The sequence below is a fragment of the Chenopodium album genome, chromosome 25, assembly GCF_948465745.1.
Source record: "Chenopodium album chromosome 25, dcCheAlbu1.1, whole genome shotgun sequence".
Taxonomy (NCBI): domain Eukaryota; kingdom Viridiplantae; phylum Streptophyta; class Magnoliopsida; order Caryophyllales; family Amaranthaceae; genus Chenopodium; species Chenopodium album.
Window position 1 is genome coordinate 2,199,140 of NC_137858.1, and position 65,170 is coordinate 2,264,309.

The window sequence follows — 65,170 nt, forward strand, 5'->3', positions numbered from 1 at the left end:
AGCTAGTTTTCATTACAATTTATAAGGAGAAAGAAGGCTGTGCCTACAAGCAGGGACCTACCATTATTAGCGGCACCAACATTTAGGGCACTAACCACCAAATATATTCTAATTAACAATAGTATTATTACATTACTATATAACTATATAACTACTTGTATATATCACTGTGCCCCCCACTCCACCTCCCTTTTTTCACTTTCTAGCTTAGTTGTTACAATATTGATTTATCTAAATTAAGGATTAATTGTAGCCCAATCTCATATTTTAATTTTAGAAATATCCTTTCATTTAATAGATGCATTGTACTTCATATACTTGCAATTGTACTTGGAGGGTTCTAGCTTTGTTTGACAATTGTGGCCATATCATAAATAATTGTGGACCTTATGGTAGTCTAGCTAGTACATATAGAGTATATATCTTGATATTGGTTACGGCGATATTCTTAATAAATTATTTTCTTTCTTTTTAAAATCGAACAATCTTCTAACCCCCATTTAGGGCATGATCACATGTAATGAAATGAGCTGAACTGAACTAAACTGAACTGATTGGAGCTGAACTGAACTGATTGGAGCTAAACTGAACTGAAATTAAGTAAATGTGAACAGACCCTTAGACTTTGTTTGGGAAAATTATACAGTAGTATTTTTATTCGAAACTAATCTATATATAAAGATTCAAATTATTAATGAACGAAATGTTACTCATGTCTTAATTCAAACAATATTGTTTAAATGCGACAAACACCATAGAGTTTATAGAGATTTTGGTGTAATACTTGTCTTACATTCAATTGATTGATTTTACATTAGAGGCTATGAAAATGTCAAAAACAAGAATCATAAAAGTACAAATTGGAACATTATGATTGAAAATTATAAAGTGAGGCTGTTTTCTAAGGTTACCAAGTTGACTAAATCACCAATTTACTGTATAAATAAGAATGATCATCCCAACCCGATAACCCACTAACCCAATTCCTCCTCTCTTTTTTTAATGGGAGTGTAAAAAAACATCTCATAAATCATGATGATAAAAATACTTGCAATAAATAAAGAAAGTACAAGCTCAAAGAATCTGCCCTTTATTTTATCCTTCCGGTTTCTTTTTGTTGCATTTGTTGGGAGTTTTTGAACCACAATCTTTAATATGCAATATGCCAATATGCTCACTATTGCTATCATAGTCTTTTAAAGGGGTAGAATTGATCAATTGAAACAACGTGTTCGGGAGTTTTATTCCATGTAAACGCTCATTTTAGTCACGTAACTCTTAACGTTCTTATGTATTTTGGGAAAACTAAAACGCTCATGAGATTATTGAATCTTTTGTGCCCATCTCTAAGATGAGTTTATCAATCATCCTATGTCCACTACTTTAGAATGAACTAGAGACAAATTTTGAAAATTCCTCTGTTTTTCTTCTTATTAGTAAATTTCCTGATTTACTTACGTTGTTTCTGTCATGATCAGTTGATCTGAATAATCACTTTCCTTAATGTATGGGATGATATCTGTGCATGACCGATATCTTGCGAAAGCACATGACCAGATCACAAGAAGATGCTGATATGTTGTAGAAAGAGGACATGTCGGCCTGCCGCAATTTAACACGTGGCAACGGAAGCTCGACACTTGGCACAAAAGGTTGTGCATGGGTGAAAGCCACCTGTCAAGGTAGATTACTATAAATAAGTAGGTAAGACCTCATTAATGAGGGGATGAATAACACTCTCTCTCTTCTCTCTTTCTACTTTCTCTCTCTTGCTTATCTTCTTTTCTCAAACACTTTCTGACTTTATCATCGGAGTGGTTATCCTCGGACCACCCCGGGGTTAGCTAACTTCTTCTCATTGTGTAGGTTCTCAGCTTGCCGATAGGAGTATCAGAATCTCAAGTCCGAGTTCTTGGAGGGGTTGGGATCAGACAGAAACAATTTGGCGCTAGAAGGAGGGGCAGTTGATTACTTCTATCGCCTAAGAACCTCACACAAAACACATATATAGCAATAATAGTTATGGCCGGAAACAATGGAATACCAGTAGGACAACCCCAGGTGGAGATAGTAGATGAAACCCATACCCTAGGGGACAATCAGTTCCATATACCGATAACCCCCCCTGCAGGAGGAGGGGAGGCAGAGGATCCTATGGCGGCATTCACTCCAGATGAGCTGGAAACGGCCGCCAGGGTGATGAGTGCAATGAATAAGAAGAGGAAGGAGGCTGAGACAGCACGGGCTGAAAGGGAAGCAGCTCAGGCAGATAGGGGAGCATCGCACCGAAACCATGAAGAACAGTATAATCAGTCGGAGAACCCGTCGAGGAGACCCCGACATGAGTCGCCAGTGAGGACGCATACAACATCACGACAGGATGAGCAATCCTCGAGTCGTGTTGTGAGTACCAGAACTCAGCAGCAAAGAAGCTCACAGGTAGAGGGTCAAGTAGTGCGCACGGTGGTGCAGTTAAGGGCATCCCCATTTGCCCAACACATCTTAGATCAACCAATGGAGAAGGTGAAAATGCCGACTTGTAGATATGATGGAAGAAGGGATCCGGCAAGATTCATAACGTCTTATGAGGGACACATGATGCTGTACACAAACTCAGATGCAGTTTGGTGTAAGGTCTTTCCGACAACTTTGATTGGGGCTGCAGCCGATTGGTTTAACAACCTTGAAGTTGGATCAGTAGATAGCTTCGAAAGACTTACTGAGATTTTGTAGGGCAATATGTCAGTAACAGCGTGAGGCAGAGAACTTCTGGAGAATTAATGGCTGTGGAGCAGAAACTAGATGAATCTTTGAGGGATTACATCAGGAGATTTAACAATGAAGCAAACACTATTCCGAAGTTACAACAGGAGATAGCCGTGATGGCTTTGATGAATGGGTTAGTTGATTCGGATTTCAAAAGGTATCTTACAAGGAAGAGTCTGCCGACATTGGCGGCGGCGTTCAGCAAAGCTCACGATTACATAAAGAGCGAGGAGCTGATGAAGACGAGTAGCAGGCATGTGGTAGCTGGAAAGGGGCAAAGTCAAAATGAGGGGACCTCGTCTGGAGGGAGCAGGCCGAGAACTCCTGCCCCAGGAAGGGGAAGAGGAAGTCGGCAAGATACCAGACCGACAAGGCTGCCAATGAGATACAGCACCTACACCCCCCTGAATACGCCAAGGGCCGCAATCTACTCAGTGAATCAGAATAGAGAAGATTGGTCAAGGCCGATTCCCATGAAAGCAAGGTCGAGGGATGTAAAGAAATATTGTATGTTTCACAGGGATGTGGGGCATTATACGGAGGAGTGTACGCAGTTGAAGGAAAACATAGAAGAGTTGATCAGGAAAGGGCACCTAACACAATACCGGATGAATACCGGCAGAAATCAACAACCGACACAAGCTGTTGAGAGGCAGCAGATAGAAGCAAGGCCTGAAAGAACTCAAGGAAGGATAGTCCGACAAGGGGACGCAGGAATACTACCGTTATCTACAGGAAGGGTAGATGTGATAACAGGGGGACCGATTCATGGAGGAACGATTAGCGGGGCAAAAAAGCATTTAGCGGAGCACCGACATCTGGTTTGTGCTTTAGATGTGGATAACCGTCCTCGGCCGGCATCAATACCACAAGTAGTATTTACAGAAGAAGATGCGCGAGGTGTAGTGTTCCCACATGATGACCCGTTAGTCCTGATAACCAAGATCAATGGGGCTGACATCAAAAGAGTGCTGGTGGATGGAGGCAGTTCGGCGAATGTGTTGTTTATGCAGGCTTTTACTGAAATGAATATAGGAAGGCAATACCTGAAGCCGGTGTCATACCCTATGATCGGGTTTAATGGGTCAACAGTGAGGCCAGAAGGGAGTATTGTGTTGCCGTTAAGAATGGGTGATGGGCCGCAGGCTAGAGATGTGATGGCGGAGTTTTTGGTGGTAGATGTTAAGTCGGCATATAACGTAATTATCGGCAGACCGATAATTCATGACATGCAGGCTGTTGTGTCAACTTACCACTTGGCAATAGCCTATATGTCGAACCTGGGTGCTGTGGAGAAGGTGTATGGGGGGCAAGTTATGTCAAAAGCTTGTTATGTGACAGCTCTGAAAAATCCAGTTGGAAATGCCACGGTGCCGTGCAACTCAAAAAGAGAAAGTGAACCGACTGCTCAGGATTTGACTATGAAAAACTTTGATGTAAGACCTGAGGAAACACCAAGGCCGTTACCAGGAGGAGAAACCGTCCAAGTTGAATTGCAACCAGGCAACCCCAGTAGAACAGTGAGGGTTGGGGCTGATATGGATATGGAAACTAGGTGTAACCTGATAAGTTTGTTACGAGAGAACGCCGACGTCTTTGCGTTTTCGGCTAGTGAGATGCCAGGTATACATCCTAAGGTGATGGAGCATAAATTAAATGTTGATAGAAAGTTCAGGCCGATAAGACAGAAGAAGCGCAATTTTTCAACTGAGAAGATAGAAGCAATCCAGGCTGAGGTTAACAAGCTCTTAGCGGCAGGGTTCATTGAGCCTTGCACATACCCAGAGTGGTTAGCAAATGTGGTAATGGTGAGAAAGCCGACAGGGAAGTGGCGAATGTGTGTAGACTTTACAGATCTCAATAAGGCTTGCCCCAAGGATTGCTACCCACTACCCCGAATAGACAGGCTAGTAGACTCAACCTCTGGTCATGCTATGCTCAGTTTTTTGGATGCGTTTTCGGGATACCATCAAGTCAGCATGCATAAGGCTGATAGGAATAAAACGGCTTTTATAACAGATGTGGGTGTATACTGTTATAAGGCAATGCCGTTTGGACTGAAAAATGCAGGGGCAACCTACCAGAAGTTGGTGGATAAAATTTTTGAGAAACAGAAAGGGCGGAATGTTGAGGTGTATGTGGATGACACAATAGTAAAGAGTAAGAACAAAGAAGACCATATAGCCGATCTGAAGGAAACATTTGAGACCTTGAGAAAATACCAAATGAAGCTGAATCCGGAAAAATGTGTTTTTGGGGTGAGATCAGGGAAGTTTTTAGGCTTTATGGTCAGTGAACGGGGGATAGATGCGAATCCAGATAAGGTGAATGCGGTGCTTCAAATGAAACAGCCAAAAACCATTCGTGATATACAGAGGTTAACGGGGAGGATGGCAGGGTTAACCAGATTTATCAGCAAATCAGCTGATAAGGCTCTTCCGTTTTTTATGGTGCTAAGAAAGAACAAGACATTTGAGTGGGGAAAAGATCAAAGTGATGCCCTAGAAGTAGTAAGGAATCATCTCAGATCTCTGCCCACAATTGCCAGGCCTGAGAAAGGAGAAGTGTTGCAGTTGTACATCTCGGCATCACCAAAAACAGTAGCGGCCGTTTTGTTGGTGGAAAAGAAGAGACAACAACAACCGATTTACTTTGTCAGCCATGTCTTGAATGCGGCAGAACGCAGATATCCAGTTATAGAGAAAATGGCGTTAGCTGTAATAGTGGCAGCCAGGAAGTTGAGGCCTTACTTTGATGCACATCCGATAGAGGTACTCACCAATCATCCCTTGGAGAAGTCACTGCGAAAAATGGACACATCTGGTAGACTACTGACATGGGCAGTAGAGTTATCGGAGTACGAAATAAGTTACAAGCCCCGAACATCAATCAAGGCTCAAGCACTGTCAGACTTTATTGTTGAGACCACATATACAGATGAAGAAGAGGAGTTGGGAACGTGGCAGGTATCAGTTGATGGATCAGCCACAGCAACGGGGGCAGGGGCTGGAATTGTGATAACGGCTCCAGATGGAAAAATGTTTGAATACGCCATGAAATTTAAGTTCAAGGCAACAAATAATGAGGCCGAGTATGAAGCTGCAGTAGCTGGAATGCAGTTGTCAATAGCGGCAGAGGCAAAACGGCTAGTTTTGACAACTGATTCTCAGCTGGTATCAAGCCAGTTTAGTGGGGAGTACGAAACTCGAGAGCCAGCAATGGTGAAGTATTTGGAGAAGATGAAGCAGTTAGCAGCTCAGTTGCAATACTTTGAGATCAAATTGGTTCCGAGATTGAAAAATGCTCAAGCAGATGCACTGGCAAGATTGGCAAGTTCAAGCTTCAATGACTTGGAAAGAACAGTTATGGTTGAAATTTTAAAGCAGAGAAGCATAGATGAGGTGTCGGTGGATGTCTGTTGTGTTGAAGTGGGGACCAATGGTATGACAAAATACTGGCATACATCGTTCATGGTGTAGGGCCAACAGATAAAGGGGAGCTGAAAAGGTTACGGAAGGATAGTGTGTGGTTCGTTATGTACCAGGGCCAGTTGTACAAAAGGGGGTTTTCACTGCCGTTGCAAAGGTGCATAACAGATTTTGAATCGGCAAGATTAATAGAAGAATTGCACGAGGGAAGCTGTGGTAACCACCTCGGAGCAAGAGCCTTGTCCAGAGAGGCAATGAGAAGGGGATACTACTGGCCGACAATGAATGCAGATGCATTGGCTTATGCTAAAAAATGTGAAAAGTGCCAAAAGTTTGCCCCAGTTATCAATTTGCCCCCAAATGATCTAACTCCGATATTGAATCCAGTCCCTTTTGCCCAATGGGGGATGGATATTGTAGGCCCGTTTCCATCAGCCACAGGTGGAAGAAAATATCTAATAGTGGGAATTGATTACTTCACCAGTAACGAAGATAACGGCATCGGAGGTGAAAAAGTTTATATGGAAAAACATCTTCACGAGGTTCGGGTTGCCGATGGCAATGGTTTTTGATCATGGAACTCAATTTGACTGTAAGCCAGTCAAAGATCTCTTAATGATGTACAAGGTAAAATTTGCTTATGCAGCAGTATGCCACCCACAGTCTAACGGCCAGGCAGAAGCAGCAAATAAGCAAATAATAACGGCAATTAAGAAAAAGATCGAAGGCGCAAAAGGTTTATGGGCAGATTTGATACCAGAAATATTATGGGCCAACAGGACAACGGTGAGAGAAGCCACAGGTGAATCCCCTTATACTCTTGTTTTTGGAACGGAGGCAGTCATACCAGCAGAAGTCGGGTTGCCGACATTCCGGATTCAGCATTACTGTGCAGATCAAAATGATTTACTCCTACGGCAACAATTAGATTTCTTGCCAGAGCTAAGAGAAAAAGCAGCAGTTAAGTCAGCTGTCTTTAAAGAAAGAATGTCACGGGCCTACAACAGAAGAGTATCACATAGGCCGTTAAGTAAAGGAGATCTAGTATTACGAAGAACCGCAGCAACCGGTAAGGGAAATGAAGACGGGAAGCTGACTGCAAACTGGGAAGGGCCTTATCGGGTAAGAGATGTCGTCAGCCAAGGGTCATTTTACCTGGAAACTATGGATGGCACACCTCTAAAAAATGTATGGAATTCAGCTGTACTAAAGAAATATTATGTGTAACAAACATTTTTAATGTGAAGCTGATATTAAGAAAGATGTCAGTGATGAATGAAGAAGTATTCAGACAATGCGCAATGAAATAGGCATCCTCCATTTAACAGAACATCGTTAAATGGGACGGACAGCTCAAAACCGCTTCCATGAAGATAACAGTTATACAACCTGATCAGCTGTATACGTTAACTCATGAGGTTGCTGGTTCAAAATATAAATACCGGCCAAATCAATTCAAGTATACGCCGACGTGAGGCGTAGCTCAGAAAATGATCGCCGAGAGGGTACCTAACTGGCTAAAACAACACGGCAGTAGGTGACCAATGTTATAATCTGAACCAGCAACAACCATTCGCGGCTCAGTGTGCATAGCTCTAACACGAACTATGTACACTGGGGGGAGCAAGGAATGATATGATGTTCATAATATATTACTGATTTGTGGTACCCATAGTATGCTGGTAATTTTTATATGTAATCTCTCAAGCCAGGCTTTTAGATCTGATATCCTCAAAAGATGGTGTCTTTAAAAAGATTTCCAACTGGAAGTTTTCAGATTTCAGACAAAGTCTCAGGTAAGCATTTATTTTTTGCAATTTTTTATATGCTGAAAATTAGCAAGGCAATATAACTATCATAACGTTGTTTTAAAAAAAAAACAGGCAAACTAAAAATAGATAAGCAAACAGTTATGATAAAAGTGTAAAAATTTGTAAGATAGTTGACAGACGACGAAAACAAAAATAAGTTTAACACAACGGATGAAATTGACAATCGACAGGCATCACCACAAAAAAGGGGTATATGCCGATAGGACAGCATTGTCAAAATAAATGTTCATACATACAAAAGACAATAACAAGTTATGGCTGGTAAGGCCCAATGATACAAGACCCACAAGAGGATGTCGGTGATGACTGCTCGCCCCTTTAAGATTGTGCATTCTCAGACACTGGGGAGTCTAAAATGCCGGGATTTTTAAGGCCGTCATCAGCAGCTGGCGCCAAGTTATACAAGTCCTCTTCAGAGAATTGCTGCGCCTCGAAGCCGGAAGGGATCTTGTAGGCTTCTTCACCGAAAGCCTTTTCAACCTTGGCCCAATCGTCCTTCTTCCAACCGGCAGCATGGGCAATACATCTCTGAGCTGCTGTCCAACCTCCATCAAAACGGTCTTGAAGCTTGGAGCAGAATTCATCGGAGGCAATATAACGGCCAACTGCTCTCTGACGAATACCAGGTTTGTCAGCTTCCATTTTTTGAACCTTTTCTTCAAGGCTCTTAATTTTAACCTTGGCATCGTCGAGATCTTTCTCTACGGAGGGAAGGCGCTCAATGGCTTTATCCTTTTCGGCAATCTGAGTTTTCAGAGACTGCAATTCCAATTCCAAGCCAACAACCTTCTCAGCCTTAACCTTCAGCTCTGACATCTCCCTGTCATCTTTTTCTTTTATTTTCCTCAGATCATCGAGGGCCTTTTCAGCATTTTTGATAACCTCCTGCATGGCACTTTCGCTGGCGGAGGCTTGATGATGTTTCTCCTGGTAGTAACGATACATCTCAACCAGCTCTGTGCCAGACATGACGGCCTATAAAAAATATATATTTGAGTAAAAATAGGGAAACCGAGAACGCTACATAAAAATATATATATATAAAGAAATAAAATAATAATATATATACGTACCTTCATCATGTTGTGCATGTGGGTAGCAGCAAGGGGGCCGATTGGACCAGCAGGTCTGTCCATCGGCAGCGTCAAATTGCTCAGAAGCCGATAACCGAGATTCTCACCTTGCATTGGATCATCGGTTATCATAGATTCATTCCGGCCGACATCCAAAGCAGGTTGCCAACGATCACCGGAGTGGCCAGGAGGGACGGCAAACCCCTTCAGAACTTCATCTGGAAACCTTCCAGAAACGCGCTCAATCCATTGATTGGACCGATAAGTCAAGGCTGGGATGCTGGAATCCGACCCAACCGTTGTAGGAGCAATCATGGTGGTTGCCTGAGGTTGACGAGGAGATTCAGCAGAAGTGAGATCTTCGATCTCAATACCCTGAATAATCTTCTTCACAACGGCCTCAGGGCTTTTAGCTTTATTGGCAGTCGGGGTCTTCTCAGACACCGACTGATCTTTCTTCTTCTCGGGCACTGGTTGATCCTTCTTCTTCTCGGCCCGCCCTTCAGGTTGCCTAGGGCTGGAGATCACAATTCCACCTCGCCGATTGGCAAGAGGTGTTAGCTTTCTTTTCTTGGCATTTTCATCGGCCATGATCTCAGCTCTTCTCTTGGCACTGATAGCTGGAGCACGCCCGCAAACAGAAGCAAGAGTATCGTAGGGGTCAGAGGCTTTGGGGCAGCGTCTAATAACCCTTGTCCCGTCAGAAGATAGGCCGAGTTGTCTGTTATCCAACTTATCAATACCTGGTAAGAGGGAATATAAATTCAATCAGTTAAATGCGGATACAAAAAAAAAAAAAAAAAAAAAAAAAAAGAGAAAACAACAATAAAAGGGTAAGGAAGGTAACGATAAACAACAAGTAAACTATGCCGCTTTCATTATGAAAATAAGAAAATGAACAATAAGTGAATAAGAATAATAAAACTAAGAAGGATAAGTTATACCGTGCTGGTCAGTCCAACAAAGACCGACACGAGATAGCGGCGTGTTGCCTAGAATGTAACTCACATTCGGCACCCACACCGCAGGAATTAGACGGACCTTGCCGTCGCCTTCATCAAATTCAGAGATGTCAAAGTGATTGACAGCCCTCTCTTCATGCTTCCCGAGATCTCTCTCAGGGATTGAATCAAAATGGGGGTGAGGCTTGAAAAAAGTTCTCATCAAAGGAAAATCCTCTGGAACTGACATAAAGAAAAACTTATCCTTCCAACCTTTGCAGCTGGATAATTTAGGGTGAACGGTATATTTGTGAGGTTGGGTATATAAAGACCACCACCCATCTGATTGACCATCCCTCTTTAGGGTAATGAGCCGCCTGAATACATTAAGGGTTAGAGGAAAATTCCGATATAGCATGACCCAAACTGTAGCAATAACGGCACGAATGGTTTGGGGGGTTAACTGAACTAGGCAAACATTCCAAGCCTTCAAAATTTTAGCAACAAAGGGATGTAGAGGAAAACGGAGGCCAAAATCCAAGTGTTTCATGTACACGGCCACGGAGCCAACTGGACAATCCAACACTGAAGCTCCAGATGGAGGAAGAGACAACTCGTACCCATCAGGTAAGTTAAAGAACCTTTTTGCACGACGACAATAGTCCTTTGCAATCGTCGTTTTCCTAAAAGCTTCACTTATCTTCGCCTTTGCAACTTTTCCCTCGTTGGCAAGAACCATAGGTTGTCGGAACTCAGCCCTATCGGTCTCAGAATTATACCCCTCATCCAGGTTCTCTTCCTGGATAACCTCAGCCGTTAAATCAACAATGTTATCCCTACTCTTGTTATTTACGCTATCTTCCTGAGTCTCGTCATCTCTTAAAACTGAGTTGACGGCAGAATCATGAACGGGAGATGACGGACCTTCTTGAGGGGTTGAAAGGATGTCGTCCTCAGGTTCTTCTTCAGAAGAACTTACAACCTGACCTTGTCCAGGTCTTTTGCTAGATTCCGCTGCCTTAGCGGCCTCAGCTGCTTTAGCTGCTTTGGCGGCCTCAGCGGCTTCACGGGCAGCGGCTCGAGGCTGGTAACTGGTACTCTTTACCCTTGGCATAGTGTTTATACCTATTGCCAACTTTAGTGCCGTATTGATTAAAATATCGTCTCCCAGTAAAGCTGCGTAAGTGATAACGGACACTAACAGGCTCAACGTCAAGAATTTCACTATCGGCAGGGATATCAGGGTTAGTAGGGTGAAGGGCACTTTCGCGGTGAGCAATGGTCCTATGTATCATAAAAGCGCGTTTTTCTTCTTCAGAAGTTAACGTCTCAAAAGGGTAATCAATATTATCAGAAAGGGAAGACGAATTACCCTGATTACTACCAGTTTCTTTGCCTAAAGATTGTCTAATCAAACGACGCCTAGCAGTACTAAGGTTAGGAAAATTCTCTTCGACACTATCTTCAGACATTTAATTGAATATAAAAAAATATATATAAAATAGCATGAAAATCAGGGGTTAGGGTGCGACAGTACCTTCGATGTAAATCGCTGATTTAGTGCCTCTAACTGATAAGAAACGATGAAGAAGGAGAAAGTACGCTCGAGGACACGGAATGCACAAACTAAGCGCGAGGAAGATAAGAAAGGAAAGAACTTCGGTCGGCAACTTAAGCTTTTTTGAGAGGAAACTGGGAAGGAATGCGAAGTAATAAGAAAATGGCGAAATTTTGATCTAAAAAGGGGAAACTGAATGGCTTCAGAGATCCGACGGCTGTTAATTGACAAACTTTTTCAAAAAGCAGCGGCAGGATTTGTGACACGTGTAAACATTTTTCCCGCCCAAACAAAAAAAAAAAAAGAGAAGAAGAAAAACGGTTAAACTACCATAACGTACACTTTGAAATGAATTGACCTTGTAAGATATCGGTTTAAAAGGTCACTTGGGGAGGAAAACGGAGTTTTTTCGCTCCCAGGTTTTTCATAATGAATTGAGCTTGTAAGCTATCGGCATACAAGGTCAATTGGGGAGGAAAACGGAGTTTTTTCGCTCCCAGGTTTTTTATAATGAATTGACCTTGTAAGCTATCGGCATACAAGGTCACTTGGGGAGGAAAACGGAGTTTTTTCGCTCCCAGGTTTTTAATAATGAATTGACCTTGTAAGCTATCGGCATACAAGGTCACTTGGGGAGGAAAACGGAGTTTTTTCGCTCCCAGGTTTTTTATAATGAATTGACCTTGTAAGCTATCGGCATACAAGGCCAATTGGGGAGGAAAACGGAGTTTTTTCGCTCCCAGGTTTTTTTATAATGAATTGACCTTGTAAGCTATCGGCATACAAGGTCAATTGGAGAGGAAAACGGAGTTTTTTCGCTCCCAGGTTTTTCATAATGAATTGACCTTGTAAGCTATCGGCATACAAGGTCACTTGGGGAGGAAAACGGAGTTTTTTATAATGAATTGACCTTGTAAGCTATTGGCATACAAGGTCACTTGGGGAGGAAAACGGAGTTTTTTCGCTCCCAGGTTTTTCATAATGAATTGACCTTGTAAGCTATCGGCATACAAGGTCAATTGGGGAGGAAAACGGAGTTTTTTCGCTCCCAGGTTTTTTATAATGAATTGACCTTGTAAGCTATCGGCATACAAGGTCACTTGGGGAGGAAAATGGAGTTTTTTCGCTCCCAGGTTTTTTATAATGAATTGACCTTAGTTTTTTCGCTCCCAGGTTTTTTTATAATGAATTGACCTTGTAAGATATCGGTTTAAAAGGTCACTTGGGGAGGAAAACGGAGTTTTTTCGCTCCCAGGTTTTTTATAATGAATTGACCTTGTAAGCTATCGGCATACAAGGTCAATTGGGGAGGAAAACGGAGTTTTTTCGCTCCCAGGTTTTTTATAATGAATTGACCTTGTAAGCTATCGGCATACAAGGTCACTTGGGGAGGAAAATGGAGTTTTTTCGCTCCCAGGTTTTTTATAATGAATTGACCTTGTAAGCTATCGGCATACAAGGTCACTTGGGGAGGAAAACGGAGTTTTTTCGCTCCCAGGTTTTTCATAATGAATTGACCTTGTAAGCTATCGGCATACAAGGTCAATTGGGGAGGAAAACGGAGTTTTTTCGCTCCCAGGTTTTTTATAATGAATTGACCTTGTAAGCTATCGGCATACAAGGTCACTTGGGGAGGAAAATGGAGTTTTTTCGCTCCCAGGTTTTTTATAATGAATTGACCTTAGTTTTTTCGCTCCCAGGTTTTTCATAATGAATTGACCTTGTAAGCTATTGGAATAAAACTGACGAGTTACTGAAACTGATGAATTAATGAAACTGATGGAGAACACGGCGTTACGGCACAAAAATTATCCTCTTACATAAATAGTAATAATAAAAAGTACTAAAAGTAGCAAATTAAAATGACACTTCTCAGCAAAAGAACATAGAGCTTAAAAATATATGAATATGTAGAAGCTAATTTGCCTGGATACAGGCCAAGCGATTAAAATGAATTACGACAACGGCAAGATTAGTAATGAAACTTTGTTAGTAGGCAGTACTTGACAGAGTACAAGAAACGTTGTTACAATAAAATTTCCAATTTAAGGAAGAGTCTGAAGAATGAGATGTGGAACCCAAAGTTTGTTTTGTTAGGTTCAGCTTGTCTCCCGTGATTAACTGAGCACGATGATGAATGATCATACGTCCTCACTTGGGGGGCTAATTGTATGGGATGATATCTGTGCATGACCGATATCTTGCGAAAGCACATGACCAGATCACAAGAAGATGCTGATATGTTGCAGAAAGAGGACATGTCGGCCTGCCGCAATTTAACACGTGGCAACGGAAGCTCGACACTTGGCACAAAAGGTTGTGCATGGGTGAAAGCCACCTGTCAAGGTAGATTACTATAAATAAGTAGGTAAGACCTCATTAATGAGGGGATGAATAACACTCTCTCTCTCTTCTCTCTTTCTACTTTCTCTCTCTTGCTTATCTTCTTTTCTCAAACACTTTCTGACTTTATCATCGGAGTGGTTATCCTCGGACCACCCCGGGGTTAGCTAACTTCTTCTCATTGTGTAGGTTCTCAGCTTGCCGATAGGAGTATCAGAATCTCAAGTCCGAGTTCTTGGAGGGGTTGGGATCAGACAGAAACACTTAAGTATCTAGCTAGTTGCATTTGTCACACATCCAAGTAAACCGAAGCAACACTTAGCAGTTGCTACTGCTAAATACATCGCGTACTGCTAGCTTGATCAAAGTTAAATTCGAACTTTATCTTGACAACACGAGAGAAGCTAGCGCTTGTTGGATAATTTGAATTGCATCAAACATAACATAATCGTCCAACGTACACAAAGTTAAATTATAACCAAATTTATAGTGTGAATGGACCTGCTGATAGTTAGTACAATTTCATATAAGCAAGTTGTTGTCACCAAACAGTAGTACAACATATATATGGTCCTATGTATATACTCTTAACTACTGCGGCTCCATCCAATATTCCAATCCATCAAGAAATGCTCGTAGTTGTGACTATAATGTAAGAAAAACTTTAAATGGCTAACAATTAGACGCTGAATGTAGTATGGTTGAGTTATATATTAGCTGACTAACACTTTGCTAACTGTTGAATTATTCAAACGTACTGTAACTTGAATTGCATTGTACAATACATGTAGTAGTCGTAGTAATTAAAAGTTGCGCCATTGAATGGATACATAAACAACTTAACAGGTACTCCGTATTACACATTGATACTTGACAGTCCCTCATGTTCTAAATAATACGAGTAATGGCAAATGTATCATGTATGTGGTGCTTTATCAAAAGTTACATCGCAGTATCAAATTTTGACAAGTTGGTGTCAAACTAGGATTTACCCACTTGGAAAATAAACAGAATATCCTATAACTATATATATAATGAACTACTATAAATCTATGAATGTATCTTAATTTAGCTCAAAATTGAGAATTTTCTATTTATTTCATTATAGGGCAATTGCATGTCAATATATCATTGTTGAATGTTGGTTGCGTCTTTAACAAATTATAATATTAAATGACAATCCGCTTCAATGTATTTTGTGCTCATGAAATATCGGATTGTGAGCTTTGTATAATGATATACGGAATACTTTATATTTCAGCACATGTCAATTTGGTCTAAAATTCTTACTACGGTAAATAAATTCAATAGTATAAAGTGTATTGTCAAAATTTATGAACTTGTAGTCTATTAGTCATTGTCGCTGTGTTGAAAAAAAAAAAAATTGTTCAGAATATAAAGAGTGATAAAATTATAGTCTATTAGTCTATTTTTTGGTTTTTTACTCGTTAAATCATCTGTTATTGAGGCAGAACTGGTACGTTCTGTGATGAATTGGATTGCTGTTCATTGATCGATGATTATTTACCAATAAGATTGTATATTCAATTTTTTTTTATTATTAATTATTATATAGCTAGTATATAATTTTGTTTTTTGGGATGGAAGCTCTAACCACTTGAGTTATCCCTCACTCTCATATAACTAGTATACATTATAGCGTACATTAAAATTATATAATAGTATTTAAAATTACCATACCCTTATATACTATAAAAATTACTACGTATTATTTTGTAACATAAATTTTATCTATAAATTACCCTTAAATGGAATAAAATTCTCATAAAAATAAGATTTTTTTTTATAATGAATATTCGCAAAAAATAATATTTAGTAAAAATAATTTCACTTCAGTAAAATTAATTTCAGTTAAATAAAAATTAGTATCTCTAAAGAAAAAATATAATAGGGAATCAGTAAAAGTAATTTCAGTTTGGTAAAAATAATTTAAGTTCAGCAAAAATAATTTCAGTTCAGTAAAAATAATTTCAGTTCAGCAAAAATAAAGTGAAGGGAACAACCCAATAACAGATATCCTTACACTTATACAAAGTATGTTACGATACTAAAGAGAAAAACTTTTGTATACACCCGGTTTACACTAATATTATTGTACATCGAGCAGTAGAGGTGGCCAGTGGGCCGGGTTGGACCCAGCCCACCCTGACCCGCACGGCTGGTGGGTCAAATGGGTCCAGCCCGGATCCGACTCGGCACAACCCGTTTGAAAAGGTGGGTGCGTCATGGGTCCAAAAATTCTAGGCCAGCCCATTTCGACCCAGCCCATTTTGACCCACATGATTCGGCCCAACTCGTTCAACCCATTTCGACCCACGTGATTCGACCCACCCAACCCACGAACCCACCCAACCCGACCCATCACGCACGGCCCACCCAACCCACCAACCCGCACAACCCGCCAGCCCACCCAACCCGCCAACCCGCACAACCCACCAACCCGCCCAACCCGCCAACCCGCACAACCCGCACAACCCGCCCAACCCGCCAACCCGCACAACCCGCACAACCCGCACAACCCGCCCAACCCGCCTAGCCTAACAGCCATATTCCAAATAATTTTCAAAACTAACGGCTACTTTTTTTTTGAATTTGATGAAGAATGTTAACGGCTAGTTTTTTTGTATTGTATGATCATCCCCTCAATTTTTCCTATAAATACCAATTCCATTTCATTGAAATTTCCACACAACTCAAGCTTTCTTTCTCTCTTACTAAAAAATTCTTAATTGTTCTCAAATTCTCAAGTGTTATTTAGTGTTATATAGAGTTTTATTTTTGTTAAAAAAAAATCTCCTTACTATTATTATTAGTATTCTTAAGATTCTAAAAAAAAAAAAAAAAAAAAAAAGTTCTTCTCCATATTATAATTAGTAATCATAAAAAAAAAAAAATGGGCTCAAGAGGAGGAATGGGAAGGAGTCAAAGTGGTGGTCGAAGTGGTGGCCAAAGGAGTGGTGGTGCAAATTTTTCGTATGAAATTAATACGGAAAATTTAAACCAATTTGTCAATGAATATGGAGATTATGGTTTAGGAGATGGGCAAAATATTCAAACGTCTCCACCACAACATTTCTCCCACCAATCATCGAGTTCAACTATGCCACCTCCATCACAACCAACATCTCAACCTTCATCTCAAGGTAATTTCTAATTTAATTTTTATTGTTATGAATATTTGAAAAAAACTATTATTAATGATTATAAAGTTCGTTTAGTTCCAATTTTCTATGATTTATAATTACCATGAAAAATGCGTTTAAATAATTATAATTAAAATATTTAAAATTTAAAAGCTTATTTTCATGAATAGCGTTTAAAAATTAATTTCAATAATTTGATTTATGAAAGGTGGTGGCGGTGAAAGTAGAGGTCGAGGACACACTTCTTGGGTGTGGAAACATTTTGACGGTGTTGACGTCACACCCCCGGGATGGCAACCCGGTCAACCAAAGAGGTTCACGTATACATGCCTAGTTTGCAAGGCGCTAGGTGCAAATGACAAGTCATATAGTTGGAAAACGGGAGATGGAACCGGAACCTTTAGTCGGCATTTGCAAAATAAACACGACTTGTTCGAAAATGGCCCCCGTCCTTCGGGGGGTAAGTTGCCCGTCCAAACACAATTGGGTGGATACATGAGCCATCTACCAGGCGGAGGTACACCTTTCCATTATAATAAAGATAGAATGATTGATGAAATGAGTACTTTAGTTATTGCTAATGAATACCCTTTTAGTTATGGTGAAAATGCAAATGTTGAGCATTTTAATAAAGTTGCATTACAACCTGCATTTACTCGTGTCCCCCGAAACACCCTAAGACGTTATACACAAACTTCTTATTATAAATATAGGAGTGGTTTGATTGAATTATTTCGTACTTTTGATGGTCGTGTTAGTTTTACAAGTGATACATGGACTTCTAGTATGGGCGAACCTTTTCTTTGCATTACTGCTCATTGGGTGGATGATGATTGGTTTATTCAAAAACGTATACTATGTTTTCAAGCTATGGAAGAAAGGCATACCGGTTTTAACATCAAAGTTCGTATTTTGGATTGTTTAAAAGAATTTCACTTGAATAATAAAGTTTTTTCTTTGTCTCTTGATAATGCAACTGCAAACACAAAGTGTATTGACTATTTGAAAAATGACTCCGAGTTGCATTTGTTGTTGGGTGGTAGTCTCTTGCATGTTAGATGTTGTGCTCATATTTTGAATTTGTCTGTTCAAGAGGGTCTCGCTGAGTTGCAACCATTGCTAAACCCAATTAGAACAGTTATAAAATGGATTAGGATAACTCAGTCAGTTAGACGAAAGTACATAGCTATGTGTAAAGAAAGAGGTCTTAAGAAAAGACAATGGTCTATTGATACCCCTACCCGTTGGAATTCTACTTTCAATTTGTTGAATGATGCTATAAAGTATCGTGATATTTTGACCCAACTTTACAACGAGACTCGTGTTGATCCTACTGAGTTATTAACCGAAAGTCAATGGACTAATGCTTCTTTTGTTCGTGATGTTTTAAATGCTTTTGATAGTGCAACTCATATTTTCTCTTATATCTACGAGCCTAACATTTATTTAGTAGTAATTGAGTGTGTTAAAGTTGTTCACACCATCGAAGAGCATATGAAGATTGATGAACTTCGTCCCGTTCTTGATAGCATGAAACGTAAGTGGCATACTTATTTTAGTGAATTTCCAATTATTTATGGAATTGCTGCTATTCTTGACCCCGGTGTCAAAGCTGAAGGTTTGGAAAATCTTTTAGAATTTTATTATACAAGTTTAGGAATCGATTATGATGTTAGTGAATATATTAACAAATGCAAATCTGTTTTGGGAGACCTTTATGATCATTATGCATCTATTTATGGTTTTGATTTAGCTACACCAACTAATACTAGTACTTCCGATTCTAGATTTGGTTTTCTTGATAAAGTTATGAAAAAAAAACACAAAGCATCTACATCATTCTCATCATCATCTTCTTCAACACTTGCTATTAATGATTATTTGTCATATCAACATGAGACCAACAACAGCTTTCAAATTATAAAATGGTGGCAAGAACATCAAAAAAGTTTTCCTATATTAGCGAGAATTGCAAAAGATATACTTGCAGTTCCCGCTTCATCAGTTGCTTCCGAGTCTGCTTTTAGTGCAGGTAGAAGAGTGTTAGATGAAAAAAGATCTCGCTTAACTCCGGAAAGCATTCAAATTTGTGTTTGTAAGAAAGATTGGGATCAAGCTGAAAGAAGAACTCAAGGTTTAAAGCAAGACGAAGACGATGAAGATGATCCTGTGATGATATTGGAGTCGTCAACGGATGATGCAGCTTCCGGGGATGATGATGCAACAAACATGGGTGGCTAGAAAAGTCTTAATCAGGTACGCTAAGAACTACGTGGGCTTTGATTCTTTCGGGATACGTAGGCAACTTATTTTTCGAAAATTAGAATTTAATTGAAAAATTAAATTTTAATTTTCTAAAGATAGGTCCAAGCCCCCCTTCCTCCCCCAAATTCCAAAATAAGTACAATATAAGAACTACGTTGGCTTTGATTCCTTATTTTGTGATATAAGGATACGTAGGCATCTTAATTAAGAGCAAGCCATCAAATTGTTAATTTTGTAAAAATTAAAACATCACACACCCCATTTAGCCGTTTCACCCACCCGACCCTAACACACGAACCCACCCGACCCTAACACACTAACCCAACTCAACCCAAACCCACCCTTTGACCCACCCTAACCCATGAACCCACCTCGACCCACCCTAACCCACCTCGACCCACCCTTTGACCCACCCTAACCCACGAACCCACCTCGACCCACCCACGACCCGTCTAACCCACGAACCCAGCTCGACCCACCCACGACCCATCTAACCCACGAACCTAACCCTAGTGTGTCCAACTTCTCCGACCCAACCCACGACCCGGCCCACCCTACCTAACGTGTGTCGTGTCGTGTGTCATGAAACCCCAACCCGCGACCCACCTAACCCTAACCCAGCTCGCACGACTCGCACGGTGGACACCTCTATCGAGCAGTATAAGGGTAACTTTTACCTAATTTTAGGGTAACTTTATGCCTTTTTTGGGTAACTTTAAACACAATACAATTTTTATATAAATAGACAATAAGAAAAGTTTTATAATGGTAATTTAATTACATTCAATCACTAATAATAAATTTTTAGTCATTTCAAATGTGATTTTTTACTAATAAAGCGTAGATAATTTTTATTTGTATTGAGTAGCTTTTATGCATTTTAGGGGTAACTTTTATTCATTTCAAGGGTAACTTTTGATCACTTTAGCCTATCTTATAATGGATGTACAATAATTATTGTACACCCGATTTTTTTAAAAGTTTACTAAATGTACCTTCGATGTACAGTTTTATTACCTTTTATTGAATTTATGGTAACTTTTAGACTTTTTTGGGTAACTTTTAACAATAAAGCATAAATAATTATTATTAATATCAGGATAACTTATGTATTGGGTAACTTACTTTCATTACAAGGTAACTTTTGATCATTTTAAGGTAACTTAATAGCGGATGCATAATATTTTATTATATATCCGATTTTTTTTTTTAAATGTTTGTGATACCCAAATTTATCTTTCATTTTTATCTTTTTTTTTTTAATTGAAAATATTTTTATTAAATTAAAATTATTTTTCTAAATGTAAAATATTTCTACTATATTAAAATCAATTTAATGGTTCTCTACTATACTAAGAATTTTTTCATATTACTTATTTTTTTTACAAATTTTTAAATTAGTTTTAGGAAATTTTGTGTAGAACTACCCTAAAGATAGGGTCATTTGTGAACAACTACCCATTTTTTTTTTATTTGTTTAGAACTACCCGCAAGTTTGAAAAAGTTTGGGTAGTACTACCCACTAACTTTTTCATCCAATTAAAATGTTATTTTGGCCCAATTTTTCACTTTTCTCAATTACAATGGCCAATTAATGCTAAAATAAGCAAAAACCCCAATTCAATTAAACCCCCAAACCTTAGAAATCAAAATCCCCAAATAATATTAAACTCATGAACCCTAAAATGAATTCTAATTAAAACCCTAATTAGGTTAATTAAGGTACATTAAAACCTTTATACAAATTGGGAGAGTTAATTGGGTGGGAAAAGTGAAAAAAGTGGGCTCCGATAACGTCTTAATTGTACGGAAAATGTTAATGGGTAGTGCTACCCAAACGTTTTCAAATTTATGGGTAGTTCTAAACAAATAAAAAAAAATTGGGTAGTTGTTCACAAAAGATCCTATCTTTAAGGTAGTTCTACACAAAATTTCCTTAGTTTTACAAAATTGAATTATTTATTTTGAACTTTAATTAAATAAGGTGAAAGAAACATTACCTTATTACGCAATAACTCCATCACGGAGTAATAACAAATCTAATACGGAGTATTTATGAAGTCAATTGCAAAAATATGCAATACAACATTAGGCTTAAAAGTTTGACCAAAATATAGAAGTCACAAAATAAATTAAAAAAAAAGGCTTGCTATACTTACTCGTCGGTTAGCTACGTCAAATGACAGCACAATACAACACATCAGAAAAAAGAAAAAGAAAAAATAAAAAAAAAAAAAGCACCATAAAATTTCGACAAATACAAACAAGAAAAGAAAGAAAACCTACAAGCTACAACCTTCGACCTTCCTAGCAGCAACTAAGCAAAATTTGGCATTGATAATAAAATCACATTAACGATTTGAGTGACCTAGCTTTCACAGGCTTACGAATTCTTCTCCCACCATTATTTTCATCTTCATCCTCATCATCATCATCGAAATCGTCTTCGATATAGTCGATTTCATTATCCAAATTACTATCCATCTCAACAATTTTAGTAGTATTAGTAGTAGTATTACCCTTCATTTTCTTGTTGTCGTCATCATTTTTATCGTCTTCACTCATAATATTATGACTAGTTGAGGAAGAACCACCCGATTCGTCAGCTTCGTTGATTGTCGCTGTGTTGAAATAATTGCCATCATTACCCACATTGTGCTTGCTCCCTCCTCTTCTCTTGCTCCACCTCGGCCCGAACCCGGAATAATAGTAAAACTCATACGGGTTGCTATTGCTACTATTACTATTATTATTCACGGGTCTTGTGGCTGCCGGGGTGACTACCGTTGGTGTCGAAGGTGTTGTCGCGGGTGTGGTGGGCTTCTTAGGCCGTCCCCGCTTCTTTGGAGGAGTGGGGATTGGCGGAAGTGCCACCTTAAGCGGTGGCGGCTTGAGTTGGTGATGGATATGTTGCCACCCTTTACTCCTACCATTGCCAGCACCAATTTGTTGTTGTTGTTGTTGTTGTTGTTGTTCATCTCTTACAATTTCTCTCTCCTCGAGAAGAGGCTGCGGTGGTGGTGGCGGGGGCAGTGGTTTTTCGACGTACTCGAACGATAATTCCATGGACTCCCCACTAGGGAAGCTGTATTAACAACCACCATTTCAATCATAAAAGCATAAAAAGTGAAAACTACTTTTGTTTTTATCAATTTCTAAATTTAAGCGGAAAAATTTTCTTTTAAAAAAAAACCTTTCCAAAATTAAAACCCTAGAACTCGAGAAAAAAAATAATTTCATCGGAGATAAAAATAATTGAAGTAGACAATACGAGGATTAGCTAATTAAATACCTGTCTGAAGAAGGAAACGCATCCGCTAAGCTTCCATTAACGGCAAATCCATCTCCCCATTCACCCTGAATGAAATTAATCGACGTCGTGAAATGATAATAAACAAGCTAACTGAAGATGAACTAATTAAACCATTAACCTACTCTAAATACGATAATTACAGCTTAATAGTATCATCTAAAATCAAATATATATTGACTACTTAGAACCCTAGAAATGGAAAACTCCATTTTCAAACCCTACTTTTATTTTATCGCGCCTACAATAGTTTTTTGCAGAAAAAAAATAAAAATGCAACAAAATGTAACAATAATTCTCAAAATAATTAATACAAAGTATGAAATTGAAATTGTTGGGAAACAAAATTAGATCTGAAAACCAAATAATTCAAAAAAAAATGAAAATAAAAATACCTGGAGAGAGAAAGAGTCGACATCCCAAGGAGAACGATTGAGCTGACAAACTAGAAATGATGATGAAGAAGATGAAGATGATATTAGCCTTGCGTTTTTTCTAATCCTCATAATTTTTTTCTTGATTTTTCGACGAATTTCAGATCTGCTAGAAATAATTTCTTTCTTTCAGTTCTTCAGATTTTTTTTTTTTTTGTGGAGGGTTGAAAGGATGTTTTAATTTAATATTTTCTCTCTTTTATTCGTCGTTGTCTAACTTTGCAGATTTTTTTTTTTTTTTTTTTTTTTTTTTTTTTTTTTTTGTTGTCTAACTTTGCAGATCTCTTATCATAGACGTGGAGTTACTTCTATTTATAATGAGGGTTTATTTTTTTAAGTTTTTTTTTTGTTTGGTGTGGTTGCAATAAAAAAATACATAAAATGTTAAAAATAAATAAAAATGAAGATGAGTTTCTGTTGCTTTCTCGATATTTCAGAATTTTGAAATTCCATTATACCCTTGGTTTGAGTGTGTAATTACATGAATAGCATCCACATGTATTATATTATTTTAATATTTGGATCATAGAAATGGACTGTAGGTATGACATGTCATAATTTTTTTGTCCAAAGGTGGTGCCTTTTTCGGCAATAGATTACGTAATGGTGCAAGTCTTTGGTTACATTTGTTTTACTTCGTTTAATTAAATTAATTGGCATAAAATGGAGGGAAATAATTTTCATTTTTTTTGAAAGAATATAATTTCCATTGTTGTTCCTAATTAACATTCGTTTTCTCTTCTCATTCTTATTCGTTCTTGCACTCCTATTTTTCCCTCCTGCAATGATGTTTTTTTTTTTTAAAGAAACAAATAAAAGAAAATAATTCTAACGCTTGTGTTTTACATTGAAAAAATAATCAATAATTCACCTCCCACTACTACATATAAATCAATTAATCTAGCACAAACTTTTAAATAAAACGGATGTTCAATAAATTACTGAACATCCGTTATAAAGTGACAATAAAATGGGCAAAAATTACACTAAAACGCACAAAAGTTATTCTGACATATATAAGAGTTATTTATGCTTCATTGATAAATTTGACAAAAGTGACACTTAATTTGATAAAAGTGACACTAAATTTAACAAAAGTGAACCCGATGTACAGTAAATTACTAAAAACCGGGTGTATATAAAAGTGATTGTTAATCTAGTGGGCATAAGAATACTTATTTGTAAATTGTACATTAAGGGCCTGTTCATATTTACTGAACTGAGCTGAACTGAACTGAACTGATTGGAACTGAACTGAACTAAACTGAACTGATTGGAACTGAACTGAACTGAACTGAACTGAACTGAATTGAGCTGAAATGAATATTTTATGTGAGAGGGAAATTAAGAGCTGAACTGAACTGAACTGATTGGAACTGAACTGAACTGATTGGAACTGAACTGAACTGAACTGAACTGAAATTAAGTAAATGTGAACAGGCCCTAAGTAGATTAAAAATTTTGCACAAGCCACCATCATCCAATCTGTTACTTTAGATTGTATAATTTTCAATATATACAAACATGAATAGATAGGGTTTTTTTTGTACAATGCTAATCTCAATTTCTTTTTTAATAGCTCAAACTATTTTTTTTTTATTTTTATACTTACCTTATTTCTTCATTTATTATAATTTTTTATTCAATCAAATAAATTAAATAATTCATAAATTTGGGTCATTTTTTTTACTATGTTCAAATTTAATGTTACACCAAGTTTAGTGTAGAATTTAAATCTTATCCGACCTTTTTAACTAGTCTAGTTTATTTTGATCCAAACAATACAAGCAAAAATGCAATTGTGGGCAATTTAAAAAATCTATACTCCCTCCGTCCCTAAATTACATTATTACTTTCCTCTATTATGTGAGGAATAAATGCTAGAATGAAATAGAAATGTAATTTAGGGACGGAGGGTGTAGCATTTTCACTTCAAACTTATGTTAATTTAATTGGTAAAACTTTTTTAGTTGTTATACGATATAAGAAATTGTTCAATTAATTGACATAAACATATATTTTGTATCCAAATAAGATTGTATTTTATATTCCATCCGCCATTTATTGCATTTATTTAATCGATAACAAGTTTTAGAAGACTTTTCAGTAATATATATTATGTTAAGTCAATTGTTTACTTAAAAGTAAGAAATGTGAGCGACGTGAAAAACTTTTATAAGTGTTAATCATTTATAATTAAATGAGTTATACGAAGTACTTAGACATTTAGTTAAATTATGCATTGACAAATATAATAGTTAAACATAAAACATAGCATTTTTTTTTAAAGTAGGGAAAGTACAAATTACTCGAATTATCAAGACTAATCAATTTTAGATTACTAATTACACTACGATAAAATAAGAGAGACATAATAAATAAAAATGTGTAAATATTTGTGAAATAACACGATATAGTAGTAAAAATAGTTTTTAGAAATGAAATAAAGTGAAAAACGTTTAAAATAGTATAAAACGAAAAAGATAGAAAAAATATTTGAGAACATTATAAAACTGAGGTAATACATAATGCATAGTACTCCGTATATATATAGTCCGCTAAAAGGGGTAAGAGCTTAATAGGACCAGTAAAGGCAGAGTATTAATAGGCCATGTAGCTAGCCTATGGGCCTTGCCCAACGTTCTGAAACTATGGGCCAAAGCCCAATTTAAAATGAGTTCAATTTCTCATTATTAACACCAAAGGGCAAAGGCCATGCTCTACTAGACCTCTACTCAGATAATTGCTACAGCATTTTTCATTTTCATAAATGATATAACCTCTATTTTTGTAGAGTATACCTTTATTTTGACAATTTAGTATGTTACTGAATTTCAATTTTTTTTTTTATGTAATTTATATTATTGATTGAAAAAGTTTAAATTAGAGACCTTGAAAAGTAAACACTGAAAATCAAGAAATTCCTAATGTATGCTACAAGTATTTAATTTTGTTGTCCAAAACAAAACTTATCCATAGTAGTATAGTTATTTGTAAAGAAAATCAATCACTATTAAGTACGGAGTATAATTTTTTGGTAATATTAAGTACAACACAGTATATCTAAAAAAACTTATGAGATCTAAGTGACTACTTAATGGCACGGTTAAAGATTCAATTTTTATTACCTATTGAATATTATAATAGAACGGTTGTTCACTTTTTAAGTAAAATTCTCACCAACTGATCTAGTTGGGGCTTTCAAATCACCCCTAATTAAAGAAGAATTGTGTCTTTAAAGGCGAAAACATTTCTAAATTGGGTATGACTAGTAAAACAGATGTAATCAAATTGTAATAAAACATTTTTAAGTTGAAGGGCTGAAGCCATAATTGGCGGGTTTAGCGCCACTTTATTACATTAGTTAGACAGTTAGTTGATGCCCAAAAAACTAACAATTCTAAAAATGAACAAAACAAAAAAAATTCAACGCAAATTTGGAAAGTTACTCTATAATTAGACTATTCCTATCTTCCACCGTTATTTATTACCGCATTTCAGTCCTTTTCTTCTTCAATCCAATAATTCCACCATTTTTATTCGTCATTTCCATTAATTATTTATTTACTAACACAAAACAATTGAAATCAATATCTTCTGTCAAAAAGAAAAAAAAAAAAAAAAAAAATTTCTTGCGATTATTTCTTAAGATAATATTAACATTTAAAAAAAAAAAATTTAATCATACATCGGGTTGAATTTTGGTGGTGAATCAATTATTATTAACTCTTAATAATAAAAATGGCTTCTGACGCGCAATTGGAAAAGATGAAAATGAGGCAAAGCTATCACAATAATTGGACCGTCGAACTCATGCAAACTCTTTCCGTTAATCCTGCTTGTTGTTTCCTTTCTCTATTTTTTTTTTCTTAATTATTTATACCCCTTGTTAATATTCGATTATATATTTACAATTTGTTTTTGGAACTTTGCAGATTGTTGTTATGCAGCTTGGTGGTGAGTAATTTTTTTGACTCCCTTCCAAAATTTCTAAAAGATCATATAACATGTATTAAATTAATTAAGAATGGTTAATTGTGGACAAACTTTTCACTGGTTCATGCCCTAAAGGCTAAATAAAGTTAACTTGTAAATGTATGTTTTATGATATGTCTTGATAAAGTTTTGTTGATCTGATATGCAGTGCACCATGTGCTTCTTACATGCTTCGCAAACGAGCCTTGTATGGTGATATGAGAAGGTTAATTGAACACATCTCTTGCATAACTTCAACTTTAAGTAGTCTATTATGAAACTTTTGTGTATATGCATGAACATAACATGCTGACACTTTTTTTTTTCTTCTGACAGATACACATGTTGTGGTGGATATATGCCCTGTAATGGCAAATGTGGAGAGCAAAAATGTCCTCAATTTTGTCTTTGTACTGAGGTTTACATTGCCTTTCTTGCTTTAATTTGCGTTTAACTTTATAATTTTTGTACTAGCTAGTTTGTTCTGATATAACATATTAGTGTTCAATTACTTGGTACTGGCCGATCTCTAAATGTATGTAGTTTGGGGTGATATTAAAGAATTATCGAGTAAAAGTACCATAATAATTATCCTTTATGCTTTGAATTTTGCTTCTCAATTGTGATCATAGTATGAGTTAGTCTACTGATCTTTGTCTTTCCAATGAGCTGGCCCTTATTAAAAGGAAAGTGGACTACTATTTTGTGACAGGACAAGCACAATTTGGTCCTTATGAACTTAGTGTTTCTATTTCAGGTTGTATGTTGTTTCTCAAATTCTGTTGCCTCAACGCGCTTCTTGTTGCAAGACGAGTTCAACATTCACACTACAAAATGTGATAACTGCATAATTGTATAACTCCATCTTCCCCTTTATAATGTTTGATTTCCACAATTTCATTGATAATTGTACTAACTGATGGTTTTTATGGGGGTTAGGGATTCATGTTCTTCCTACAGTATTTTGCATGCTTATGTTCAATAGTTGCTTGCTTAACTGGAAGCGAAGAACTCAATGACCTTTCACAATGCTTGAACTGTTTATCGGATACAGTTATGTGCACGTAAGTTTGTTGTGTACACTGATTCAACTTTGATCTTGTTGCTTTGATGACTATATACAAACTAATTCATCAAATTTTTGGCCTTTTTTGCAGGGTTTGTGCATGTATGCAGGTATACAAAACTAAAAAAAACTACTTAACTCTGCAAATTTTTGCTGTCATTTGTTAATAATTACTAGTATTAATTTCCTAGATTGTGTACCATTTAACATATTATGTCAACTTTGAGATACAGAACAATCTACCAGGAAAAAGCTCTTTTGTTTTTGGATTAAATTTTCTATCCTAATAGTAATTCATCACTCTATGTTAATGATAAAATGCAGACGCAGCATAAGCTTGAGTTAGATAAAAGAGATGGCATCATTAGCGCGTTTCCTCCTGTAATGGCAGTCCCTCCTGTACAGCAGATGTCACGCATGGATCCCAGAGTTCCTCCCCCAGTTGGTGGGAATCCTCAGATTGCCGTTGCATATGGTTATCCTGCCCGTTAGTTTAAGGCTAGTTATGCATATATATATGCTCTTGATTAGTAAATGTATACAGAGTTGTGAAGTGTTGGCAAATTTCTTTGTAGGAAAGCATAAGAAGGAATGATATTATGCATTATATAAGGGTGAATATTGTTATTTACTTGCTTTTATGATGCAAATAAAAAGCCTTATTATTGTAAGAAGACGGAAAATATTAATGCTATTCTTCCAATTGTGACAGTGTACTATACCAAATGCTTTACTTGTTTAAACTGTCATTACTTTCATGCTTGATTAATGATCATTGTGATAGAGCTGATCAAATGCAACTCGTCTAATTTGATTCGAGCAGACATATAACGATCAAACCTTAGCATGACCAAATTGGTTGATACAAACTATATATGGGCAAATTTCGCAATCTTTGAAAGGAGGTTGGCAAGGGCAAGGCCTTATTTTGTTTACTTATAATATGAATCTTAATCATGAATATGAGCAAATAAATATATATCAGTATAGAATAGCAAAAAGAGTTGATGAGTTTAATAATGGAGTGATAATAAGAGCAATCACTAGATATAATAAGGACATCTATAATGTACTTGATTCCTGGTGTCCAACATTCTTGGTCGGATTGCAATAAAAAAATCATCAGCATAAATATAATGTTATGCTCAACTTCAATTCACTTGTTTAATAGCTAGATTATGTTTCTTCCAGGAAACCCACTGTATACTTCCTCAAATTTTTTGTCTGAATTGTTGGCAATTTAATAGCAATTTGTTTAATTAGACTATGTGAGTTTATGGCTATATTAGCCACTATAGAGTACACTTTTCCAACAAAAATAATTGAAGATACCACTCTCTAAGCGTCTTGATCATAATGTCCTCACTCTCATGGTTCACTGGTAAACTAGTCCTCTAAAATAACTATGCTCGTATGTCAACAAGTTATCTTCATGTTACGTTTGAGAACATATACGACAATTGATAAGAGTTTTAATGTAGAGATTAAAATTTGATTGAAAAATATTTCGTAATTAGTGGGTAAGAGGGTCCACATCACATGAGATAAAAAGAGAATGTTCCGTATGTATGAAAAAAAACCTTTTAAGTTACCAATCAAGTTTGTTTTTACACTTTTGAGGTAGATTTAGTCATTTAGATTTAGAGAACCCCATTTCTATAATATTTACTCATTAAATACTTAAACAAGGAGACTAATTAAAATTAGAGTTATTAGAGTAGTATTTACTGTAAGCAGGATCGAAGCAAGGGGAATGGGCCCCAGGGCCGACAAGGTAGAAAGATTCGTAGGCCCAAAATCAATGACAAAAATGGGTTATTAACAATGGAGACTTTTAGGTGCTTAATTAAAGTTGGGGTGGGTGTTACACACTTACACTGTTAGGTATTACAGCATTTAGGATTTGACATATTCCTTAGCTTAGGCGGCAGCCAATTTTTGTTAATTTCAAGATTTGTCATCATTTTTCTTATAATTAATCATCATTAGTTGCTTATGATGCCTTAATTATATATTCGTATTGGGTTTAGTGCATGATTAAATTACCCACTTCTTGTTGACATCGATCACATATATAATCGTATTATAAAACTATTGAGTATGTACGATATATGCTTAATACATACTTCTCATTGACGCTATCCATGTATGCACATGTTGTGATGCGAAAGCTACAAGTCTTTCTACATTGTTTGTCTTCAACTCCCACCAGTATCCTTCTTCCCAGCTTAATAAATCCGATCATAAATCATTACTATCATGAGTGTTTGATGAGTCCCCGACATTACATCCACCCGTCCCAACCAAGAAAATAAAGGGATAGAAAAGAAAAAGAAAGGGAACGATAGAAGTGTCAGGAAAAATAATAAAGGACATGTGCCATCAACTTAGTAGAGGAAAAAGTTTAACAGCAAGTTGAAAAAATTAACAGAAATAGGAGAAATTCAGAGTACAGAAGCCTGAGATAGGGATAGATCAAGTGTGCACATACACCCAAAAATTAGATACTACTCATTCATCACTTACTACAACTACTATACTTTGAAAAACATTGAACCATTTTATGTCTCCAAATTTAAATAAATTTTATAATATGGTCCCTTTTGTATGTAATGTGTTTACTAAGAAAACAATGGGGGACAAGAATACAAGATTTGCTAGGATGGCATGATTTAGTCACCCATATTATCAAGTTTGGGAAAAGTGTTAAAGCATTTATACACATGATTTCTGCATACACAATCACAATCTCTCTCCTATCTTAATTATTTATGTTACTAATTTATAAGTCGGATTAATATTGTATTATTATTATTTATCATATGTATGTATTAATTGAAATTATAGATATGGAGTATAAATCTTACCAAGGATGACTTGTGTCACATATACTGGCCAGAGGTGAGAATCGAACTTAGCCAGTACGAGTACGACTATCATTGAGTTTCGATGAGAAGCTACTTCGATTATCAAAAATTCTCAAAACGAAGAGACAAAAAATTGGTTTATTACTTTAAGGTACTTTAAGGTACAAAACAAACTTTTATAATGATCTTTGGATATCTAAAAACTTTGATTTTTAGAGTGTAATTGATGATTGCATCTTAGAGTATAAAGTTTAAAATAATTAAGAGGTGATCATGGGTAAATGTAAATTAGTGGCTAGAACATGAATTATTAATCAAAAGATTTGTTTTTTCCTCTTCATTTTACACATAAAAAATACATTATTAGTAGTATTATTATTGTAATTATACACATGCAGGACCACATACAAACACTGATCCACTAGTACAACTACCTATTGCAAAAAAAATAATTGCAAAATTATGCTATTATATGGTGACAGGATCCGATCATATCGCTTGTTATCTAGCTATCTGTGTCAATTACTTTCGAGTACTTATTAAGATTTTCAATTTTTAATTTTATTTTTATTTTTTGGTAATGATTTTTGAACCTCTCATGGTCCTATCCACTTTCACTAGGCATTATCATAAAACCGTACAATTATGAATTTTAATCATATAATTTATTTTGTACGAAAAAGATTATTATTAGCCTAATAGATTGTAGGATAAGTTAAATTTTAGCAAATTACACTCAATTTATACTGATAATTAGATTTACAATTAAGTACAATGATTATTTTGCTTAAATTACAATAAATATATACGATGTTAATCATCATTATTATCTACCTATATATATACAAGTAATTAGTAATTTAATCATGAACAAAAAATATTGAAAATGACACTATAAAGTTTAGAAGAAAATTATATACTTGTATCATATAAAATGTTCAATATGTTTTTATTATATTATTATGAACAAAAACCTCCTAAATTATCATTAGTGATGTACAACCTCATAATCATATACACTAAGAAATATTTTAAAAAAAAAGTGACAAATTAAGCTATTTTATCCTAGTAAAAAGAAATTAAAGAGGAGAAAATCCAGTGTAGTTATAATGATCAACATACTGAAGAAGATCGCAAGAATCAGCAGCTAATAGCCGTTGATTAAACTCATCAAGCAAATCATGAAGAAGGAAAGGTGTACGGCAAAGAGGACATGTACGATGATCAAGGTCCATCCAACGGTCAAGACAATCTTTATGAAAAATGTGTTTACAGTTGGATAACCACCTGATCTCTTCTCCACTGCTAAACTCATACAAGCACACTGCACAGCTTTCCTTCTCTTGTTGCTCCTTGGAGACACGTACGAGCGGGAGGAGCTCTCGTGTTACGATGGCGGATAACGGTGGGGAGGTGGGCCCCACCGTTATCCGAGGGGTGGTAGTAGCGTTTAGTGGTGGAGGTAGCTGTTCGAGAGGTATAGGGCCTGGCTCGAGGAAGTCGGACAGGCCCATGTAGTTAAAGAGGTTGAAGAGGAATTTACGGAGTAATGTGAAGAAGGTGAGAGTGTGGATGAAGAGAGTTGGGATGAATACTTCGGTGTATCCAACTGGGAAACCCATGTTTGTGTTTGGGGGATGAATAGAAAGGGGGTATCTTGTATTATATAAGGAAAGGTTGGTCACTGGTGGGGGTGTTTCATGTTTTGGTATGTGACAAACCACTAGCAATCTAGTATGGTATAATATGGTTGGTAGGCCCTTTTCACTATTTTTCGATCTCCCGCTACATTTACATACCCTACAGTTACACAACTTATGTGGTACGCACGACTGTAACTGTAATTTGTAAATTGTAACTTGTAAAAGCTAATAAAGTACATCAATTTTATCATTGACTCTCCGATCATAATTATCATTACAATAAATTGTACCATACTAGGCACGTACGAATCATAAATTTATAATAACTGGCTTAGTTGGTTAAACTACAGAGGATTATGTACAGCTTTTTTTACACTCAAAAGATATATTCTATCTTAAATAGGCATGAATTATTGCATGATACAATAAGATTCATAATAATGTAAAGGGAATAAGAGTATCTTTTCTTTGTAATTTCTTTATAGGAGTAGTAAATTAATAAGATTCTTCATGTTTTTCATTAATTAAAAATAAACATAGGACTATAATAATATCTCTATGTCGTTCTATATATAATATGCTGTTATAGTATAGGGTTTTTCTTTTGGAGGTTCCATTAGGAAAAAAAAGGAGGGAAGTAGGCTCCTTGTCGTAGCTAATGCTAATTGAATCTACTCCATAATCTTAAAAAGGGTCCCAATTAACCTATTGCATTGCATCCCAAGAAAATTAAAGTTGCACCCCTAAAAATCGTTGAAAAGTAGAAGCACTAAGTTTATTTTACGATTAGTAGATAGGCTTTTAGTGCCAAATTTTCAAAAGAATCGACTAAGAACCAAGAACAAATAATATACTGATGTATTAGCATTTATTTAGCTAAATTATTTAGACAATTACTTCCTCCGTTTCTATTTAGTTGACGAGTTTGATTTAGGCACATATATTAAGGAAAGGAGAGAGAGTGATAGAGAATGAAAAATCAAGTGGAGTAGCTTGTAAATACAAGGTAAAAAATTTACCCAAAAAGGAAACGTGTCAACTAAATAGAAACTTCCTAAAAAGGAATACGTGTCAACTAAAAAGAAACGGAGGTAGTATTAAATCTACTGTATTCGAGAAGTTTTATACATAGAGTAATGAAAAGTAAAATATGTGATTCGATAGATCTACTATTATTTCTAATACAAGCAATTACTTTATTATATATGTACAACCGGTTATACTTTGCGCATGGTATAATTAAATTTATTACTCTGTATGTGGTTTTTTTTTTTTTTGAGGGAACTCCGTATGTGGTTATTTCTTTGTACATGGCTAAAAAAATTGTTTTGACCCACCAATTGTCCGAGGAGTCATTTTATACCTTAAAATTAAGGGTTTTTTTTTTTTTATTTTTTATTTTTTTTATTTTTTAATCTATTCGATATGTGGATGGATTTAATTAATACAGTGTATACTATAAATAATTTATCTGAAAAAATGTTTTGGTTTTTTCAATTCTATAATGCTCAAAATTTTTACACTATAGTATTTTATGCTCAAAATATATTATTGAAGATATTGCACTTCCAAAAAGGCCAATAATAAACTATTGCAAATACTTAGTATTAAGTTGAAGATATAATTAAAAATCGTAACTATTTTTATGTAGAGTATCATGCATTAACAATATAGAGATCTAAACATTCAACCAATGAATTAATTACTCTATGAAGATCAACAACAACCATGATTGAAAAGAAAGAAAGCTAGATATGTTCTTCTGTAGCTAACATTATGATTTTTATTATCTATTATTATACTAAAGATTTGTGGCCTAAATTAGCACCTAACACGTTTCATTACTTATCCTTTACCCTTTTAATTATTTCGTTTGTTTTGCCCTCTTGTTCACTTATAATTATTCTTTTGAATTAGGAATCATAATAATTCTTGATAAAAGATAAAATGCCACTACCATAATAAACAGACGATAAATTCGATAATATATAGATAGGTGGAATGCTTAATCATCCTTTTTAATTTGTCTGTTTAAATTGTCATAAATCATAATCATAATAATCAAACATTCTACTGCTAGCTACCAAGCTGATGCATGCAGCTACATCTATAGAACAATAATTTAAGATTCAACAGAATTTAATTATGTTATTATGTACTACGACTTACTAATTTTTTCTTATTATATAGTTTTGTTATATGCCCTAATAATATATATTTGGTGTTCTAAAGATGAAAAATATGGGACCCTATAAGTGATTATCTACGTCTTTCCACATTTTAACACGTGCTTTTGTTTTATTTTATGTATTAACTAGGAAAAAATAAAAATGGTAAATTGACCAAATTCAGCTCCCATCATTCCCATGCATGTCTAATAAATTAGCATGAAATAAAGCATGAATACATGCATATACAGTGTAGATGATAAATGGGACTCTTACAACAATGTTATAAATGAATTTTAATCTTCTTTCTACAATCTATGTACGAGTAAAAAGAATTATTTTTTTCCTATTTTTTACGGGGTTTGGTATCAACAGTTCTATGATTATACTTAGTTCGTTATCCACCACTCTTCTATTCAAATTTTAAAATACGCCATAACTAATTAGGTGATGAACCAATGTCATCTTTATGTGTACGTATTCTAAAATTAAACGTATCAATAATAAAACGATATAGGTAGAAAAAGCTTGATTGAAAGATGAGACCCGATATCGTGAGGGGAACATATCAAATGGTACAATTAATGCTAAGAGAGGGGTTGATGCCTACAAAAACAATTGAGATGATGTAAGCCTCACAACTTGGAAAACGTTGACGCCTAATTGTCTAGTTAAGATCTGAATTGTTTAGACACTTGCAATATAAATGTGATGAAAGGTCATTTTAAAATTTTCAATTATATATATCAGAACAAAGCAAGAGATCATCTTCAAATTGAATATAATGATCGAGTTGGTGCAAATTACCTTTGAATGTACGTTGGCCGTTGCTTTGGTTTCTCGTAATTTTGTGATAGATGCTGGTGGATTGGTGGCTTGTGACATTCTGTACAAGATTTAATTTGATTATATGATGTAATTAATTAAATATTGACAAATTGCCTTCAACATTTAATTAAGTGATTTGATTAATTACTTCCATTTTGTTTAATTTCATTGGAGATATTAGCTAGGACTCTTAGGTTGGATTGTTTGAGGGCCATACTCTAATAGACTAAGGGCCTGTTCACATTTACTTAATTTCAGTTCAGCTCTAATAAGTTCAGTTTTGCTCCAATCAGTTCAGTTCAGTTCAGCTCCTAATTTCCCTCTCTCATAAAATATTCATTTCAGCTCAGTTCAGTTCAGTTCAGCTCAAATCAGTTCAGTTCAGCTCAGTTCAGAAGGGCCTGTAATGTTCACATTTACTTAATTTTAGTTCAGTTCAGTTCAGCTCTAATCAGTTCAGTTCAGCTCTAATTCATTCAGTTCAGCTCTTAATTTCCCTCTCTCATAAAATATTCATTTCAGCTCAGTTCTGTTCAGTTCAGCTCCAATCAATTCAGTTCAGTTCAGTAAATGTAAACAGGCCCTAATACCTTTATAAATTGAGATTATCATAAGTGAGATCCTGAGCTAACACAAATTTTGAATCATTCAAAAAAAATAGTCATAGCTAAGATTATATTATTAGTTTTAAATTATTGAAAACAATCACGTTTAGCACGAATACTTAGAATCTATTTGGTTCAACATATTTTGTCTAAACTTATTTTTAACGTATAATTGTGTTGGAACTTATTTTGTCCGAATATATTGAAACTTATTTTATACGAAACAATATAGAGAGAGTTTTACAACTTGCATGGTAGAGAGTTTTACAACTTGCATGGAAGAAGGTGAGGGTTGAAACTTGAAAGGGGTGAAAGGCCAGATGGTGGGTAATACGGTTTCAATAATTAAGTTTGCGATGGAGCTGAGAGTTGGCTCTTTGTTGTCTCAACTCTTATATATATACAACCCCCCCTACTTATTTTTTCCCCCATTTCTAGCCATGCAAGACTGAACTTTTTTAACATGGCAATTACCCTATCTTTTAACTTTTCCATAATCCTATTTGTCATCATGGATTATAGATGTTATAAGTAGCCTAATTATTACTAATATTGAAAAAACATGTATAAGTTTTAAAGACATATAAAGGGATTATGGTTAAAAGGACACCCTCCACGTATACCCGGGCCTATTAGTTATTGAATATTTTACACATAATTTAGTTAGTTAAGTTATATATATTGTGTTAAAAATATATCGGTCCTTTACACAGTACATTTTTATCTTTAAAATATGAGATATTTAATTATATAAAAATGAAATATCTAAAAATATGTATCTAAATTTCAAAAATTGAGAGCATAATGATGAGATGTTCAAAAACTTATATGAAATGTCCAATAACTTATATTTGTCTCACCGTATTGCGATTTATATTTTTAGAAAAAGACGAGATTATTAAAAGACATAATGAAGATATAAAAACTTTTACAAGTGATCTTAGAAATTGACTTTTAAAAGGAATAGTTAATCACATCACACAATCGTTGAACTTGTTCATTCTAAATTATTAGAATATTAATTGTGTGATTTTTACCATATTAGTAACTAAGTAACATTTGACAAACTTGATCAAAAGCCTAATTAAGGATGAAAGTGAAACCTAGAAACACAATTTCGAAAGAAAAGACACCAATAATCACTATTACAAAAGTGGAGTACATTAGGTTTTGATGGGTAAAGGGTCCCATCCAACTCAAATAAACAAAAACAAATACAAAAAGCAAGATTAGAGCAAGGTGCGGAAACTAAGGAGGTCCATACAATTTTTCAAGAGAAAAACCATATTAGATCATGAACTAATGAGCATAGAAGAGAAAAAGAAACAAAAATTGGGCAATGGGGAGACAAGATAAGCTAAGACTATCAAGGTGAAAATAACTTGTATTAGTTGAATGCATGCATGTATGAAAACTCAACCCAAAAAAAAAAAAAAGGATATCTTTTGGACAAATTTAAATGAAAATGAAGTATCAAGCTTTTTAACCAATAAATAAACAAGAGTGTGGTGACTGGTGAGTGGAAAACGTGGGTGATTATAGAAGGTGAACATACAATTTATTGAAATAATTTAAACGACCTTATATGAGTTGGAACTAGTGATTCCACGTTAAAGGGGTAGAAGGATAATGACTAACGCATAAGACTGGTAGGCTAGCTACACCATTTAACACCAGTCAGATATGTATAGGATGTATAAGATGAAACTCTGGTAGCTAGACTTATATGTAGTCATACTCTCCTCCGACATGATAATTTTTGGATAGCTTTAATTTGTATGAAAGCGAAACATCGAGCTTTATAACGAAACAAGGGTGTGGTGGGTGGAAAATGTAGGTGATGGCAAATTGAGGAGCGCCATATTATCTGATAATATAATTGGTTAGTTCAGAAGGTGGTGGTCGTGGACTAATATAATGAACCATATATAGTTGTTGTAAAATGAAATGAAGGAGGGGGGCCTGAGTGTTAATGTTATCCTTCTTCCAAGTGCCTGGCCAAGCCAAGACATTGATGGGCCTATTGCCTCCTGCCGCCTTCTTCTAACATGTGGCTCTTTGTTGGTTGTTTGAATTTATTTGGGGATATATGCTATACTTGTATTTCATATGATATGATATGGGTCTTTGTCATTTTGCATGTGCATTTGTATTGTACTATTTGTGCTTATTTGTTATATGTTGGTATATGTCAACATGCCTGCATGATCGATCGACTTAATATGATTGTATGTATGCAATTATTGTTCGTTCGTAGTAAAACCTAGAGTTGATCTTGGCCGGATGATCTTTGGACCAAGCTTCGATGCAAAAACAAAAAACCCGATCAATTACCAGGTATAGGTACGGTTATTGTCAAACCTTAGCTTGAAATTTCTTCTTTTTAAGTGTGTTCGGTATTTAGTAATATTGATACAATTTAAATGATTGCACTTTAGGGTTTAAGATCACTTCAATTCCAAGGTAAAATAATCCCTCAAAAAAGAAAAAAAAAATCCAAGGTAATTAAAAAAAATATTGCTCAGCCAGATTTTGGACACCTAGATCAGGTTAGCCTTTCATTTTTTTATTTTTATTTTTATTTTATTTTATTTATTAATTTATTTATTTTAAAGTCAAATAATAAGAGTAGTCATTAGTAACATAAATAAATGCAAGCTCTATTAATCACATTATGAGATTCCTATATTATATTATGTGTAAATAGAGTTTGTTGTAAGTAGGAGAACTAAGGAGGATATATATTCTTAATGGCATAATAGATTGACTTATATTGAAGAAGGCTAAAAGATTTATGTTAGGAGATGTATGTGTCTACTAAGTAGTTCTACCACCAAAAAACTCTTTGTCTCTTTGTAATCACTCCGTACTACTGCAATATTATTTGGAGTACAAATAGTCCATAATCGTTTATCGTTTGACTCTAGCTAAAAGGCTCTCATGATTATGGAATGAATGTGGATCTTGATACATAATGTTGGGGAATTGGGGATGAGGAATTTATTAATTAAGGTCTTAAATTGATGAAGATTCTAGAGCATCCCAAGATATATATAGTCAATTAATGCAAATGTATTACAATACATATAGATATGATTTCGATATGCATCATGTACTCACTCATGTGGCATCATTTAGAGCACATACCCTATAAATTATTTGAGCATAATTATGGTCCAACAATACAACATTCGTTTGATGGTCCAACTTATCAACATTATTGAACATCACTCTACGGAGTATAAGGCTATAAGTTTGAATCATTACTAAATTACATTTTTTTACAATTTTCTCTCATAAAATATTCAGTTCAGTTCAGTTCAGTTCAACTTCAATGAGTTCAATTCAGTAAATGTGAACAAGCCTTAAGTCTTATTAGATCAGATATATATGTCATACTCGGTTGTATATATAATTATAATTTATTTATAAAAAGGTTAGCTAAAATTAAACAATACGGAGTAATAATAATTGAAAAGTGCTTATACAATGATGGATTTTTGTGTACAAAAAAAATTGAGAGTGATCGACCACCCAACTGCAATTAGTCATTAGTAACATAAAAAAATCGATTATTAACATACAACTTTTGAGTAAAATAAAAATAGCACTTGTAATCTTCATTAGCACACAAAGCATGTTATGACATCTTAATCCACCTTTAATAATATATTCGAATGCAAGGCATGGTCCAATAATGATGTAAACCTCTCACCATTTTACATCCATTAAAAAGAACCAAACAAATACTGTTTAGACTTTTATCCCTTTGTTTTTTGCATTTCATGTGATTTTACTGTTATACAAAAAGTTTGTTGTTCCTTCTTTGATTAATTAGTGTATATTTTCCCATAATTGGATAATGTCCATGTTCGTGTATAGTTTAGGGAGGGGTACTAAAAAGGTTTTAAGAATATTAATTAAATGAAAAAGGATATCAATATCATATGTATGTAGATAGATGGTGCTTAATCTTGTATCAATATGATATCCCTACCTTATAAAAAGTAGAAACTTACTCTTATGAATAGTGTAATGCCAATTATACCCTTTAAAATGTGCATTTTTACGTAATAAAAAGTAGAAACTTACTCTTATGAATAGTGTAATGCCAATTATACCCTTTAAAATGTGCATTTACGTATATACCCTCATTAATATGTACAAGTTTTTTTAATGAATAGTGTTTGGACAATTATACCCTTTGAAATATTTAATTACGTACTTATTTGCTTTCATGCATTAATGTTAGTTGTCTTGGATATTTATACTCATAAACATAGTTGTATACATATTTTTTTGTCACTAATTTTGCCAATAACTAAATTTGTGTTTTTAATTAAGACCAAGCCGAAAGAGTAACTAGATATGACTAGCTATGCACGTGCATCGCGCGCATTAGCTGCCCTAGTAAACCAAAGTATATGACATTTTAGAGTAGGAGTGTGGAATTAATACAAGGTACAAAGTATTATACATGCTCCACTTCGTATACTCATGTGGATCAAGGTGATATATGTCCGTTGACAAATAGTAATCAAATAGTCGTTCATTCTTTAAGTCAATTTACTCTGCTTATCCAATAATAACCACATTTTTATCTTAGTTCATTCCAAAATAGTAGCAATGAGATGGTTTAAGTTGGATAACACAAGTTCACAATTGATCAATGTTTTCAAATTCGTCGAGGCATGCTTGAGCCAATAGAACTAACCTAAGGTAGCAAGTTTGCTTATATCTTTTTGTGTGTTTCTAGTTTCATTATACTTCATAATAAACTAAACGAAGATATAATAAACCCAAAAATAATAATATTATAGTCTAGGTTAGTTAAAGAGTCGAGCTGAAGTATGACTCGAGTGGCTAGTTAACAACTAGTCACAATTTGTATAGGTATTCCGTAAGATGAATAAAAACATGTGCGGAGTAATGTATTAAACTAACTAAGAATATAGAATTGCAAATTAATAAAATCATAAATATGTACTTGTATATGTATTCTCATCACATTATTATTCTAACAATTGCATGTTCATATGATTTTAGTAAGAGAAAATTGAACCTAAGGCCAGATAGCAAATTGCACTGTTTTGACATTACACAAATTTGCCCCACGACCATCCAATGGACCAAACCTAGCCAAGATGGCTCAACTTCCAACAAGCCCAAACGAACCCCGGCTCAACCGGGCTAATTCTGTCGGCCCAATGGCTACCAACCAACAACTTACCCAAAAAAAAAATAAAAATAAATAAATACTAAAAAAAAGAAAAAGAAAAAACAGAGAAAGATTTTGATTGTGATTTTTGGCAGGAGATTCATCAGATCCATCTCCTCTTCTCTCAACTGCTGAGAATCAGATCGTTGTCTCCTTTTCGTCTTCTTCATCTTCTTCACTGAAACTATGCTCTCAATTTCTTCCTTCGAACCCTAATTTTCTCTCTCCTCCATTAATTTGTTCATCTCTTTCGACGATCCAAAATGTATATGGCATATGGATGGCCGCATGTAATGCCAATTGAATCAGGAATTTCTGATTCTTCTCAACGAATTATTTATCTTAAACTTATCAATCGATTGTTGCTCGTTGTCGCTCCTTCTCATCTCGAACTCTGGAGTTCTTCTCAGGTTCTGATTTTCTCTAAATTGCTCTCTGATTCAGTGTTCAATTTTTGTTAATTCAACAAGTTTTTTCGTAATTTTTGATTTTTTTATGCGGAATTCGGTAATTTTGCTTGCTGTTGTCTGCATTTTTGTTTTTAATTTGTGGATTTGATTTTGATTGTTGCTGATCTTGTAGAATTTCTGGGAATTCGTAACTACTCATATAAGTTTAGTTTTGTCCTTTTTATGATTTGATATTGAGTTTGAATTTGATTAGTTTTCAGTTGTTTTTGTTACTTAAAGTTTGAAATTTGCTATACATTAATGCAAATTGTGGTTGTGTATTTTTGTATGGATGATGAATTGTACTGTTAGACATGAGCAGTGACAATTTTTTAATCAAAATTGCTACTATGTAACAAATAGGCGAAGCGATGATAATGTGAATAACATTTTATGGTTTGAGGTATGAATTTAGTTGGCTGAGCTACGACTGTTCGAATTTTGTTACACATTGATGAGTGGATAATGGCGGTGTAAATTTGTATGGATTCTGAGTTCTGGCGGTCTGAACTGGAGCGTAGTAGTGACTTTACTTAGCAATTGTTACTTTGCCACAAATTGTGTATAAGCATGGCAATTTGACTATCCTAGTGACTTGGTAGACTTTGTTCATGAAATTTTCTTGTGATCTCAGAAAATAAAAAAAAGAAGTTATCATGTGCAAGGTTGCACTAGTTTAGACTCATTTTTCTTATTATTGATCAACGAGAATTGGGGCAGAGTTAAAGTGCACTAGTTGCTTTGTTTAATGTGACTGTGATCTGATTATATGCGTTTAACTGTGTCTGACATGGTTTATGTCTTTTGTTTGGTTTGATTAGCATAAAGTGAGATTAGGAAAGTATAAAAGGGATTCAAGCTCAATCCAGAGAGAAGGTGAGAATATACAGGCTGTGTGGAGCCCAGATGCAAAATTGGTTGCTGTTCTTGTGAGTTTGCTTCTCTTCTCATTCCTTCTTTGATTTCTAATTTATTTTATTTTTGTAAGCACGTTCTTGTGTTTTCCATCCAAGTAATTGAAACATTCTGGTTTCTTAAGTTGATTTTTCCATAGACCTTTGGCTTATTCCATGTACAGATGAAATAGGATCAATTGATATGTAGCACCTCAATCCTTGAATGTAGACTAAAAATTTGTTTAGGTTGGCACCTGAATGGCTGAATACATCTCACTATCTTATGATGAATATTTAAGCATTTTGTCCAGTTTTTCTGCTATACTTTTTGGATCAGTATGTTGCAGGAGTACAATATGTATTTGTAAGATCAAATAAGCTGCCTTCTGACAATCTGAGTTCAGTGCTTGTTGGTAGGTTGTAGATGCGAAACTAATCGGTTAGTGGTAGTCAAGGTCATTTGTCTATAAGTAGTGGCAAATTTTATAGGGACACTGGCTCTTTCCTTTTAAGGATATATAGGAAAAAATCTGTCAATGATACTTGAAGAAGGATTTTACTATGGCTAGAGTTTTTCTATGAATTTGATAGGATTATTATCTACCTAAAAACCGTGGAAGGAGGGCTGCTTTGTATGTATGTGATGGAATTATTATCATCATGAAATAGCGTGGAAGGAATGTATACTACCCTTAAGGTAAGAAGTGATTACTTATAGAGGAGAAATTTCAACGTAAAAGGATGAGATTGCACAAGCTAGATGGAGTTATGTAATTAATTATAATAGCCTAAAACCTTATTTCATGGTAGCAGCAAGAAGTGCCAGTGCGTGATAAAGAGGGACCAAAGATTTTAAAATCACGTATTTATGTGAGTGTTCTTATTATCCGAAATCATGTATTATAGCCTTCAATTTTGGACAATTTTCCACTTATTTTGACCCGAAAATAAAAATTGCCGAGATGCTTATCATGGACCCTAATACACCCCAGGAGTCTATTTAGGTTGGTGCAACCATCCAATATGCCTTTAAATAGTCAATTTACCTTATTTCGTGAACTCAAGTCTACCACGGACATTTATGACAACATATAGTGGTCATATATGGTTCCAAATAGCATTATATGACCCTAAGATGTATCCCATAGGGTCTCACGACCTTTCGCCACCGGGCCCTGTAACCTCAAAAATTCCTCAAAAAGCGTGGATAATAGCCTTCAATTTTGGAATTTTTTGACCTTTTTCGCCCGTAAATAAAAATTGCCGAGATATTTACCATGGTCCCTAATATCCTCCGAGAGTCCAACTGGGTTGGTGGAACCATCCAATTTGCCTTAAAACGGTCAATTTACTCGTTTTCGTACACGCCTCTTGTATTGGCTATAAGCTTTCACGTCGCCGTACGTACCTGGATAATGGTCATATATGGGTCGAAACGGGCATAATGAAATTAGTATTTGCTGCATAATTAGTACTCCCCCCGTCCCCTTTTGATAGTCCCTTATGGGCAAATTTTAGTCCCAAAATGTTCACCCCATTTGCTTTTTCCAACAACCATTAATGTTAATTTTTTACCAAAATTTCCTCCAATTTGCAACAATATTTGTGCAAATTTAAATTTCCTATGTAAATTTTGTTTTCCCATATACTTTTATTACTTTCTCTCTCCACTTTTTTGCATACCCAATGTCAATTTACATTTTCAATGTACTTTTACTATATTTATTTGTGTTTATTAATTCCCGTAAAAAATGCCCATAAGGGACTATCAAAAGGGGACGGAGGGAGTATATGGCTATTTGTTAGTCTTGGCTTCGACTGTGCTTTCTGTAAAATTAGAAATATAAAATATCCTTTGCTGGAAAAGCTAAAGCCAGTGAAGGGGAAAAGTAGGCTGTAGTGATGAAGTGTGCTATCATGGAGATACTAGATTCTGTTTCGTGGCTTGTCTGCTTATTAGCAGGAATGTAATTGCTTTTAGTTGGGGCAATCTATGGGTTTTGCTTGCATTTGTGGTTTGATGACGAAAATAAGAAGTACATAATATTGCTGTCTTTGACTTTTCTTTCTTTCCTTGCAGACTTCTTCTTTCTACCTTCACATATTTAAGGTGCAATTTTCTGATAAAAGAATACAATTTGGGGGAAAGCAGCCATCAGCTCTGTTTCTTGCAAACATTAATCTTGTCCTGAATGAGCAGGTCCCTTTTTCTGTCAAGGATTTAACAGTGTAAGCGTTGACCTTTACTGCTTGGCTTGGAGATATTGTACAATATCCTAAAGTTTTTATGAAACTTCCTACAGCTTATATTAGTGCCATATGGATTTTTATAATTACAAAGGCCAGGGAATGGAATGAAACTATGAAAGTGGGTGACCTATTAGTTAACTTCTCCTAATCTATTATATTAGTGCCATATGGATTTTTATGAAAAAGAGTGTCCTATAATATTGGGCGATTTTTTTTTTTTTTCCAGTGTTTTGTAAACCATTTAATGTGCATCCTGCAAATAGTAATACTTGGATGTCTTAACATACTGCTCATAAAGTGTTTCATTGAACTTTTCTAATTGGTTTCTGATTAGTTTTTTTCCTGCCCAGGAGCAATATCGTATGTGATAATAAGCATTTGCTGATTGGACTGTCTAATGGTTCCTTGTATACAATATCATGGAAAGGGGAGGTAAGCTATTAGTGCATCTAGCTTCTATTTCCAACAGTTTACTAATTCTTGGCTGAATCACCCCCAGGCCACACTGTAGGTTTTTCAGCTTACGTATGTCTGTAATTTTAGGTGACCTACTAAAACTGCAAGTCATCTGCATGCCTACAAATGTGGTTTGATGACTGTTATTACTATCTACTCTAATCTCTATGCGGTTGGTTTTGCAGTTCTGTGGCGCTTCTATTGTTGACTGCCGTATTGGTGAGAGTGATGAAATCATTAGGGCACCTAATTGTTTTGAAAATGGCTGTGCAACTGGAAGAATTCCAGAAGTAAATCATATAGACCCAACACTCTCTGGACCTTCTTCTATTGTGGGTTTGGAGCTTTCATTGCTATTGAGGATGCTATTTGTTATTTTCTCTGATGGGAAGCTTGTACAGTGTTCTGTAAGCAAGAGGGGCCTTAAGCAATCTGATTCTATAAAAGCTGAAAAGATACTTGGCTCAGGTGATGCTGTATGTGCTTCAGTAGCTTCTGATCAGCAAATTCTTGCAGTTGGTACTAGAAGAGGGGTTGTTGAGTTATATGACCTGGCTGGATCTGGTTCACTAATGCGCAGTGTTTCATTGTATGATTGGGGGTAAGCCTTTTTATGTTGCTTATCTTGGAAATTTGACTACATGATCGTGTATCTAGTCTCTGTTGGTAGATCCTGTATCTCTGTACTTTGAGAATGGTGATGGGTCTGTATAACAGATCTTATGCTTTCCGTGTCTGATTCACTTGTATTGGACTGGATGCGAGTCTAGTCTGATTTTGAATATTTCATGCACTGGTATGATGACAGTGGCTTTAATTACTGATCATTTCTGCAGGTATTCTACTGAAGATACTGGTCCTGTTAGTTGTATTGCGTGGACACCTGATAATTCTGCCTTTGCAGTTGGATGGAAGCTTAGAGGGCTTACAGTTTGGTCTGTCTCAGGCTGTCGTTTGATGTCAACTATCCGTCAAGTTGGTTTGAGCTCTATCTCTTCCCCGGTAGCTAAGCCAAACCCCGATCGGAAATCTGAGCCCTTAATGGCTGGTGCAGCAACAATACACTGGGATGAATATGGATACAGGCTGTATGCGGTGGAGGAAAAGTCTTCAGAGAGAATTCTTGCATTCCCCTTTGGTAAATGCTGTCTTAATAGAGGAGTTTCAGGCTCAACCTCTGTTCGTCAAGTGATCTATGGTGAAGATCGTGTTCTTCTTGTTCAGTCTGAGGAGACAGATGATCTTAAAATGTTGCACCTTAACCTTCCAGTTATGTGCTTTACTTGTCATCTTTCTTGCCACTCATATTTTGCCTATGATGTGTGGCCCTTTCTGACATTGTGTTTGTCCAGGTCTCTTACATCTCACAGAATTGGCCAGTTTTACATGTGGCAGCTAGCTTTGATGGAACATTCTTGGCAGTTGCTGGTCTTCATGGGTTGATATTGTATGACGTACGTCTGAAAAAATGGCGGTTCTTTGGAGATGTTACACAAGAACAGAAGATCGAGTGCAAGGGTTTGTTGTGGCTGGGGAAAATTGTTGTTGTTTGCAATTATGTCAGTTCATCTAACACGTGAGATTTTATCTCTATTCCTTTCAGATTCTGTTAGTGATTTATAATTGCCTATCCTCAAATCAGGAGAAACTTGGACATAGGATTGGACAATAGAACAAATTCTAACGGCATGTTTCCAAAGAAGGAGAAACTTTGACTTAGAAATGGCCAGTGGAACAAATTCTAATGAGATCCTGACTAGATTAAAGGACATAGATAAGTATTTTAGGTCGTTATTAATTTACATTCAATTGACATTCAAATTAGTGGGGTGTACCTTGCTGTAACTTGTGCAACCTATATTTGGCCTGCTGTTTTATTACTTAAAATGTTTGAGTACATGTTTATGGATTACAATCGGTCTCCTTTATCACGATGATTGATTAGGAAGCATGTTTAAACTTTAGAATCTCTTGAATGGAGTAAAGTCTGCATATTATTTTGGGTTTAATACCAACTTACTGAGGAATACTCCTTCCATTCAGGAAGAAAGTCTTATAATTGTATGCCATATCCTTTTTTCTGGAAAAGTTATCATATGTCACAGTTTTATTTGCTTTGTTCTTTGTTCTCTCTTCTGTTGGGTGCTGACGTTGCTCTAGGCTGGTATTGGGAAAAGCATAACACTTCTGAATTGGGTATCAGTAACTATGTAACTTCTGTTGTATATGAGAACATGTACAGAATTATGTGGCAGTCAAGATGATTTAAATAACTAACTCTTAGCAGCTTATGTCGCCCTAACTTATATTTACTAAATTCAACAGGGTGATATGCTGTCTGTCTCCATGCTTGTCTGTGAAATCATGTATCATATTTGCTTGGAAAAATAGCAGTAAACAGTTTTTGTGGATTTATAAATTGCAGGTATGAGCTGCTATTTTATCCTAGATATCACCTTGATCAAAGTTCACTATTGTGTAAAAAAACGTTGCTGACAAAGCCGATAGTCATGGATGTTTATCAAGATTATATACTGGTTGCCTATCGCCCTTTTGATGTCCACATATACCATGTGAAATTATCTGGTGAACTGACCCCTATAAGTAATCCAAATTTACAGGTAAAATGTCTTCACTGTATACTCTTGCTCATAATTAGAATAATTATTCACATATCACAGTCCTTTAGAATTCAAATTGTCTTCATGCAATTTCAAGTGATAAAATGACAAACAGCTTTCTACAGTACGTGAGCTCTCTATCATGACCGCAAAGAGCCCTCCGGCATCTATGCGCTTCATACCAGATCAATTTTTTAAGGATTATACTTCAGTAAAACACAAGTCATCACAAGAGCCTGTGAGGTAAGTGTTGAAAAGCAAAATATTGCTTATGAAGCCAATACCTATTAAAGCAAAGTATCGCTTCAGTAAACAACGCTTATGGAAGTCCTTTCTGTTTGATAGATGTTTGATATTACGTGCAAATGGGGAGATGTCTCTTCTAGATATGGATGATGGGCATGAATTGGAGTTAACAGATTTTGTTGAACTGTTTTGGGTTACATGTGGCCAATCAGATGACAAAGAAAATCTCATTGAAGAGATTACTTGGTTGGATTATGGTCATCGAGGAATGCAGGTGATAATTTCCCATTTTTTGTGGTCCTTCTATTGAAGCTTTTCATTTTTGTTGACAACCCTTTTCCTAGTCTCCTAGGTCATTTTGGCACTGTTGTATGTTTAGATTTCTGATAAAAATATTTTGGAAGTTAACTTTTACAGGTCTGGTATCCATCTCCAGGTGTTGACCCTTTCAAACAGGAGGACTTCTTGCAGGTATTGACATATATTCTGATATAAGTTAAAAGGGGATAAATAGAATAATGAAAAAGTACATTGTGTCAGCCGTTGAGGTCACTGGTTGCATGAATACTGTTTCTGAATGTTGCAAGTTTTATTTCTTATCGACTGGTGTTATGCCTACTTAGAGTTTTACTGTTACGCTGAATGAATATGCCTTCTATCCTCTTTCTTCTGTTAGCTAACACCAAATGAAATGAATGAATATGTCTTCTATCCTCTTTCTTCTGTTAACCAACACCAAATGAAAATGGAAGTCTTTTTATGTCTTCTCAACTTTCTATGGTACAGAATGAAAGTCCTTGATTTATTTTTAAAAAAGGGTGTAAAAAGGAACTGTGACGATGTTCAGTATTGCAGCACTTGGCATAGGATAGTCTTTACAAATTGTGTAGGTTGTAGGTTGGACAATTAGCAGGTTGCAGAGAGTATTAAATTTGTCACTATCATCAACATCACATGTTCCCTTTATTGTTCGTTATATAGTCCGTTTTTTTTTTATGCCATTTTGCTACCTTGAATCCTTTTTGATTTTCTGTTTATTTTTTTCTTTTTTAAAATTTGATTGAATTCTCTTCATATTTAGACAGTTTGAAGTGAGAAATAATTTCGTTTTTTTTTTTTCTCTGTGCTCTTGATGATAATGATTTCATTTTTTTTAGCTGGATCCTGATCTTGAGTTTGATCGTGAAATTTATCCTCTGGGACTTCTTCCAAATGCTGGAGTAGTGGTTGGTGTTTGCCAGAGATTATCATTTTCTGCGTGTACGGAGTTTCCATGTTTCGAGCCATCTCCCCAAGCACAAACTATATTGCATTGTTTGCTGCGTCACCTCCTTCAGGTATCCCTTGCTTCCCCTCTTCAATTAGTTGGGGTGGACTTTTGAAGCAGATCTATTTTATGCGTTTATGGAATTATGGTCATACATCATTTACGAAAAATAATCTGGAATAGGAAGCATTTTGAAAATGATGTGAACTCAAAATACTGCTATTATTCCCCCCTCCCCCCCCCCCCCCCCCCTCTCTCTCTCTCTCTCTCCAAAGCCGCCTAGAATAGTGATCATTTTAGTTGTGGCTTCTTGGTGCTGTCGTTATTAGATCATGAATATTGAATATTAGCAATTACCGAAGACAGTGATTGATGAAACATTATATACACTACAAGTTTTAAGGGTGTGATAGTAATATATGCTTGACTGATTCTTTGGCGGTCACAGTAAACATATCTTTAAGGTCTCTCCTTAGTTTGAATGACGCTTGTTATTTCTTCTGTTGTTTCATTGGGATTTTCTCCTTTTGGTTTCTTATATCTGTTCTTTCTGGATCATGTCTCATAAATTGTTTTCTTACTTATGCAGAGGGATAAGATCGAGGAAGCTTTAAAGCTGGCTCAATTATCAGCAGAAAAGCCCCATTTCTCCCATTGCCTTGAGTGGCTACTTTTTACAGTATTTGAAGCTGAGATTTCAAGGTACTTTAGTCTGTAGAAATTATAATCTCAAATCTAAGTTGTACATGTGTATAATTGTATATCATACGGAGTGTTATACATTTATTCTGTTGTTACACGACTATTTTGCCTGATTAGGTTATAGCTATTAAGTTAAATATATTGTTGGCGAAACAATGACCACTGCCTCATAAATATCTTATACAATAATGGATCGGCTTTTGATAAAAACTTTAATATCCAACCCAAAATGGGAGATCAAGAAACCAAAATAGTGACTTGATCCTCTGCTTACAACGGTTCCTTTTTCCAATATTCTAAATCTCTTGGTCTCTTCTTAAGCTGTACATTTTCTGCTCTATTTTTTTTTTTTTAAATAATAATAACCAGAACCATGAGTCCATGACTACTATTTCTCAAATAATTCTCTCTGCCCCTTAAATTATGACCCCTTTCTATTTATGCTATCCCAACTATAAGAGGCTACATTTTATATTCAGTATGTATTAAATTAGAATAGAGCTTTCTCATACTTCTTTATTGATCCTTTTTAGTGGAGAATTTGGGTTTTTTTGTGTGCAGTTTCCTAAAAGTGACCCTCAATGTCGTGACCAATTTTTTGTTTAAAGGGATTGAGAACATCATTAATATCTCTAATCAAGTTTTGTAAGCAGTAGGTACATTTTGTACCCCTCTTTATGAGTTTTTGGCACATATATTACTGGCATTTCAAGTTATACAATGTAACCAAATATGGCCTCTGGGATATGTTTGTTTTTTTTTTTGTTTGTTTTTTTTTTTGTTTGTTTTTTTGTTTTGTTTTGTTGTTTTTTTTTTTTTTTTTTTAATTTTTTTTTTTTTTTTATTGGACCTAGTGCTACAACCCATGTTATACTGGTGAATATTTTTTGTTGCAGTATGCTCTGTTTTCCTTTCTGTTATACTGTTTGGCTGTATTAAATTGTCTCAAACATTTCTTTGCAGGCAAAACATAAATAAAAACCAGAAGGCAGTCTCCAATCAAAAGCCTGAATCTCTTTTGGAGAAGACATGTGACTTGATCAGAAATTTTCCTGAATATCACAATGTTGTAGTGAGTGTTGCTAGGAAAACAGATGGTCGACACTGGGCGGATTTATTTTCTGCAGCTGGTAGATCAACAGAGTATGCGCCTTCCGTTATTGTTCAAATATCCTTTGGCTAACATCCAGTGAATTTATCTTTGGTTATTAATTAATTTTTGTCCGATATAGTTTGAAAAATTAGAAGCCTATTAATTCCAAAACCCTGTAAAATGTGAAATTTGCACAAGGCTTGGAGCAAGGCCCAATTTTTAGGAATGGGGTTCATTTGCATGTCATTCTACTTTTTAGTGCTACATCAAAAGCACAATTTTGTAGACTTAACTCCTTGCAATCTAGGATACCTACCAACTCTATTAAACTGACATCACTTCTTAAATACTAAGTTTTCTAAATGCTTCTGCAGTTTATTTCCTGCCAATAAGAATACATTGTCTGCAACAGGCCGGATCATCAATAAATCAACATTAGAATTCAATTGCTATTCTGTTTATCTGCCTGGTAACCAAATAGCTGTAAGGTTAATTTGTTACAACTCTTTTGCACAGGTTGTTCGAGGAGTGCTTCCAAAGAAGATGGTACCAAACTGCTGCTTGCTACGTTCTCGTAAGTTCATTTTGGTTTTATACAATAATTGTTTATTTTTGCATAATTTTTTGATTTTGACGAAAATTCTTTCCGAGGATTCCTCTTGTTTGTGGGATCAAGGTGCTCTCTTGTCCTATGTTACAACTGTAAGAAATTATATTGTGCTTTTTTTGGAGCGTGCTTCTCCAATCTATGGAAAATCAGTCTTACTTTCGATGTACTCGTTTACTGCTTTGTTTGTATTATCTAACTTGCTAGATTTCAAGTTCCTGTTTTTTTTTTTTTTTTTTTTTTTTTTTTTTTTTTTTTTTTTTTTTTTGGTTTTTGGCATCTCATTCATATCAACTTTTCTTAGGTCATTGCCAAACTTGAAGGTCCTGCCGTCAGCCAGTACTGTGCTTTGCGCTTGTTACAGGTACTTGAAGTGGAATTGTATCAATAACATATTTTTTTTCTTCACCTTACTGTCAAGACCCCTCTTTAACTGATTGGGAACCTTTATACCTTGCAGGCAACTCTTGATGATTCTTTGTATGAACTTGCTGGGGAACTGGTAAGTAATTTGAATCGGCTGTTACTTTTACAGAGCTCATCTCACCTCTACCAATTTTCACACTTCTTTTTCCTCGGAAAAAATGCTAAATAAAAAACTGCATTTCAGGTGAGGTTTTTGCTGAGATCTGGAAGAGAGTATGAGCAGGCACCGACAGAAGAAGGGGTTTCACCTAGATTTTTGGGCTTGTTTCTTTTCTCTTCAAAGAAGCAGCCGTTTGATTCTAAGAGGTAATGTACTTATCCTACATCCTTGTAGTTTAGTGTTTGATTCAGAGTTGTCAAAATTTCTGAGTGAGGGTAACCAGAAAATTAAGTTTTTGATGCAGCAGCTCACATAAAGAACAAAGTGCGCATGTCACTTCTGTTAGAAATATTTTGGAAAGCCATGCTAGCTATTTAATGTCAGGGAAGGAGCTGTCAAAGCTTGTTGCATTTGTGAAGGGCACTCAGTTTGATGTGGTGGTGAGTTAGCTATGGTGTTTATTACAGTATTAGTTAATTACTTTATCATTTGTGTTTCTAATGTTTAGGGCTTCTTAGAGTTGACTGTGCCAGACTTAGTCACTTAGTCATTAGTCAATGGCTCAATGCTTGATCCACTCTTCTGTTTCTTGTATCTTCTGTTTATTATGCTCCATATAATTTAAGTATTGTGGCTTGCATTTGAACAGGATTTCCTCCAACGAGAAAGATATGGATGTGCTCATTTAGAGAATTTTGCTTCTGGTCTTGAACTCATTGGGCAAAAGGTATATATATCCGAGTTTGTGAAACTTATTGCTAATATGTTCTATCTGATTGGTTATTTGAGTGGTAACACCCCCCCCCCCCTCTATTTTTGTAATGGTTACTGAATTTGATTCGACATCTGTAGCTTCATATGGGTACACTCCAGAGTCGGTTGGATGCAGAATTCCTCTTGGCTCACATGTGCTCTGTCAAATTTAAAGAATGGATTGTTGTCCTTGCCACTCTGTTGAGAAGATCCGAGGTATAACACATAACCTGATGTAGTATTTGAAGTCAGTGTAAACATGTAGGGTCATTTCAATTTGATTTTGACTTTGTTTAAATAGTCCCGGCTAGCAATTGTGATTTGACTCATATGTGTAATCAAGTATCTTTAATTGTATCCTTTCAAAAAATAATCTTTAATTGTATTATATAATTGAATTGCATTTAAAGGTATTATAGGGTTATTTCACTTTCTGTCTTGGGGTAGTGCCTCTTGTTCTATGAGGATGAGACAGTACAGTTTGTCTTAAAGAAGTCTTCTGAACATCCTCAGGTACTCTTTGATTTATTTCGGCATGATGCACGTCTTTGGAAAGCATATTGTGTCACTCTTCAGGTATGCTTCTTTGTGACAACAAATATGGATTACATCAAACTGCTGTGTATAGAATCATTAAAAGGGAAGGATTAGACATTCAGGTTGAATCAGAGTGGTGTAATACTCCACATACAAGTTAGAAAGAAACATGAAAAAAAAAAAAAAATACTTGCATATGCATCCCTTCTCACTCTATAAAATTATGCACATGGAAACCTCTCATTTGTCCCTGCACAAAACAATGAATACATTGATAAATTTGATACTCTAGACCACCATTGGAATTGAATCACAAAATTTTCCTAAAAAAACAAATAAACTATGAAGCCACGATTTTCTTTAGAGCCTTGTTGGTATCCTTAAAACATGCACATCCTAACAACTGGTTATTCAACTGTCTGTATCTTATTGTTTCCTTTGTTAATGTAGTCGCAACCAACATTTGCTGAGTACCATGATTTGGTTGAAGAACTGGAGGAAAGGCTCTCATCTGTTCCAAACTTTCAGGAGATATGACGCCAAACTTGTAAAGTCGTAAGCTTTCATCCCAACGTAGTTTCTTAGGCTTTTGAGGGTGTTATTAATCTTTATTGGTGTGGTACCTAGGCAAAGAGCCCTACTACCTTAAATGACAATTTCCACTTTATAGGGTTACATCTCTGTATTATGTGTAGGAGCAGCAATAGTGTATCATTCATTCTTTGGTTTTCCCCTGTAACATTTTTGGTCGTTGCAGTTATATTAGAATTATAGCATCCTCCGCGGTTGTACATAGAAGCTAGAAGCTAGGATGCAGCCATGAGGACTGTGATTGCTCCCGGCAGTTGACAGGCCTGGATCAATATATATCGTCTGTATACCTCTGTTTTTGTATTGATTGATAGAGTATGGAATATGGATGTCCTTAATAAAGCTATAGGCTCCATATTCTATTACTTTTGCCATGTATAATATAATCTTCAGTTAAATCTCACCTTATTTTAGAGGTGAGATGCTTAAAAATTCATTCTCTTATGATATAACCATTTGCTCAATAATGTGAAAATATAACATATGCTGATTATTAGTGATCATCAACATTATTTCGTATAAAATACTATGGGGGCCAAGGGAACAATGCACTCCCTAATGCTGCAATTAATAGAGAATGGAGGTACTGCTTCGTATTAACTACAATGCCGATTTTATTACTATATCAATGAACTACAGTATATGACTTTCATATATGTTGTACTAGTAGATTAGTCCATGTCGATACATTATCATAAGTTCTGATAGAAATTGCTAGAATGACATCCGAAAGACAAAACGTAACTTTGTTTACATCAACTATATTAACAAGGTTGGAATCATACACTCAAATGGTAGAAGTTTACATTATTCTTCCATTTATATTTGTACAGGAGTAGAACAATCTGTATATATGGTATTGATTCAGAAACTACATATGGGAGGTACGCCATATAAACTAAGAGGAGAAACTGTTATTGAACTACAGATTCTTCTAGCTTCAAAGTTATATATGTTGCGCATCACACTATCACACCAGAAATAAACCAGACTCAAAAGTTGTTGCTCTTCAGTTGCAGAGGTTGGCGACTCACCAACTAAAACTGATTGATTCAAAATGCAGATTGTCCGCCAAACCAGATCCACATATGGCTGCAACTTCATGTCTCAGCCCTGCAGGACCGCTAGCAAGTACTCCAACGCTCGAGTCCTTACAATCGAACAGCAATCCTGCACAAGAATAAAGGGTCAAATTTTGGCTTTTTTCAGATAAAGGTTAGCATCATAGTGTATAATACTTTGTAGTCAGAAAAGGTATGTTGAGCAGTAAATATAATATGAAGGTAAGTTAGCTTACTCTTGAGATCAGGCCTTTCACCAAAGTGAATCTCTGTGGACTCAAGGATAGACTGATGAGGAAGGCTCTCAAGCTCTCTGTCAGCGTTATAGAACCGTGATTCTGGTGTTGCCTGTGGTGTTATACCTTCCATGTTCGTTATTTGCTTGGCTTCCATGGCGTTTCTTTTCTTGTTCCACAGGAACGCACCACTGGCTGCCACAACCATACACCCACAGAGTATCAACGTAGTAAAGATCGTTCTTGCAGCCGAAGGGAAGATGTCATTTGTGTTATGATCAATAGGGTAGATGTAGTATCGTGTAAGTATACCCATGAAGATAAGGAATCCAAGGAATGATGACGCGATTATAGCACCAAGCCAAAGCCAACCATTCTTGCCTAAGTTAGGGGTGATGGGTGCATCGGATGCATTTGGTTTGAACCAAATGGCTTGCGGTTGCTTTAGGTAATCTTCGCTCTGCGCCTTCTCCTTTGTTACATAGGCCTTGATCTGTAGGTCTATGCTTGAAAGATCCGAGGTGGTGCTAGAGAGCGGGAGGAGGAGATTCAACATCGAAAGACCCGAGGATTTCTTGAATGAGGAAACAAGAAGGATTTTTGGGGTTTGGCATTTCATAGTGGTGCTTATAAAGATAAGTTCTTGAATAATGGAGATGAATGGCGTTATGCCACTGCCTCCACTCACCAACACAAGTGTATCGTGCCTGTAACCACAATAAATAATTAATCGGCATAATAAATCAAATAAACTTGTGATTCTTACTAAACTGAAATTATTTTTACGGGTGAAATTGATTCTTACAAACCTTAGAAAATGGTTCGAGGCAGGTCCATATGGTCCTTCAACCGAGACTTGAAGACGATCAATGGAAGAAGAAGAAACAATGTCGTAAAGCTTCCTAGACCATTTCCCTTCAACCTTGATTACAACACTAATCTTGTCTTGCTCCAAGTTACTACTAGAACTAACAGTAAAAGGGTGCCATTGGAGCTTGGAAATGCTCGGGACATTAACGAACATTATGCTAGTAGGATTGTAACTCAAACTCATGCTTTTGGCGAAGTTGAGCTCAAGTGCTTCACAGGACAAGACACGAGCGGAGAGCAATCGAACACGTTGGCTCGATTGGAGGTACCGCAAGTAACGATCAATCATGAAGAGGTAGAAGCCAGGAAGCATGTAATAAGCATAGCCGATGCCTACATGAAAGAAGAAGAATACGACGAAGAGGATGTAGAGGTAGTGAGCGTAAAAGAAGACCTCAAAGAACTTTCTTCGAATTCGAGGGTATGTTGCTGCCCATAAGATTAGTCCAAAGAACAAGGATAATTCTCCTGCTACATTAGATACATCTGTTTTACTCCACTTCAAAGCCTGCACAGAATTAGCATTGTTATTTTAGATCATAAATTGAATTTGCAATAAGTTTTTAGGTCCAAAACCAAAAGTATAGCAACTAGCAAGTATTTTGTAACGTGGGAAACAAATTCATTTCATCATATGCAAAACTAAATGTCATCTCCAAAATTTGCAATACTTTCAAATGTTTAGATAGTAAATTCATCAAGGTTAAGTACTTTTTTTTTTAAAGACATCAAGATAAAATACTTATAATATGTCAAATTTTCTTTCCCTTGGACATGAGATTCACAAAAATACCTCGATAAAGTGTACCACAATTATATTAATCGGAGTGTAACAAATAGAATTTGGTTCATTTATCATCATAACTCGCTAAGTTTTCTCTTAGTAATTTTATGCTGATTTTACAGTCTATATTATATTATTATGTCAGTATCAAAATTCTTTTTTTTTTTTTTAGAACAAAATTTCCAAAAAAATAATCAAGGGCAAAAAAGGGAAAAGAGAAACAAAATTCTTACTAATGTGAATGTATGAACACAGAACACCGGCCCATGTGGTAATAGGAAAAACGGACCACTTACAAATTTACATGTACAAGAAAAAAGGGGTCCACAATGGCACTTCCAATAGTCCAAGAAAAGGGCATGTTATCGTTAAAAGCCCACCACTATTTTTGGGCTAAATCTGCAATTACATCAGTTGTGCTTCATCTCCACTGAGTTTATGTTGTTGGATTCTTGCCTATGATTGTGATTCAAACACGATTCTTTATTCTTATCAGCTACTGTTTCCCAGTCTTATGTTCTTCATCACTTCCTAAATTCTATGTATCAAAATTCACCATTACCATACACGTCCCACAATTTTTAGGTCCTACCATAATAATATGATCTTGTGTTTAGCACTAGTGATTGATTTGTACTTCCTACAGGGTACATGCATGAATGTACGATCGATTTATAATGGTCTTATTTGACAATTGATTTTAACTAGTCGACTTAACTAGGCTTGTTTGATTATTTGATATTGGATCCATATTATCATGGGAGTAGAATGGACAGCTTAGAAATTACCTGAGAGATTTCCCCTGCAACGGCCCAAAGAGGAATATAGCCTAGGCCGTGAGCAGTGAAGAGTGCCATCGTCAGATGGCCTAGCCAAATGTGGTATTTAATACTTCCTTCTGAGGTTAACCCTAACAAGGGCAATATTGATGATCCTCGAGTCACTGGGTAGAACAACAATGATAAGCATATGTTACCCGTTAGCCCTAGCCTAAACACGGTAACTTCCCACTTGTACAAATATCTGCAAAACACGTCCATCAAGTAAACACTGATTGTATAGTAGGTGTTACACTAGTCTAATTAATAAAATTACACAACGTATCAATCAATAGTCATGTTAATTTTGAAAACTGTCATCCACAAAATCTTGTTTTTGGTTTGCAAAAAGCGAATTTGAAGGTGAAAATGTGCATGAATCTCATGAGAAAAGTTACCTTTGGCTTCCCTTGATTTGGATTTTAGAATAACCAACATGCAAGTACACAGTCAAGGACCAAACGAGAAACGCGATGAACATCAATAGAAATGACAGTTCTACCCCTGAGACAATTCCTAACGGTCCTCTTACAAGCACTGGCCTTCTCCACGTTGCTAACCATCTTGTAATACCACTACTTTTCCCGTCTTTCCTGTTAACATGATAACATCAATTAACTTATTAAACTTTCATTAATTAAGAATTCTTCTTACGTTACTAAGGCTCAAAATTTTAGAGAAATAAATCAAGAGGATTTTCAGTACATATAACAAATATTTTTATATATTAATTTAGGATTATGTGTAAAGCTTTTTTTTTTTTTTTTTTTTTTTTGAAACCTTTATGTGTAAAGCTATACCCGTCATTTTCTCTCATGTACTTATTTTAATTTCTTGTAAGCATGAATATTCAAAATGGCGATGTTAAATGTCATAACTCATGACAAATTGACAACTAAATGTTGTCACAATCTTGTATGGCACTTATTTATTAGTGTCGCATAAGATTTAGATTATCAATATTTTTATACTACCAAATTTAAAAAATTCACAACACAATGAGAATAACGGTGTTAAAATATACTTATACTGGGGTATTTATATAACAATGAGTATACAAATGGTAAAGGGAATGAATAAGTGAAGAACAAAAAGGGAATAAATAAAGTGAAAAACAAAAAGGGAATGAATAAAAGTGAAGAACAAGTTTAATGATATTGAGAAGAACAAAATTAAAATCGTAAGAATTATTCATTCACTCATCATATGATGTCATTAACATTATACATAAATTTTAACAGCATACATTCAGTTTTTTCCCTCACATATTATTTACTATGTTTCCAAGGGAAAAATCTTTCAAAAAAAAAATAAATAAATAAAATAAAATAAAAATCAAATTAGGATATACTCTAAAAATCTCTAATTTATGGTAATAATATTTTATTTCATTCCTAATATATAAGGCCTTTTTATTCATATCCTTTTTCATTACCGTGTAACAACATTTTTTTTTTTTTGGTTACAAATTACGACAATTACCATTTTCGTAATTAGACATTTAGACGGTTATGCTTATTAGAAAAAATAAATAGTTTGTCCCCTAAAAATTTATATTTTAATAAAAAAAAACTTACATAAATATATATATTTTTTATTATTTTTTTATTCAAAAGAGGAATAAAGCCAAGTTACATAAATATTTTTGCTAGTAATTAAGTTGAATCTAACTATAACTATTGTAAGTGAATGAGCTAGTAATGAGCGGTATTCTTCAGTAATATAATTAGACAATCACGTCAAATCACTTATAAAATTAGCAAATGATTTTCAAAAAAATGTAATTCTCAATTATTTTTTTGTGCTAAGAGAGAATCATCTCTGATTATGTGATGAAGTAAAAGAGAGTGAGATCGAGTAGAAACTAGAAAATCTCTTGATTTTTCTCGCTCGACTGTATATATTTTTAAAAATAGCTAAAAGAACCAACCTTGGCACTTGATAACCAAAATATTTCTTTCCCAAATGATGGTACACGGATCCTAGAACGGCAATGAAGAGGACAGGAAATACAAAAATCAACAACGATGTACCTGCAAAAATTATTACCACCCTCATAATCAAAACTTTATGTTATCTTTACACGCATGCATGCGTTCAAATTTAATTAATGTAACATAATCGAGTAACATATAAACCGATGCATTTTAAAAAGAAACGGAAGAAGTAAACATACCTTGAGTACCAAAATAAGTTGAGGTTAAGGTAGCGGACATTTTAGTCCTCCAATTATTTCTGTAAAGATTAGTAGGCATAACAATCCATATTACAAAGTAACCCAACATTACCACCGTTAATACAACCATTATCACTTTTCTAATTTCCTTCACTTCTCCTTCTCCTTCATTATTATTATTGGTTGATGATTTTCTCTCAACTCTTACGTCCGCCATTTTTAGTTTCTCTCTCTACACTCTCTTTCTCTCTCTAAGATTTTGATTTTGTTGTGTTTCTAAAATGTGGGATTTTAGATCCATTTATATAGGGAGATAATAAGAGCGAAAAGGGTGTTTTTTTTTTAATATATATATTTTTATTAAAACTAAGTATTACAATGTCTTTTTTTTTTAGTCCAAGTAGTATATTTTTATTTATATTTATATATTGGTGGATGTATATTGCTATGTTAAGGGGCATGGTTCACGTACCAAAAACATTCCCTAATATGTAAGCGATATAGATTACGTGATAGAATTAAGAGGTAATTAATCAAATAATTAAGGGCTTGTTTGGCATCATTTTAGGTTTTCAGTTTTCTGTTTTTTTGAAAATTAAAAACCAAAAACAGGAAACAAGAAAAAGGTGTTTCCACTTTTCTGTTGTCAGTTTTCAAAATTATCATGATTTTAATAAATCTGAATATTTTTTATTCATTATGTGGCATAGATAATATCCTTTTAAAAAAAACAAAAAACCAAAAAACAGAAAACCACAATGATGCCAAACGAACCCTAAATATATAGTTTTGATATTTTTTTAAGTCAAACTATGTAAACTTTGTACACTTTCACTGTAACTAGCTAGATTTTTTGATTAGCTTATCTAAAAAGAGATTAAAATATAATTGTGCTTCTTTCTATTTGATTACCTCATTTGTAATATTCCAATTCATCACCCTATTAGCTTAACTATATAGCTCATAATTCTTCCTCCAAAAAAATAAAAAAAAATATAGCTCACAATCCAAAAAGCAAGTTTCATGCGGCCATTTATTGTGTGTGAATGATCAAATTATCTACTGCCTAGTGTCTCTATAATTTTGCACTAGTTTGTGTTCAATCTAACTATTTTTTATTTGATTTTTCGATTTATTTGATTTTTCGAGAGATTATAATATACTCCATGTATCGGCTTTAATCTCTTTGTATGATAGAGTAGACTACAATAAACATGATTTTATGATCACAAAGTCACAAACCAATTGAAAACAGTTTTAGACTCATTTTTTTTTTTTAATTGCAACTACTATTAGTTTTAAATTTTATAAAAATTACTCCGTATGATCTAATTTAGAAATTACTTTTACAATTTTTTAGATAAAAAATTAAGGAGTAATATCAATGATAAAACTACATGTTGTTCAGTGTAATCAAATATTGTATATCATATTTATGCTTTTATCATTTTCTCATATACTCTCAAGATATACTTTAAGATTTCATTAAATATGCAATTAATTGCTTAGAATCAATACAATTTTAGAGTCTATGTGTAACGACGCTAAAAATGAGTTAGTTGTAACTTAGCAACGTAAGAAACATAGAGCTGTCAATTTCTATGGTTCTCTAAAGTCCAAAATCAAGAGATGCTGAGTAGTGTCCACTCAGTTGTGTATACACTTGTTTTTTCCATTCTTTTTATATTACTATGCAATTAATTTTAGAGTATTTTTTATGAAAGCAGTGTACACTTGTTTATAGTCGTCTTCCTTCACCCTTTTTCGACCTGTTGTTTGCTTAATAAGAGTTGTTTACTTTATTAAGTTTTGGTTGTATGAATTGACGTGAGAAGATAATTGTGAGATCAAAATGATACTCCATACTCGTAATATTTCGCAAGTCAGGAAATGTGAGAGCAAAGTATTGTCCTTTATGGCTATTTATATTATGCAACAAACTCATAAGATGTGAAGGGAGTAGCAAGAAAATTTCAATTTTGATGTTATAGGAAGCAATTTTGAAAATGAGGATATCCATTAGATATGATTGACTTTTTAAAGAAGGGGATATTCATACTCGCTAAATTTGGCTAGTGATTCATAAAGTGGGGCGAAAAGAATAATGTTTGACTTTTATCAAATATTTAATTGATTTAATAAACAATTTTATTTATGTTGGTGAAATTAGTGGCTCTAATTTTATTTGATTGTTATATAAAATTCGCGTGTGTGCTCGTGTCGATTTCGTCTTTTTGCGTGGTGGACCATATTAGATGTGTGTCTTCTTGTGGCATTTCTTGTTACAATAAACACATACTTCGTATATCCTCTCTTGTATTTTTATAACGATGTATCTTAATTTCTCTGTAATAAATATTGTTATATAAAGTCTTATTAAATTTGTCTTGAATGTCTTGATACATGAAACACTTCATAATACGGAGTATTAATCTTAACACAGCACTTCAAATGCCCATTCTACGATCGCTTTCAAACTAAATGCCCGTAAATTCTTTGTGAACTACTGAACATTAGCAAATAATCCTTCCAAAGCCTAACATATGGCTCAGTAACTCAGGATGAATGTTTAAACAAAAGGCGATATAACAAATATAAGAAACATTTGGTTATTTCCTTTGTCAAACAAATCCAAGTTATACCTTGTAGTACCTCCCGTATCCTAACATATACGCATATAAATCATATATGGTATATTTTATGCGTAGTATTAAAAGTTCCTCTCGGGAGGAGGGTCTTGAAGCGTTCCTTTTTCCTATAGCTTACACGAGACATGCAATACGAAAGTTTTGCTGAACAATAGCTTTGGGGCCATTGGGGTTTAACTGTTTAATAAATGAACATTATTGTTCTGAGTAATATTTCCAGTTTCTTATTTTATATTTGCTTGCCAGACCACATTTCAGGGGAGGGAATTATTGAAAATAAAAATATATAGCTGCAAAATAATAACACCATGATCAGATTGGCTTATGGTCCAGATTAGAGCTGTAAGGCCTGTAAGCTGTAAGTCATGCGGTCATGCCTCACCGCAGGAGTGATGTCGTGTGTAGTTGTGTTTGTAAAATAGTACTCGTACGACAACTAGACTAGGCACCGCCAACGCTTACTGCAGTAGTACCATCAATAGTTAGGATTTTGATGGTAGAGTTATGCATTAAGCAGCAAAAACTACAAAGAATGCAGGGTTGTACAAACATGATTACTCTTCCACTTACTTGATCAACCTTGCAACAGCAATCATCCCCCGTTTCAAATTCCTGCAATAGAGTAAAAACTCAAGACCAACTTGTAATCGAATGAGGACAGTTTCTTTTTCTTCATTCTTTAGTTGTTATACGAGATCAACTCATAAAAAGTTGCTTTTGTATAAGAAGTGCGGTTCACAGCAGGAAGTTTATTTAACTAGGTGTTTATCATAGCTACAGATTGCTGAATCCGCCCATTATAAACTGCCTCATACGAGACATGATCTCTCCTGTATGTCCAATGCAAGAAGTGACAAATGAACAAATATGTATGCACAAATCTTTCATGGCACCAAGCTAACCAGTAGCCAATGTGTATGTGGCTATGATTCGAAGGATGAGACAGCAAATTCGAATTGAAGATGGCTGAAAGTTTCCACAGCTTGAATCATAATGCTCACAATAGCTTTTCCTAGTTCTTTTGAAAGAACATAACTACATAAACTACCTCACGAAACTTGAAATTCCAATTGTTATCAGCAACCCAAAACTGATGCTTGCAGAATCATAACATATCCAACTGTTACTAAAGGATGCTCAAATTTACTCCCAGCTTAATTCAGTATTCCAGCAGATGTTCACAAACCATTGAGAAACTGTTTTAAACTTATGCTTGAAATAATGACTTTAAATTTCTATGTTAAAAATCTACAGATGAACATCATATATTGGATGAAGAATGTTAAAATACAGAGCAGTAAAACTCTAAAGGAAGAGAAGATTACTCTTTTCCAGCTTCTAGGGGTGATACACTAGTACTCATTTCCACCGAATCAATAAAGATTGAGGAAAAGAATATGAGATGATAGTTAGGAATTGCCTGCGTGGCTGGGTGCATAATATTATAGAATGAAAATTAAAAAAAAAATCACACTTTTTAAACCAGAAAGATATCAAAAGTATATCCATTACAGTTAGATTTCATTCATATGCCTTCAGCAATCACCATATATTACACCCAAAAAACAAGATCAATAATATCAGGGGAAAAAAACGTTTGTTAACATTATACGAATTATTAACAAAAAATAAATAACTATGAGTGGAAGTTCTTCACAAATACAATTTACTTACATAACTGAAAGAGAATCAGTCCAAGCATCCGAGTCCGTTCACATCTAGCAGTGCCTGAATCAAAATTTTCTGAGGTCCCATACTCGACCTTTTTACAAGACCAGGACTTGCTAAGTTACGGATGTAGCAACATACTACATAATGGATACATTCACCTCCAAGGCTCCAAGTAGACTCCAATTTGCAATATCATAAGTAGGTAGACTTCAAACTGACTTCAGAAACATCCACAGGCAATGGAGACCATGCCACAGAATCACGCACAGCCATTAATCTTTTACGCAAGACCACAGATGCAGCAACCAACAGCCCTACTGCAGCCACAAGAAGCACCAAAAAGCTACTATTTCCTCCCCTACATCTCATGATTGAATTCGCAGATACCATTCCATCAAGGCTATTTAGTGAATTACTCATTTTGAAGA

The 65,170-nt window shown here is 35.1% G+C and overlaps 6 protein-coding genes and 1 pseudogene across 7 annotated transcripts in view; 3 read left to right on the top strand and 4 right to left on the bottom strand.

The window, feature by feature from the left end:
- The first annotated feature begins 16,785 nt into the window (after positions 1–16,785).
- Positions 16,786–19,425, top strand: LOC145615571 (uncharacterized). Of its 2 annotated transcripts, none has more exons than XM_081670644.1 (3): positions 16,786–17,105; positions 17,314–17,622; positions 19,096–19,425. In XM_081670644.1, the coding sequence occupies exons 1-3, from the start codon at positions 16,856–16,858 to the stop codon at positions 19,344–19,346; spliced, it is 810 nt and encodes a 269-aa protein (XP_081526770.1). In that variant the 5' UTR covers positions 16,786–16,855; the 3' UTR covers positions 19,347–19,425. The 2 variants fall into 2 exon arrangements, with proteins under 2 accessions (XP_081526770.1, XP_081526771.1); XM_081670645.1 differs by having other exon boundaries at positions 19,138–19,425.
- A 1,871-nt stretch (positions 19,426–21,296) lies between these two features.
- On the bottom strand, positions 21,297–23,341 carry LOC145615166 (uncharacterized). Its single transcript, XM_081670234.1, has 3 exons — positions 23,076–23,341; positions 22,663–22,727; positions 21,297–22,455 (listed from the first exon to the last, which is right to left on the bottom strand). The coding sequence occupies exons 1-3, from the start codon at positions 23,184–23,186 to the stop codon at positions 21,717–21,719; spliced, it is 915 nt and encodes a 304-aa protein (XP_081526360.1). The 5' UTR covers positions 23,187–23,341; the 3' UTR covers positions 21,297–21,716.
- A 3,514-nt stretch (positions 23,342–26,855) lies between these two features.
- LOC145614880 (uncharacterized) lies at positions 26,856–28,781 on the top strand. Its single transcript, XM_081669952.1, has 8 exons — positions 26,856–26,955; positions 27,050–27,071; positions 27,259–27,315; positions 27,426–27,507; positions 27,847–27,942; positions 28,029–28,153; positions 28,247–28,265; positions 28,480–28,781. Exons 1-8 carry the CDS (start codon positions 26,856–26,858, stop codon positions 28,645–28,647), a joined length of 669 nt encoding a protein of 222 aa, XP_081526078.1. The 3' UTR covers positions 28,648–28,781.
- A 3,161-nt stretch (positions 28,782–31,942) lies between these two features.
- On the bottom strand, positions 31,943–32,676 carry LOC145615121 (brassinosteroid-responsive RING protein 1 pseudogene; annotated as a pseudogene).
- An 8,875-nt stretch (positions 32,677–41,551) lies between these two features.
- On the top strand, positions 41,552–54,908 carry LOC145614408 (uncharacterized). The gene is made up of 23 exons (XM_081669459.1): positions 41,552–41,894; positions 42,755–42,862; positions 44,910–45,058; positions 45,430–45,511; positions 45,721–46,136; positions 46,372–46,804; positions 46,888–47,111; positions 47,961–48,156; positions 48,272–48,399; positions 48,502–48,676; positions 48,820–48,873; positions 49,560–49,739; positions 50,259–50,371; positions 51,335–51,514; positions 51,981–52,038; positions 52,376–52,435; positions 52,532–52,573; positions 52,682–52,803; positions 52,905–53,037; positions 53,247–53,324; positions 53,450–53,566; positions 53,864–53,926; positions 54,338–54,908. Exons 1-23 carry the CDS (start codon positions 41,748–41,750, stop codon positions 54,422–54,424), a joined length of 3,345 nt encoding a protein of 1,114 aa, XP_081525585.1. The 5' UTR covers positions 41,552–41,747; the 3' UTR covers positions 54,425–54,908.
- Positions 54,909–55,219: 311 nt separating this feature from the next.
- LOC145613502 (ferric reduction oxidase 2-like) lies at positions 55,220–60,692 on the bottom strand. Its single transcript, XM_081668620.1, has 7 exons — positions 60,424–60,692; positions 60,178–60,280; positions 58,646–58,840; positions 58,218–58,452; positions 56,585–57,153; positions 55,776–56,482; positions 55,220–55,648 (listed from the first exon to the last, which is right to left on the bottom strand). The coding sequence occupies exons 1-7, from the start codon at positions 60,638–60,640 to the stop codon at positions 55,509–55,511; spliced, it is 2,166 nt and encodes a 721-aa protein (XP_081524746.1). The 5' UTR covers positions 60,641–60,692; the 3' UTR covers positions 55,220–55,508.
- Positions 60,693–64,934: 4,242 nt separating this feature from the next.
- Positions 64,935–65,170, bottom strand: part of LOC145615715 (putative receptor-like protein kinase At5g24010) — a 1,398-nt gene continuing 1,162 nt past the window's right edge. Inside the window, exon 1 of the mRNA XM_081670768.1 lies at positions 64,935–65,170. This exon is cut by the window's right edge and continues 1,162 nt beyond it. Within this exon, the coding sequence (XP_081526894.1) occupies positions 64,935–65,170 (236 nt within the window).

Excerpts from the sequence above, each read along its gene's own strand:
- LOC145615571 (XM_081670644.1), top strand. The coding sequence starts at position 16,856 with ATGGGCTCAAGAGGAGGAATGGGAAGGAGTCAAAGTGGTGGTCGAAGT. Across the intron at positions 17,106-17,313 it reads ATCTCAACCTTCATCTCAAG|GTGGTGGCGGTGAAAGTAGA; the intron begins GTAATTTCTAAT and ends GATTTATGAAAG. Across the intron at positions 17,623-19,095 it reads GAGCCATCTACCAGGCGGAG|TTCCCGCTTCATCAGTTGCT; the intron begins GTACACCTTTCC and ends ATATACTTGCAG.
- LOC145615166 (XM_081670234.1), bottom strand. The coding sequence starts at position 23,186 with ATGAGGATTAGAAAAAACGCAAGGCTAATATCATCTTCATCTTCTTCA. Across the intron at positions 22,728-23,075 it reads TCGACTCTTTCTCTCTCCAG|GGTGAATGGGGAGATGGATT; the intron begins GTATTTTTATTT and ends AATTTCATTCAG. Across the intron at positions 22,456-22,662 it reads GCGTTTCCTTCTTCAGACAG|CTTCCCTAGTGGGGAGTCCA; the intron begins GTATTTAATTAG and ends TTGTTAATACAG.
- LOC145614880 (XM_081669952.1), top strand. The coding sequence starts at position 26,856 with ATGGCTTCTGACGCGCAATTGGAAAAGATGAAAATGAGGCAAAGCTAT. Across the intron at positions 27,072-27,258 it reads TGTTGTTATGCAGCTTGGTG|TGCACCATGTGCTTCTTACA; the intron begins GTGAGTAATTTT and ends TCTGATATGCAG. Across the intron at positions 27,508-27,846 it reads AATTTTGTCTTTGTACTGAG|GTTGTATGTTGTTTCTCAAA; the intron begins GTTTACATTGCC and ends TTTCTATTTCAG.
- LOC145614408 (XM_081669459.1), top strand. The coding sequence starts at position 41,748 with ATGTATATGGCATATGGATGGCCGCATGTAATGCCAATTGAATCAGGA. Across the intron at positions 45,512-45,720 it reads CAATATCATGGAAAGGGGAG|TTCTGTGGCGCTTCTATTGT; the intron begins GTAAGCTATTAG and ends TTGGTTTTGCAG. Across the intron at positions 52,039-52,375 it reads CTGCTGCTTGCTACGTTCTC|GTCATTGCCAAACTTGAAGG; the intron begins GTAAGTTCATTT and ends AACTTTTCTTAG.
- LOC145613502 (XM_081668620.1), bottom strand. The coding sequence starts at position 60,640 with ATGGCGGACGTAAGAGTTGAGAGAAAATCATCAACCAATAATAATAAT. Across the intron at positions 60,281-60,423 it reads AACTTATTTTGGTACTCAAG|GTACATCGTTGTTGATTTTT; the intron begins GTATGTTTACTT and ends TAATTTTTGCAG. Across the intron at positions 55,649-55,775 it reads TGAAAGGCCTGATCTCAAGA|GATTGCTGTTCGATTGTAAG; the intron begins GTAAGCTAACTT and ends ATTCTTGTGCAG.